The sequence below is a fragment of the Lycium barbarum genome, chromosome 3 (assembly GCF_019175385.1).
Source record: "Lycium barbarum isolate Lr01 chromosome 3, ASM1917538v2, whole genome shotgun sequence".
NCBI classification, from domain to species: domain Eukaryota; kingdom Viridiplantae; phylum Streptophyta; class Magnoliopsida; order Solanales; family Solanaceae; genus Lycium; species Lycium barbarum.
In genome coordinates, this window is record NC_083339.1 from 24,619,712 (window position 1) to 24,691,800 (window position 72,089).

Sequence of the window (72,089 nt, forward strand, 5' to 3'; positions counted from 1 at the left end):
AAGAGGGCACCAGACACCCAAGTTTCACAATTCAATCTGATTTTCCGACTAATTCCCGAGGCCATCTACTCATATACCACACACATAGACAAACATAAAAACACGCTACGAACAAGCTCGTGTCCTCGGAATTCCCAACGGAGGTCTCGTTGACCGAGTCAACCCCCGATACCTTAATTCCAATTCCCAACCCAAGTCCCAAAATGCATGTGAGTGCATTAGGAACCGAACCAGAATACACACAAGGTCTAAATGACCATCCAAACCTCTCGGAATCGACGAATTTCCGAAAAAGATCTATTTACCCAAAAGTCAACTTTGAGTCAACACTTTTTCACTTATATTTCACAAAAAGTCGCCCGAATCAAGTCTAGACACCTTGAGAAGTGTGTCAAAGGTCCCCTCGGGTCAAAAGTGAACTAACCAAGCTTGGGAAAGGGTCAAAAAGGCTAAAAATGCAATAACGACCAAACGGGTCGTTACAACACCTTTTATTAACAGTGTCAAAAACCCCCTCAAACTACCCAAATGCACTTTCATTCAAACAATATCAACAGAGATCAATTCAAACAGGTCATGATAGTTGTTATCTAAGCCAAGCTGTCATAATTAGAAACCATCAACAAGTATGGGATTGATAAGCCTTTAGCATAACTCAAGCCAAAAAAAAATCCTTACTTGAACACCAAAATAAGCATATTACAAATGCTAAGCTACATTTAACTATACATATAACACTCAAACAAATGAAGTTATCATTACATAGGCAGGAACTTAAATAAAAGCAATAAAATAATAAATGGTTACCTTTTTTAAGTGCAACCGGAGCAAGAATGGACTTGGAGCCTCCTCTGTGCTTCCAAAATAAAAATCAGCAACACCAAATACAGGACACGGAAAAGAAAAAAAATTTAGAACTAGAAAAGACTCAACCCTTTTTTTCAAAGTCTAAATTTCACTAGTGAAGCCTAAATTTCGAGTAAAACTCAAAGTTCAAGCCTCATTAAGGTTGTCAAACTTGTTTTAATGGTGAGGGATGGGGTTCTATTTATAGGACCCCCAAACTTGTCTCAAATCTTACAAAAACGATGTGGGACTTGTGGGTATTCCACAAGTCTTCACTTGAAATCAACCGCATACGGTCCAGATCGAAAGGAAGCTAAAATCAACGGCTCATTTTCACTTTAAACTACTGTAAATCGATGAAAAATAAAAGAAATTGCAAGGATTGTACCTTAAGGGACTGTTTGGATGGATTTCGTGGAGAAAATGTGTGGAAAAGGACGAAGCCATAGCCATGGCTTGTTAGAAGCGTCCAAACTATAGTTGTTTCTGTAAGTTTCTATATGACTAAAAGGGTTAAGACCTAAACCATTATTAAATTATTTGAGCCCAACCCGTAAAATTCTGGGCGGATACCTAATATTTGGGCTATATTTGACACTCTTAGATCCAATTAAAACATTTTACACTTACTGACAAAAATGATTCTTAATTGCCTATTTTGTTGAGCGTTTCAAGTAATTATCATAACAATAGTTTTCAAAATATAACAACCGAACAGGCAAATCGAATTTTAATCCCCAAACAATAGGGAAATCAAATTTTAATCACAGAATGAAATTCAAATCAACAATAATACAACCTTGATTCCTTGCGTTTCCCGAATTTTTTTCTTCTTCTTCCTCCCCCTCCTCCTTCTTCTTTTGGAATAAATATTTGTCGTGTGTATATCATGTGTACGTTTACATATATCACATGTATCACGTGACATACCAATAACCTACAATGACATACAAGCTAATATATCATTTGTAGGTCATTTCTGGTGGTGGTCTAATGGTAGTGGAATGATTGTATGTTGTGTGTATTTTCAATATATGTCACATATATCGATATTATATACATGATATACATGTTATATACATAAAACATATAGTGGCATACAAGTGATATGTTGTGTACGTCAAATGTATATAACTGTCTGTCAAGCATGTCACCTACGTATACAATGACAAACATACAATAATATATAGTGCATGTCAAGTGTATGTCCAACTTGTTCTTAATTATCTCGTCCATGTTCATAAAGCTGAAGTTTCTAGAAGGATTAGAGTTAAGTAGAGAAGAGAAGAAGAAGAAGAAGAAGTAGTAGTAGTTGGGGTTCGGGAATGGCGAGAATGAGAATCATCCAAATTAGGCGTTGTTGACTCCGTCACCACTTCTCAAAAGCAAATGGTTACAACTCAAAACCTAATACAATTAAATTGAGAATTGACTCAATGCATAAACATACTATGCAAGGACTAGAGTCTTCAGCGTGGTTCTTCACACTCTCATATGATAAGTTGCATACTTTCTAAGAACAACAAGTTACTTGAGAGCTCTAGGACTTTTTCTCTATCTCTCAATTTGTGTGAATGATGATTTTACGCAAAGAGTATAAATATTTATTATCTCGTTAGTAGGCACATAAGAAAGGAAATCATATATTGCGGAGATCCTATCAAGTAAGGACACCAAAACCAAATCAGAATCCTTAACCGGAAAGAATTCTCAAACTGTGAATTTCCAAAAATATCTCTAATTATACATAATCCTTTTATAACTCAAATATCATGGGAATATCTTTTAAATGTCCGTAAATATATTGTATGAGGATACAAGAGGTATACACATATATTTTCCCTAAGTCTATTGTACTAATAATATAGGAGATATACACATATATTTTCCTAAAATATCACTACATAAGATCTTAACACAGATACACTTTTCAGTTCATAAGACATAAGCAGTATGGACATAATTAGTAGCACAATTCTTTCACCCTACATCGTGTTTGTTAATCATCAAAAGATATCAATCTCAATAATTTCTAGAAGTGTGTGTATTTCTTTTTCTTTTTTCCCCCGCATAGTTTTTTCGAGTAGAGATTATTCAATTGAACATATCAAACTTGTGTAAACACTGTGATTCAAATTGTGTTGTATTAATCATAGGCTATATCTTGGAATTTTTTTATCATTCGCCATCGAGTTTAATCTAGTACACAAGATCAATAGCTGGTCAAAGCTCAAAAGATATTTAGTTGCTTGCTCTAATAAAGGATCTTATGATTTTACACTACACATGCAATGCATATTATGTTAAATCATATGTTAGGATCGGTGGGCCTAATTGATAAGAGGGTCGTCGTACTGTGTTACGAATTGGGCCTTGGCCAATTCTTTTCATTAGCTGTTAGTCCGAGTTTGCTAAGCCATGAGTGTAATGGCCTAAACAAATATCTAGAAGTCCACGTGTCCTGTTATTAGTGGTTCTGTTATTCTCTTCATGTCCTTTAAATATGCAGCTGGTTGTACGAAGGTGTTTTGTTGAATTATAAAATATTATCTTCATTATTAGTTTTCCATTTATTTTTTGTAATTACTGTTTCGTTGAGCTAGGGTTAGCCCTAGGTGTTACAATTGGTATCCAGAGCCTTTAATCTTGGCAAACGATGGTGGATAAACAGAGATCTACTCCGGCAGATGAGACAATTAAAAAAATTGAATCCCAGCTTCAAGCTTTTGTCGAATCAACAACATGGAAATTTGATCAAATGGAGGTCAAGCAGGTTAGTTTTGAAGAAAAAATGATGGAGTTTGCTGAGTCTACAAAGAGAGTGAAGGAGATGATGCTTCACATGATAATGATTGGAACTTTTGGTCTTTCAACACCGATGAACTCACCAGCGCCGATTGGATTAGGTGTTATTAATCCAGATCCGGGTCAATCCTCAGTGGCAGGTAACTATCGCACAAACTCTTTCTCACATCCCTCAACTATTTACTCTGTTTCACGAGGAATGGTGCAACTATCAACTCCTTTTCCCTACCCCATGAACACCACTTTTTCTTTCACCCAGAACCCTGTTCCTTCTCTACCCTTGAACCCGTCAGCTTTAGCCTTCACTCCCCTAATCACCACACCTTACTCTTCACAAGGTTTTAAGAACGTTCCCAGTTCGCAAAACCCAAACTACACCTCCTTGGGCTATAACCCTACAATCTCCTTCACAAATACCGGCCCAATATCCTAGCCCAACTCCTTTTCTCAGCCCTTTAATCACCCTTCTTATACTCCAGTGCTTCCCTTTGGATCTTTTAATCACCAGCCCTATAGTCGACCTCCGCATTCAGGGTTAGATTGGTATGGCTCACATCTCAACCAGTGGAAACTTCCGTTAGCAAAATTAGAGTTCCCAGAATTCAGCGACACAAATCCACATAGTTGGATACGTCGTTGTAACAAGTTCTTTGAGCTATATCAAATTTCGGAAAAGATGAAAATGATTTATGTGGCTATACATTTGAAAGACCATGTTGATAATTGGTTTGATAGTTATGTCCTGGATAGAGGAGGATGTGTGGGCTGGGCCAGTTTTTCCATAGATGTGTGTCAATAATTTGGAAATTGCAGACCCGTTGGTGTTACGTCGGAATTTAACAGGTTAACTCAGATTACTGATGTGGAGAGTTACCAAAGGCGTTTTTGAGGTTGCCAAATCTCCTTAAATAACCCGTCATTAAGGAAAAATTACTTTGTGGAATGTTTTACAGGTGGACTTAAGCCGGATATAATGCCATTAGTGGAGTACACAAACCCAAAATCATTAATGGAAGCTTATAATTGTGCTAAGTTGCATGAACAATCCTTTAAAGCCCTATACCAGCAAATGTACTCTCAATGAGCCCCCAAATCCCCGACCCAATACACATTCCAACCCAACCAAAAGCTCAAATGTGCTTAATATCTGTAGCCCGGCCACTAAAAAATGTCTATTGACGAAATGAGGGCCAAAAACCTCTGTTACAAATGCCTTGATAAGTATCATCCTGGACAACAATGCAAAACCAAGTCATTAAATACCATGGAGGGAGAAATTTTCTGTGACGCTGAAGAGGTTCTTCCCGATGGAAATTCTGAGGGAAAAAAAGAAAAGCAAGAGCATTGTGAGGTTTCCATAAATGTTATTTGGGACACACAAAGGCTTCTTCGACCATAAGGTTATTGGGCTGGATAAAAAAAAATCAATTTATGGTATTGGTGGATAATGGCTCAACACATAGTTTTGTGGACCCACAGTTGGTGAAAGTCATTGCAAGCCCAAGTGAAAATTTGCCAAGGCCCATGAAGGTGAAAGAGGCCAATGGCCAATTTGTGTGGACAGAAAAGGTCAGCAAGCATTTCATGCAGGCCTTGGAATTTGCGTTTTATCTCAAATTATTGAAGGTGGGGGTTGTGACATCGTGTTGGGAATGGACTGGATTGCCACTGTCACCCCAATTGTGCTACACACTAAGCCCTTGAGCGTTACATTTATTAAGGACTCTAATGTGGTGCACTTTTCGGGCCATGAGGAATCAAGCCCAATTACAGACGTGGATGCTAAGAAAATTAATAGGCTAGTTCTTACGGGCCAATGTAACTATGTGGCCCAATTAAGGACGTTGAGTGATGATGACAAGCCAGAAGTAGTTCCTACAGAGGTGATGGGATTATTGGACCAGTTTCATGGGCTATTTCAGGAGCCAAAAAAGTTTCCACCAGCAAGGCCCGACGATCATGCAATTGAGTTGATACTAGGGGCAAAGCCTGTCAATCTGCGTCCCTACAGGTACTCATTTGACCAGGAAAACACCATTGAAGTTATTGTGGTAGATATGCTTAAGACAAAAATGGTGACCACGAGTGTATCTCCTTATGCTTCACCAGTCTTACTAGTGAAAAAAAAGGATTCCTCGTGGCGAATGTACGTGGATTATCGAAAGTTTAATGAAATCACTGTTAAAAATAAATATCGCATTCCCGTGGTTGAAGATTTGTTGGATGAACTATTTGGAGCTCAGTATTTTTGTAAATTGGGCTTACGTTCAGGGTATCACCAGATTCGTATGAAGAAGGGTGATGAGTACAAAATAGCATTTCGTACTCATCATGGGCTTTGGGAATTTCGGTTAATGTCGTTTGGGCTAACTAATGCCCCTGCCACTTTTCAGGCCCTAATGCACTACATATTTGCCAATTTCTGAGAAAGTTTGTGCTAGTCTTTTTTCGATGACATTTTAATTTATAGCACTTCGTTACAAGACCATGTAAGGCATTTACAGGTTGTGTTTAACCTCTTACAAACACACCAGTTATATGCAAAGAAGTCCAAATGCAGTTTTGCTCAACCACAAATTGAATACCTTGGCCATATAATTTCAACCAACGGGGTTAGTATTGATAATGCAAAAGTGGAGGCTATGTTGAGTTGGGCCACTCCAAAAACTATTAGAGAACTATGAGGGTTCTTGGGCCTTACGAGCTATTACCGGAGATTCACTAAAGGTTTTTCTTCTATTAGTAAGCCTTTAACGGATTTGTTGAGGAAAAGGGGATTTTGCTGGAATGAAGAAGCTGCTAAATCATTTGAAGAGCTCAAACAAGTAATGGTTCAAGCTCTGGTGTTGGCTTTACCAAATTTCACATTGCCCTTTGTGGTTGAAGTAGATGCAAGTGGTCGAGGAATTGGGGCAGTGCTGGCCCAAGGGGGCAGGCCCATCGCATTCATTAGCCAGTCTTTGAGCCCAAAACACTTGGGATTTTCAATGTATGAAAAAGAACTAATAGCATTACTATACGCAGTCGAGAAATGGCGCCACTATTTGCAACCTAACCATTTTCTGATCAAGACCAATCATTTTAGCCTCAAATTCTTAAAAGATCAACGTATTACTACTTCATTGCAACATAAAGCTGTAACAAAATTATTGGGCTTTAGTTATGAAATTCAATTTTGAAAAGGGGTTGAGAATGTTGCTGCTGATGCATTATCCAGAAGATTTGATGAAACTGACTGTAATGGAATCACTGATGTGCAACCAAGTTGGGTTTTGGATGTCATTTCAAGTTATGAAATGTGCAACCAACAGGCCCAGGACCTCATAGCCCAGCTCAGTGTTAATCCAAATTCAATCCCTTATGTCCAGTTGCAACAAGGAATACTTAGACATCAAGGTCACATCTGGGTTGGAAATAATGGACAGCTAAGGCAGCAATTAATCTCGGAATTGCATTCCACCCCATGGGGGGAGGGCATTCAGGGGTACTAGCTACTCAACAGAGAATTAGAAACATATTCTATTGGCCTAGTTTATTACAAGATGTGAAGAAACAAATCAAGGAATGCGAAATTTACCAACGAAATAAGGATGAAAATGTTTCTTACCCAGGTGTGCTTCAACCCTTACCAGCTCCAAAAAGGGCTTGGGAGCATGTGGAAATGGATTTTATTATTGGCCTACCCAAATCCAAAGGTAAAGATTCCATCTTGGTAGTCATTAACAAATTTACTAAATTTTCCCACTTGTTTGCCTTAAACCACCCATATATGCTCCACAAATAGCACAAATATTCCTAGATAATGTTTGTACATTACATGGCCTGCCCAACTCTATCATTTCAGATCGTGATCCAATTTCTGCTAGCAATTTCTTGAAGGAATTGTTTAAAGGCCTACAAGTTAACCTAAAACCTAGTTCTTCTTACCACCCGCAGACCGACGGACAATCAAAAAGATTGAATCGTTGTTTGGAAACTTACCTCTGTTGTATTACTGGGCATAAACCTTCTTATTGGAGCAAATGGTTGGAACAAGCGGAGTTTTGGTACAATTCCAACTTCCATAGCTCTATGTATGTCTCCGTTCAAGGCTCTATACAGCTATGATCCACCACAACTCACATTCGAGTTAGTTCTTCAAACAAAACTTGACGTTGTAGATCAAGTGCTCCGTGACCGTCACTTGCTAGATAAAGTGTTAAAAGACAACTTAATCAGGGCTCAGAATCGGATGAAGAATTATGCGGATACCAAGAGAAGCAAGAGAGTATTTGAAGTTGGGGATTGGGTGTTCTTGAAATTGCAATCATACCATCAAAGTTCTGTAGCTATTCGCCAGAATCTGAAACTGTCGGCGAGGTTCTTTGGTCTTTATGAGGTGCTACGCAAGCTGGGCTCTGTTGCTTATAAGTTGAAATTACCTCCCGGATCCAAGATTCACCACGTTTTTCAAGTCTCATAGCTCAAGAAAAAGATTGGGGATCGGATTCTAGTATCTCAAGACCCACCTTACTGTGCAAATGATGGGCGAGTTTTGACGGAACCCACCACAGTGATCGACAAGAGGACAGCCCAAAAAAGGAATCATGATGCAAAACAATGGTTGGTTCAATGGGCTAACCTGTCACCGGAGAAATCCACTTAGGAAGACCCGTCCTTTCTCTGATCCCAATTTCCCAATTTTGAACCTTGAACTCTATCAAGGTTCTTAAGGATGGTAGAGCGTTAGGATCGGGTCCGCTCTTGGGCGTAATTGATAAGAGGGACGCCGTACTGTGTTACGATTGGGCCTTGGCCCAATTCTTTTCATTAGTTGTTAGTCCGAGTCTACTAAGCCGTGAGTGTGATGGCCTAAATAAATATCTAGAATTCCACGTGTCCTATTATTAGTGGTTCTGTTATTCTCTTCATGTCCTTTAAATATGCAGTTGGTTGTACGAAGGTGTTTTGTTGAATTATGAAATATTATCTTCATTATTAGTTTTCCATTTATTTTTTGCAATTACTGTTGTAGCGGGCGTTGGCAATTCTAAGTTTAACCGGCTCGCACATACCTCATAAAAGGAGGGAGGTGTCCCGGGGAAGTACGGTTGTGAATCGTACCGGGAAAGTCAGAAAAACTCGCCAACCACTTAATGGTTCTCTAAAGGATATATTTTAGAGTCGCCACCTAATTTATAGGAAATTAGGAAAACCAGTTCGAAAATAGTTCATTTAAAACAATTATTTTATGATTATTATAAAAGAAACCTAATCTACACAGAGTCTAGGTAAGGGTTCTGGTGATCCCCCGGGGAAGGTGTTAGGCACTCGGTATTAAAGATCCGCTCAATCGCGGTTTACCTACGGGTTCTAATAGTGTGCCTTATGATTATAAATTATTCTTTGAAAAAAATTGCTTAACTATAGATTTCCGCAATAAAAGAGTGTCATTTACATGCGAAAAATACATTTTTTTCAAGAAATCGTCGAAGTATAGTTTTGCTCAAAATTGAGCGCGGGTGTCGGACTTGAACACCTAAGCTAATACCCGAAGGCTCTTAGCCTAGGTAGGTGCTCCACGTAAATCCACCCCAAAAAGGTTTTGAAAAAAGCGTTTTAAGTATTGAAAAATAGTTTTATGTAAAATAGTTTTGGCATACTATAGTATTCATAGATAACCGTGATTTACTTAACTAAATTATCCAATTTTATACAAGTTTAGTCTAATTTTTATAAGTTTTATACAAATTTCACACAAGTTTAAATTTTATTAAATCAATCCAGAAAGTCCCAAAACAGTCCACATCAGTCCAGTCCTAGAAGTTTCAGAAATGTCAATTTAAGTCCATAGGTTTTCCGAAATCAGACAGATTTAGTCCTTTAATAGTCCAAAGCAGTCTAGTTCCAATTTTTACATAGTATTGACGTCGATTAATGTATAAAAAGTATTTTTAGCGACCCAAATACACAGTTCTAAACATAAGGGTCCCAAATCTAAAATTTAAAGCTCATATAATCATGATTTAAAGGCACAAATGTAAAAGTTTGAGGGACTTAGGCCGACCAAGGCCAAGAGGAGAAATAAAATGCGATTTTAAATCCAACGTATGCTCCATATGCGTTGCCCATCCGTATTTGAGGTTGACTAGATCTAGGAAAGTTGGTGGGCCTCATTGGGGCCCACCAACGGATTTGGGATTGACAAATAAAATGGGCATACATTGTATTAGTATTTGACTTAGAGACATAAATTAAGTTACAATGCCAAAAATTAAATTACAACAGAATTTGGCTAGGCCCATAATTTTTAAACAAATAGGGAGGGGCAGTTTATGCAAATGGGGCATTCCTCTCAAATATATCAGCTAAAACAATAAACAGGCCCAACTGGCCCAGCTACGATTTTTATCCCAAAATTCTCTAAGTGTCAAGACTATAATATACCGGGTATACAACTGCTATACCCACCTATTTTTCCCTCAAAATCTGTATTGTTGAGTGTAATATCAGATATACCAATAGTGTACTTCCTAGGCCCCTCTTCCAATTTTCTAACTACTGTACTTGTGATACACACAGTATACTAACTTATATTTCTGAGATTTTTCTAAGTGTTAAGCTGGCAGTAGACATGATATACAACTTATATACTTCTCAATTTTCCCAAAATTTTCAAAGTTTTGAAACTTTTATATACCAAGACACACATGGTGATATACCACATAGTGAAGAGAGCAAAACCACCCTAAAGGGGCATACCCTCCATACGCCTCAAGTGAAGCTCTTAATGCTCAAGTGATCACACAGAACAACACAAGGCAACTCCCAGCAAAATGCACAAATATTATCATAAGCCCAACTAGACACAGAAATTAACAGCAGACAACCCTTAAATGAGCAGGCATGAAGATCAATGATAAGCACAACAGATATCAGCCTTAACTGGTCATTTTAAAAGCTAGGGTTATGTAGAAGGTTCAACTAGGTGCAAGGAGAGGTACTTAAGTATTTAAAGCAAAGCAGGGACAAGATTTCAGCTTTTAGAGTACCAGACCTAGAATGAATGTCACATAGTTGACTCATAGAGCCTGCAGAGGATCAAAATGGTCTAGCTACATGGTTTCAAACTGACTCTCATGTCACAATCCAGATTATAATCCTCATGTAAGGTTCAAACAAAATTCAAGACTCAAATGAAGCCAACAGGCAATATGCAGGCCATGAAGCAATTCAGAAGTTCATTCAAGTAGAAACCAAGTGTTAAACCAAGTGGCAAGTCTTCTTAGGTCCATTTCAATCTTATGAGTAGTCAAACTGGTTTCAAGTAAGTTATTTCCAAGCTATCTCTTTTTAGTAAGTTGCAGAGTCAAAACAGTGTAATTTCAACTGAATGAAGCCATTTTTCACTTAACAAGTTAAGTAAGTTCAATCAAAGTTTTGATGATCATTTTCAGGCAGTTTTAAAGCCATCAGGAACCAAATCAATATAGAACAGGCACAATAAGTTAGGCATAGAGTCAAAAAATCATAATACATTCTCAGAATTGGCACATAGTGACACATAATTTGTTTAGCCATTATAAGGTTCACAAGTAAACATATGAGGGCTGCGTTAAGTTCTAGATATGTGAGTTAACATATCATAACACATGCAGATAAACAGAGGTTCCTACATGACAAGTTCTGAGGAGTTTAAGTTTAAACAAAAATCCAGGTCATTGTCTGAAGTATAGGGATGACCAATGCACATAGTTTGGCTCAAATGGGTGAGACTAGGTCAAGTAGGGACAATTCTAGGCATGGCATACATAAACCAGGATCATATGAACATAATTTTAGTCTTTAGAACTCATTCTAGTTTTCATATGATCACACATGCAAAAAAAAAAGGGTTATACACTGCAATTGTCCATAATACTCGGTAGGTTTAAAGTACAAAGGGAGATTAGCAATCATCTAACAGGGAAACAACATATTAGTTACAGAAACAAGATAAGATTCAAGACCATTATAGCACTAGCTCCTCTCCTATCTCTCCTACTCTTAATTCTAAACAAAAGAGACAGTTTTACTACAAGCTCAGGACAACACTTAGGCTAGAATAACATAGTTTAGACTTCTAATCCAAAGACCACTAATGAATAGATTGCAAATTTCATAAAACCAAACTTTTTAGGCATCTCTAACAATCAACACTTTATTTTAGTTAAAATAAATTCAGATGGGCCATTTTACATTCTTTACAGAATTAAATGAAATCAGTAGGAATTTTCCTTTAGGCTAACAAAATAGCAGTCACAAGGACATAGACATTCTTTTTAAGCTAGTTTCAGGATCACAGAATTGATATCAAGGGCCTGCATCCTATATTCAAGCTTTTAGGCTAGTGGAGGTCTCATTTTTTGAACATTCAAAGGCTAAGCATATTGATTTTTACTCAATCTTGGACTCAGCAAGTACACACCTTTACAATTATCAGAGAATGACTTTCAGAGATGACACAACTAATAGATATTCCTAAAACATCAGAAATAGTCCCAAAAAACCAACTACACATCAGCAGGACACACTAATTTAAGAATTAAAACATCTAGATATGGCAAGTAGACCAAGGTAATGACAAGAACATTCAAACACAGTGAGTATGTCCAATACAGAGAACAAGAAATAGAAGGCTATCCACCCCAAGTGTACAGAAATAAGAGCCAAAGCACGTAAACTCAACAAGTATATTTAATAGGAGAATGAGAGACACTGAATACTAAAGAGTATATTCAAACAGGGAACAAGAAACCAAATAGCCCCACAACATACCATTTTTAGACCTACTCTTGCCTAATTATCAAGCAAACACTCTTAACAAACCCTTATACCTTTAAAACACAGCTAAACTACTTATAATGTCAAAACAAAGCCTAGATCTCAAGCAAACAGTATCTAATTCCCAAGTTTCAAACACATTTCCCTTCGAAAATATCATTTGTTCATCCTACATTCCTTAAAAATATTTAAGCCACTCTTTTGAACCTTATTACTCAGCTTAAAAAAAAACAAATTGCAAAGCAGGTTTTTCACTTTTCAAATCACATAGTCAATCAATTTTTTCAAGAAGATTGCCAATTTTAAGAAAAAAGACTTATGAAAGGTTCATGAATCTATTCTGAGGTCGAAAAGACACATTAAGATAGGCACACACTAGGTCACACAAAGGCCAAGTAAGCAGGTTCACTTATCCTACTATGTATCATGTTTTAACAGTGTTGACAACAAAAAGGAGTGACAGAGCTCAATTATTCAAACAAAACAAACTCAGGACATTCAATCTTCAAGGAACTTCATTCAAAACTTAACAAGTAACTTCAATGATTCATTTCAAGGGAAAATGCTTACTTATTTGAGGTAGTTTAATCAAACAAGTATAGTATTCTAAAATGGACTTAAGCTAATAGAAACCATATTTAGCTAAGCTGAAGCAAGATAAAGTCCAGAATCTAAGGTAAACCACAAATTTAGTTTCAAACCTTGAAAGTAACTTCATCTTTACTAAAGTAGTAACTACATATTACTGTTTCATAAAAATAGATTCTAAACATCACCATTTCATACAACAAAACTGGAAAGAGTATGACTATATAAAAAAACTTAACACAGATTTGGCAACTTAGAATTCCCATCATACCACCTTATTTAATTTATCCTTGAACCAAAGACTATGCATTTCTAACTTAGAAACTCCAAAATCCTATTCTTTAACAGCTCTTCTCATTTTATTAACTAACAGGCTATACTATCTACTTAATGTGACATAGTTTAAACCTTAACTTATGTTTATTACAACCTTGCATAACAGGATCAGAACAGAATAGCAACATATAGGACTAAGCTAATCATTTATAGCATTTTTGAATAACAAACAAGCTTAAATAGTAAATAATCATGACCAAAAATAGAATAAGGTTTGAAATAAGAAGTTACCTCTTATTGGGGCAACCTAAAGACCAAAATGGGGATTGAAATCCAAAGCTTCAACACTAAACAAGACCTCGTCACATTATTTTTTTTTTAAATTAGCTTTGTATTCCTATAGTATTATACTTGTCTTGTATATTGTAGTGTATATAGTGGTATATAAGGTAGTGAACTTAGTCCTCTTCGGGTATCAAAAAAAAATCTCCCTCTAACACGAATAGAAACTTGTTATATATAGGCAATACCACCAGCTTAGGGGTATAAAATAGGAAGGAATATTCCCAAAACAGATCCCCCCCCCCCCCCCCCCCAACCAAAAACAAAATCTCAAACATTTCGAATTTTTTGGCACAATAGAATAAGAATCTTATAAAATTGTACAATTAGTACTATCCCTAATTCAGATTTTGTACACCTCATACAAGCAAACAAAAATCCAACCCATTTGTACCAAATTCTCATTTAAAAATCCCTAAAATTTAGGAACAAATAACTGCATAGTACACCTAGTCACATATAGGACAAACAAACAACAAATATAACGGCATAATTGTACCAAGGGGATAAACCCCCCCCCCCCCCCCCCAAATTCGTACCTAAACCCAGCAGACCCCCATGGAAATTACCCTAGATCCCCATGTAATCGCGTGTGGTGCACAAGTTGGCAAGGGACTCGAGGTCCCACCCATGGCAACCACACACATGGGTGACCCGAGCAACATCCATAAAAGGGTTTAACTTAAAAGAAAATTTAACGCAATTAAACCTGGAAATCACAAGGACTCGTGATAAAGAACAAAACCCCTCAAATATCCGGCGAAAAACAGCCGTGGATTGGCTTGAAATGGCCATCGACGGCGGAACCCTAAAACAAACAAATCGCCTGAGAAATGAGAGAGGAGCAGTCAGGTGAAATGAAAGAGTGGGGGGAGGGGTGGAAGTTTATTTTTAATAGACTTCCACTCCCCTTTTTTTTAAAAGAACCCCCCCCCCCCCCCCCTAAGTTTTTAAAAGGTTAAATTAACCCTTTCTTTTGATGAAAACACCTTTCCTAAACAATGTACTCATTTATAAAAATACATATTCTTTAAAAAACGTAATTTGTCTAAAACTTCCTCGTAAAATAACTTTTGACGAAAACAAGATTTATAACACGTATTTTTAAAATACAATCTTTAAAACAAGCCCAATATTGACATAGTTCTGAGCAATATTTAAAAAATGCGGTCGAGAGTACAGTAATTCATACGTCGTTTTAATTAACAGTTTCTTCGAGCTAGACAGAACGGGATGTGTATCTTTTTTTTTTTTAAATCACGTTTGTGAAAGTAAATAACTCGTAATTGTTAATTTTTATGAAAAAATAATAATTAAACGTCAATTTTTGCAATTTTCTCGGGATTTTTGAATTTTTAAATTTTTTAAGGGCATCCTCACCCTGTCTTGGACTCGAAAAATTAAAAAAAAAATACATTTTATGCGGGGAAAATTAGGTGTCAACAACTGTTTCATTGAGCTAAGGTTAGCCCTAGGTGTTACATCATCCTTATGTCAAACTTCTGGGTGAAATGTGCCAAAGATCTCGCAACACAAACTAATCTAACTCTTTGATTTTTTTTAGGTTTTCCACTTGGTGTCCGGTATTTGCTCTGAGGCCCAACTAATCCGTATTCGTGTCAGGAAGTCCATTTTGCGGTGTAAAACGCTCACTACCAAAGGCGACTTCATACCCAGGGCTCGAACCCAAGACCCCTGATTAAAATGGAGGAGTACTTACCACTCTACCACAACTTTTAGTGCTGACTCTTTAAATTTTTAGTACGTAAGCAAGTTCAATTAGGCGTCATTGTAAGCAACCTTCTAGAAAGCCGATGGGCCATCGGTGAAAATTTCATCTTGAAAGCTAATGCATATTCAACAAGATATAACAGCAACTTTTGAATAGTCTTTATGAATAGTTTCTCTCTTTGTGAGGTACGCTTTCAAATAAGATATGATTGAATTTAAATATCTTGGATTGCTACAAGAGAATTGTTACTGAAGAATTTGAGGTTATAAATATAATGTTTTGGGATAAGAAAAAAAATTCTTCCTCCCAAACATATACACTGAAATTTGAAAGAATAATTTTCTGCCTTAAAAAGGGGGAAGGGGGGGGGGGGGGGGGGGGGAGAGGGGAAAAAGGTTAAGGAGTTCTTACTTAATGGGATCTAACATTGAAGAGAAACGGTGATTCATTCTAAATTTCTAATATTCTAAAGTTGTATTATTTCATTCTTTGATGAGTTATACCCTAAAATGTATTTATATTTTAAAGAAAATTATATAACACTCCATATATAATTATGTCAACCATACCTGATGAGTTATACCCTAAAATGTATTTATATTTTAAAGAAAATTATATAACACTCCATATATAATTATGTCAAGCATACCTCGCTTTTTGTCTCTTGAGTAGGCATTACACATCTTCTTTTTGACCAGAAGAATAAACATATCATTTGGGCCAAGCTAAACCAGAAGTGAAAACATGTGTTTTGCTTGTTCTACTTCAATCTAATCATAAAAAACAAAGATAAAAAAAGAACTTCAACCTAATCAATTACTGTAATTAGCCAGTATTGGAACAAGCATACCTTTAAAACAATGATTTAAAAGCCTCCCAATCAATGTTTCCTTAAGATGAAGCAACATTCAAAAGGAAGAATAAGGAAATTGAATGGGTTAATAAATTTGAATGTCAAATGTGACCCACTTAGAGACCTAACTATTAATTAAACACAAAGGAGAGACACCTTTGATACTTTAGTATCATACGTTTAGAGACAACACATGACATCGTCTTTTCTTAATTTCTACTTAATCCTTATATAATCTGCCTTTTAAGACTTTCAAAGACACAGAAATTTTAATATTTCTCGATTACATAACAATTAAAATGCGACGTTTTGGAATAAAATGTAGGGAAAATTTCAGTAATGTACAATTTAGCATACAAATTACATTTGCGTAGCCATATTTTTAAATTACAAACCTATGACCCAACAAATTATGGCCGCAGCTTGTATATACAACAATGTACAACTCTATACAACAATATACAACTTTATACACCTACTGTAGACAATGTATGAACCTTGTATAAAAATGTATAATAACGTATAAGAGTTGTTTATACACGCTTCTATAGTATTATGCAGTGTTTATACAGTGTTAAAAATGTAACATAATGTATGTGTTTTATACATATTTTACCCTTAAAAAACCACCAACATTAGAAAGAGATTTGGAAGGAAAAATAGCATCTTGGAGTTTGATATGGTGTGTGTGTGTGTGTGGGGGGGGGGGGGGGGGGGGGCTATCTCGGGTAATTATTTTTAAAAAAAAAATGAGATGACGGCTACAAAATGTAAAAAAAAAAAAAAAAAAAAACTATGGCCATTTCGGGTAAATACTTTTATGTCCACTTGCAAATTGAATAGAAAATGTGGCCTTTTCAGATCTTCTATGTAGAAGAGCCTATTTGGATTGAATTATTTTAGGTTTTAAGTCAAAATAGTCTTAAGCATTTTTGTAATGTTAGGGTAAGATAAAAAAAAAAAAAGTACTTTTAAGCGCTTATTGCTAACTCAAAATCTATACTATATTAAAAGCACGAAGGGCCTTAGAAATGTTAATTGAACTTTTTGCCCTTTATTAAAAGACTCTACAATAGACAAAATTGTAATTTACTATTTTCCTCAAATTATTGTTTAATTTTCTTTATAGTCATTCAATTATTTCTCTAATATTTAGAAATTAAAAATTCATTAAATACGGTTATTAAATCTTACCTTATTTGAATTATATACCTAAAATTATGACTGCATTCTAAATTGAGTATAATTGTAGTTGTAATCACTAATAATTATTTTTTGTTAAGAAAAAAAAAAGTCTCGTGTATATACAGTTGACTCTTCTTTCATTTGGTTTAGGATTCTTTATTTATTTTTTGTTTAGGATTTTTTACTGCCGTGTATTGCTTTTCTTTGTTTAGGTTTTGGTTTCAAGTTATTTCCTACATATTCAATAAAATAATATTAACCAGTTAATGTTTAACTTGAATAAAGGATTAAATTTGACACCAACGTTTTCCGTTTCACTATTGATATTTTTCAAAAGTTTCATTTTTCTGAAATCTTTGAAATATGTTTAATTATAATGAGAAAATAAGCTAAATTTTTGGTTGTTTAACTTGGTAAGAAATCCTAATATTTAACACTTCTAACTCAATTATAATTTTACCTTATATAAAAAATAATTTTTACAATTCTATTTAAGTAATATTTTGAATCATATTTTACGGAAACACTTTAAGATTATATATATGAATCAAATAATTAAAGATTATTTTTGATTGATAGTTACTTGGGTGAGAACTTACGAACAATAACACCTTAAGATTTGTGTAGATTGTAATAGCTACACATCAATACTTTGAGAACTTGTGTTGGCATGTTCGCAGAGTCACAGTTTATGACGTTTGGAACTTTATGACGTAAGTGTAAGATAATTTGTCTAATATCAATTGCACTAATCGTGTAAGCATAGCTAATCAAAATTGGCAATTAAAATTGGCAATTGATTCTACTCTTTTGATAATTTCATGTGTTTTTTCTTTTAGTTGAAATTTTTTAATCAAAATATTGGACGAAACAAGTGATGTTGCCGACAAACAAAGTAGGTCAAATGGCAGTCAACTGTTATTTGTATTGAAAACATTAATTACCATAAAACATAGGAGTAGTACTGTTTGAATTGAGATGATTAGTCTATGCTTTATTTTTTGTTTTAATTTTGTATAATTTGTTAGTTTTTGAGGTAATGAGTATTGACTTGATTCTTTGTAAATTTTGTTTCAGGTGAACACTAGAATCATCGCCTTCTACTAATGGAGGTTGACCTCAATCAAATAATTGCGATGTTGATTAATTGATTACATAAAATATCAATTTAGTGGCAAAACTATGATTTCAGGTTTCTTCCATCGAAAATTTCATGTTGTCATCTTCTACCCTATCATACTTCTTTCTATTATTGTTAATTTGTTACAAGTAGCTGTGTTATATTATTATGCTCATATATAATGCAGTTCGTTTTTCCTTTTCGAGATTTTGTTCGCTGCATTTAAATTTACTCCTTAATTATTAGGATATCGAGTTGTCATGTTCCTCTTTAATTATAACCCTAATATTTAGGACTTTGAAATCAGCTAAAGTTTTGATAATTAAATCATTCCTTATTTGAACTAAGTAAGAATGTTTAATATTTACAAATTCAGAAAGATTTTTACTTAAATAAAAATTTCCTTATCTTTTGCTTCACAATTAATTGCTTTGTAATTTGTTTAGGTTGGTTTCTTACGTCTATATTTATTTATGATTTGTTTTCTATTAGTTTAGTTTTGGTTTAGAATGAAGATTTGTGGGAGTCCAATTTAAAACGTCATACACAAATCCAAAGAATGCATCTTATGGAACTTTGAATGAAAAAAATAAGAACGGCATATACTTAGGGATATTAATTCTATAAAATTAATTATGTCTTCTTTATTTTTATTACAAAATCGATTAGAAAAAATTACTTTTGATAAAACTGACTATTTTATGGTAAACTAAAATATGATTGACATTAAGAAATTCTTATACACAGATCACAAACGAATTTTAAAACATAGAGAAGATGAAGGGTGATTTACTGAAGTGAAAGCTTAACAATTATCAAGTCAATAGCACAAAGAGACGAAAAAAGACCAATTTTTTTTTTTTTTTTGGGTTAGACAAAAGGACCCAATATAATGAAATATCTTTTATAAAAAGTTGTGAGGTAAGATGTTAAATAGCATATTAGTATCTCTCTAACGGTTAAGATATCTAGATTACAGGATTAATAGATTAGACAGTGATAAAGTGATAATAAAAATTGCTAATCTCAAATGAAGCAATATACACATATATATTTTACTGTTTGACGTGATGCATACGTGCAACGCACGTACGGTTAAACTAGTAATAAAAATAAGCCAAAAGACATAAGTTAGGATTCCTAATCTTATAGATGTAAAATGAGGACATAAAACTAAAAACAAGTTTGTAATGGACTACAAAACTATTTCTCCCAAGAAAATGAAGATAATAAATTGTGTAATATTTTCAAATAAAAATAAGAAGATCCTTAATTCATACAATCTAGTTAGCATCTGGTACTAATAGATATGGTGGGGAACAATCACAAATAATCAAAAAATGATTCTTTTGGAATTAGGTAATTATTTAAAGTAAGATGAAGATATCAGTGATATTACCAAAGTAGAAGGACTTTGCTATAATTTCTCAAATATTTTTAAAAAACCGAAAAAGGCTTTTCACATTACAAAAGCATCTGAACGCTATCATTGCATTGCCAGTCCCTCTTTTTCTTCTTTATTCCATCTCCGGCAAGCTCAGCTCACTTCACTCCATTTTTCTACCAACTTTACTCCTCATAGTTCTAGGTTTTTGCAATTCCCAATCATAATGTTAAACCATAGCTAGACGAAAAAATTGTATGTATTAGGGTTTTGCAATGAAGCTTGTTTACCCGGAAATCGGTTCAGTTGAATTTGTGTATGTGGTCAAGAACACGTGGACCAAAGTGACCAGAAAAGTAATGTAATTTGTAATTAAAATAGCTATGGACGAAATATAAGCAAAGTAAAAAGTTAATAATAGCTAAGCCTTGAGGTAGCTTTGAACTGACGGCTCAGGACAAGCTACTAATTTGGTCCGTGTTGGATCTGAATTAAAATAGCAAAGAAACTTAAGAACAATGCAAGTGTGAAATCTATGTCATGTATATCTCTTGGATTTCGTGTCTTTTACAATGGAATGATAAGTCCTATTTATACTTGGGACGAGGAGTACACATTCTACGAGTTGTGCCCCTGCTAATAATATGTATTAATGCCACAATAATGATAGACAATAAAGAGGGCAATAAAGCCTATTAATGCCCGTGGAAGGTGGAAGGCCTTCTTGTAACGGTTGACTATTGCCTACCAACAGGTGATATCTCATTTCTTTGAGGAATCGAGCCTTTCAGTGTCCTCGGTGTCATTAAATCTCTACCGGAGGTTTTGAACGATGATTTATACTTGAATCATATCTATCGTCAGTATCCTCCCTAATGTAAAGGAGGACTGCCGGTAGAGGGAGGTTGAAGTCCTCATTCCTGGTCGGAACGAGAGTGTGACCTCTTTTTAGCCAGGATACTCATTCGTTTACACATACCCTTTCTCGATGAAAATCAGAAGGTATGTTGATGAAGTAATCCTCGATATGTGTCGGCGCTACAAAGTGTGCATAGCTCAGATAGGTCATTTGGTATGGAGAGCCGTAGCGAGCAACTGGTACTTTGCTGACCAAGCCAAAGTGGGGTTTACTACTCTAGCCCACTTAATCCGAGTGTACTCCCCGAGGATCTTCTAGGGAGGCGTGATAAAACTTGCACAACGAGGCAGCAAATCGCTACTTACCAGCCTTGATGATGACCATGACAGAGACTGGACGGAACGTTTTGTGTTTATTGCCATAGCCAACACTCTCTCTCCCAGTGGAAGGCCTATACCAGAGAGGTGGAGTCCTACTCGTAAGTTCGTCCTTTACCCGAACTTGAATGCTTTGCTTTTCCTTTTCCTTTCCATTTTGCAGCTACAACCTGTGAACCCCCAGAATCGAGAAACTTGAAGAGTGGATCTAGATTATACTGGACATCTTTACCCCTAAGATCCAGACATGGAAAATTCTGTCCGAAGACCGGAATTGGATTCCGAGTAGTCATGGTAAGGGTGTTTCCTTTGACACCTTCTTATTGCGGCTCTACTTTAAGCATTCTTACAGTTCAACTGCTCTTTTCAGATTTGTCCAAGTTAACCCCTCCTGTCCAATTAACTGATTTTTTGGATGATGCCGCGACAGCCCTTCGAATTGTTGACCAAGCTCGGAAGCGCAAACGTGCTCGGAAAACCTTCTCATCAAGCCCCCGGTTTGGGATTAAGTGAACCAGAAGAAAACAAAATAAAGGCCCAGAGGAAGCCAGCCAAATTTCTCCACGAAGAACTGAGGGATCATCCCTTGCTTCTGTTGCCGCCGATATCTCGTTAGTCATGGATCTGGACGGCGAAGAGGACGAAGAAGAGGGACAACCCTTTTCGAGAAGCCTTCGGAGGACTGATAATCCTGTTGATACCACCAGAAGTGAGCCTCTTCTTTGAGCAGAGATGCATATTGCTGAGCGCGGGGCCTCGACAACCCAAGTTTTTTTTGCCCCCATTGGCTCTGGAGCTGCATCTTTGAACATGCCGTCTTTAACTTCTTCCATCGCACCGGCGTCACGTCCTTCACGAAATCCTGTATTAGCTCCTTCGGCAGTCACTGCACCTGCTCCTTCGATTCCTAGCACTCGCCGAGGGGACCCTTCTTCTAGAGAACGCTATTCTTCCCCCCCGACGGGAGGACTAGTGGATGAATATCCTGCTCCGACAAATGAACCGAATGAATTTAGGCTGGTCACTTTCCAGGTCCCCACCGAGTGCCATCTTTTATCCAGGCCTATGAGGGAGGCCAACTACATGAAACACGTGGCTTCGGAGAGGGACCGGAGAAAGACACGTGAAATTTTCTCTGAATGCATAATCAATGTTGGCAACCATGCTGCAACTCGGGTAACTTTTCTTCAATCATTTTTTGGAGTCCTTCATTGCAAAGAAAGTTGGCCTATACAAAAACACCTGGCCAGAGAGAGGGATTCAGCAGTGGAGCGGATGTTGGCGACCGAAGCTAAGCTGGCTCGAGTTGCGAAGCTGGAAGCCAAACTCATTTAGTCCGAAGCCGACAAAGAAGCCTTCAGCCAACAGACCACCATTCTACAGAATCGTGCCAAGGACTGGAGGAAGAGGTGGGGTCTAGCTAATATACCATGGCGGAGATGATGGTGCGTGTTTTCGGTCTAGAGTTGGATGTGCGTTCCTTAGTAGAACTCCTCCGGGCAAAGAACAATGAGGTTGTGGCGATCCGCAAAGAGAATGAGGAGTTAAGAAACCGGATGGTCGTAACTGCGGCTCAAAATCAACAGCACCGGGATGCCAACCTGGAACTTTCAAACTCCATGACGGCTCTTCGGAGTGAGAACGCCGATCTTATCCTTGCCGGCGATTCTTCAAAAAACGCTGGGAAACGATTCTTCAAAAAATTCTGATCCGGTCCAAAGCCCTTGTCTGTCTTATCGGGGAGTTCTCCAGCGGGAGTCCCTAGCAGGTCGTCCTCCACCAGGATTTTCAATTCATACCTATTGTGAACATCTTCCCAAGTAGTAGCTCGAAACTCCAAGAGATTTTTTTTTAGTTTCCGGGAAGCATCCGAACTTACGGGATTCAGCCTTTTAGTAAAAGCTTCGGCATCCCACTCATCCGGTACTACATGCAGAAGCATGCATTCTTTCTGGAACATGGTGACGAAGTTCTGAAGACGTTCTGACTCTCCCTGTGAGATGCGGAAGATATCCGCCTTTCTGGTCTTCACCTTTCTTACCCCAAAATGCGCCTTTATGAACATGTCAGCCAACATGGAGAATAAGGTGATTGAATGCTCAAGCAGTAGAGAATACCACATTAAAGCCCCCGAGTGAGGGTCTCTCCAAACATCTTAATCAGGACCAACTCAATTCCCTTTTCCTTCAAGTCATTCCCTTTGACCGCCATAGTATAGGCCATGATATACTCTTGCGGGTCCGTCGTCCCGTCATACTTGGGGATGTCTGGCATCTTAAATCTCTTTAGGATCAACTCCGGTGCAGCCTCGGTCTTGTACGCCGACTGGATATACTTCTTGGTGTCCGAGCCCTCCACGACCGGGGGAGCTCCAGGAAATTAACTCAGGCGCCTCTAAAACTCTTTGGCATTCTTCTCGACTTCTTTGGCGATCTGATCCATTTTTCCGGTGATTTCCCTCGTGAACTGTTGGGCTTGTGCTTGGAAAGGATATTCTGGGACGGGCTCACTTCCTGACACATCTCCATTCCTCGCTACTGTGTGTTCACTGCCGGTGGAAATGTTCCTATTGGTAGGGTCAAAGGCGTCGCACCAGGAGCCGCAACTCTAGCAGCAGGATTGGATTCAAGCGAAGCGATAACCTACCTCATTTGCTCTATTTTCGTCCTCATTGCGTGATTTTATTCCCTTAAGATCTGCATCGCCTCCACGAGAGTTTCGTCGGTGAGCGTTTCTTTCTCTGTGGCTAGATGTACCTGCCCATCTCTTGATGTTACCCCGTTTATATTCTGGGACAACGGATCTGTTGCAGGATCACGGAGAGGAGGCCATCCGGGCCGAGCTGATTGTTGCCCGAAACGTTTTCAACATTCGTGTTGTCATTAACTCCTGACATACCTGAAATTGATGCTAAGGCAAAAAAATGGAGTTTACAAAGAGTTAGTAAAAAATAGTGGTCACAGTGATTACCACAACTGTCCTGGCCCGACGGTGGGCGCCAAACTGTTTATCTGGAAATCAGTTCAGTTGAATTTGTGTACGTGGTCAAGGACACGTAGATCAAAGTGACCAAAAAAGTAATGTAATTTGTAATTAAAATCGGTATGGACGAAATATAAGCAAAGTAAAAAGTTAAGAATAGCTTGAGCCTTGATGTAGCTTTGAACTGACGGCTCCGGACAAGCTACCAATTTGGTCGGTGTTGGATATGAATTAAAATAGCAAAGAAACTTAAGAACAATGCAAGTGTGAAATGTATGTCGTGTATATCTCTTGGATTTCGTGTCCTTTACAATGGAATGATAAGTCCTATTTATACTTGGGACGAGGAGTACACATTCCACGAATTGTGCCCCTGCTAATAATGTGTATTAATGCCACAATAATGATAGACAACAAAGAGGGCAATAAATCCTATTAATGCCCCGTGGAAGGTGGAAGGTCTTCTTGTAACGGTTGACCGTTGTCTACCAATCGGTGTTATCTCATTTCTACGAGTAACCAGGCCCTTCAGTGCCCTCTGTGTCATTAAACCTCTACGGAGGCTTTAGACGCTGATTTGTACTTGAATCATATGTACTGACATTTGCCATCATGACATTCGTCCAGCTGTATTCCACGAATTTAGCCCAATACAAAACTGTTGCAGATCTCCGGCATCTGTTGCTAGAGAAGATGTCAAGTCGTCCAACTACTCTAGTAAATAATCAAGAAATGTGTAAAGGAAAGTAACAAAGGCTTAATAAATAGGCAGCCTCTTAAATTAGCTAGTATATTCCATTTAGGCACTCGAATCAAGTTCCAATTGGACACCTCAAGTCCTAATAAAGTGTTTCAATTAGACATTTTCGGTTCAAATATTATTATTTTATGTTTTTTCATTCGTCTATTAGGTGTTTAAGTGAACCACCTAAAATATGTTATCTCTTTTAATTATAAACATTCGTCTTAATAAGCCATAAAACCCAAACTTTTTCTACTTGAGGTTAATGCTTATAATTAAAAAAGATACTATTTTACGTGGTTAACTAACCTACCCAATAGACGAATGAAAACTCACGCATTTCTTTTTTTTAAATTTAAACTGAAAATGTCTAGTTGAAACACTTTATTAATAATGAGGCTTTCAATTAAAATATGACTTAGTTCTAGTGTCTAAATGATTATAGTATTAAAGTAGAAGGACTTTTCTATAATTTCTCAAATAATAATAATTTAAAAAAAAACAAAAAGAGCATTCACATTACAAAAGAACGTTAACGTACACACCACTGATTGCATTCCCAGTCCCCCATTTTTCTTCTTTATGCATATTCCATCTCCGGCAGCTCAGCTCAGCTCAAATCACTCCATTTCTTTCCACTGCAATTTCACTCCTCATACTTCTATTGTTTTATACTTCCAATTAACAATGCTAAACCATAGCTAAAACAAAAATAGTATTAATTAGGGTTTTGAAAGCAATGGGGAACTGTAGCAGATCTCCAGCAGCTGCTAATATGGTGGGTAACAATCACAAATAATCAAGAAATATTTAAAGAAAAATAAATTAAGCAGGGAATTAGGTGTTAGGGGTCGTTTTGGTAGCTTATTTGGAGGTGAGTTATGTAAATATAAAATCCTGCATAAATAATAATATCACTTTTGATACCTGATTATGAAGTAAGTTATTCATGTATAAAATTAATACGGTAATTGATTTGCAATTTAAAAACCCGCATAACTAATACATATATAAGTTATAATGGTAGATGTATATTATTTTACGTAGAATCGAAGGTAGAATAACTAATAATACATGAATAACTAAATCTTGCATGACTAATGCAACGTAAAATGATATTGCCTCCGTCCCAATTTACATGACACCCTTTCCTTTTGTTCAGTTAAAAAAAATGACATCTTTCCATATTTAGCAATAATTTAACTCTAAAATTTTCGTTTTATTCTTAATAAACTGATTTCTAATCTTAAAATTTTCTTTGACTTGTTTTAAACCGTAAATTCAAAAGTCTTTATTTATTTTTAAATCATAAATTTAAAAGTCTTTATTTCTTTATTAAGCGTCGTGACCAATCAACTACGCTCTATAAATTGGGATGTAGGAAATACATAAATTCTCTCTCAAGTAGAGAAGGGCTTTGCTATAATTTCCAAATATTTTTAAAAACCCGAAAAAAGCTTTTCACATTACAAAAGCATCTTAACGTTATCATTGCACTCCCAGTCCCTCATTTTTCTTCTTTATTCCATCTCCGGCAAGCTCAGCTCAGCACAGCTGAGTTCACTCCATTTCTTTCCACTGCAATTTCACTCCTCAAACTTCTATTATTTCACACTTCCGAAATCACAATGCTAAACCATAGCTAAAACAAAAAAAAGTGTGCAAGTATTAGGGTTTTAAGCAATGGGTAACTGTTGCAGATCTCCAGCATCTGTTGCTAGAGAAGATGTAAAGTCTTCCAACAACGATAATCATCATCACATCCGTAAAAAAGACAAGTTTACCCCTAAGCAGCAAAAACAGATTCTCACAGTGTTAACTGATGTTCAAAAGGAGAATATTGAGGAGAGGTATTTGATAGATAGAGAGTTAGGTAGGGGTGAATTCGGGATAACATATCTATGTATAGATCGTAGTAATAGAGAATTATTGGCTTGTAAGTCGATATCGAAAAGGAAGTTAAGAACAGCTGTTGATGTGGAAGATGTAAGGAGAGAAGTTGCTATTATGAAGCATTTGCCACAAAATTCAAGTATTGTCAGTTTTAGGTAATTATGCTCTTGACACATATTATTATTAGAATGATGTAAAGTAGGCGTTTCGCCATAGATTCCAAGTATTTTTTTCACTTTATTTGGAATTTTTGAAGTTGGAGTTGTGTTGGGTTATACTTTTTGCAATTATGAAGCATTTGCCATAACTTTCAAGTATTGTGAGTTTTAGGTAATGATGCTCTTGACATTAGTAGAAGGATGTAATTAAAGTTTAAGGAGTTTAAGTAGGCGTTTGGCCCTAGAGTTTGAAGGTGAAACTTGCAAATTTGAGTTTTTGAAGTTGTGATTTTTGGAACTTGAAGTTGTGTTTGGACATTCATTTTACATGGGAAAAATTTGAAGTTTTGTGAGTGGAAGTGAAATTTCTCCCAAAAATTGGTCTGAGCCAGTTTTTGGAACTTCAAAATATTTTGAAGATAAATTTTCAAAATCTGATTAAATTTCATGGCCAAAAAGATGTTTGAAGATAAAGTTTAAACATATGATCCAAATCTATGGCCAAATGCTAGCTAAGTAGGTGTTTGGCCATAGATTCCAAATATTTTTTTAGTATATTTGGAATTTATGGAGTTGGAGTTGTGTTTGGTTATACTTTTTTGCAAAAAAAAAATCTTTGGAATAATATTCATGCTTGAATGTACTTAAATACAACTTCAAAAGTGAAAAGAGAGTTCGGAAATAGGTTATGAGTAGGTGTTTGGACATAAGAATTGTGAAATTTGAGAAAAAGTGGTATTTGTTTTCAAGTTGAAAATGGTGTTTGGAAATCGGAGTTGTGTTTGGACATGAATACAAATTGGAGGTGTTTTCTCAATTTTGGTGAGTGATTTGGAGTAAAAATTTTGAAAACATCTTTTTCGAGTTTTTTGAATTCTTGAAAATTGTAACAATTCTATGTCCAAACAGTTTTTCGGAATAAAATTCGGAAAAAAGTGAAAACTCTCCTTGGCCAAACGGGCGCTAAGTTATTTTCCAAATTTGAAATACTACTTTAAGTTAGATTTTGGATTTTCATGGCCAGACACTAATTTTTAAGTATTGTGAGTTTTAGGGAAGCGTGTGAGGATGAAAATGCAGTTCATTTGGTGATGGAATTGTGTGAAGGCGGTGAGCTGTTCGATAGGATTGTTGCGAGGGGGCATTATACTGAAAGAGCTGCTGTTGCTGTTACACGGACGATTATGGAGGTTGTGCAGCTTTGTCATAAGCATGGAGTGATTCATAGAGATTTGAAGCCTGAGAACTTTTTGTTCGCTAATAAGAAGGAAAATTCACCTCTCAAAGCAATTGATTTTGGCTTGTCAATCTTCTTCAAGCCAGGTAAAAAGGAAAACTTTAATTGGTTTATGGTAAAGTAAGCAAATGCATATAGTTATTTATCTTACAACTTGCTGATAAGCTTGAAAGAAGTTATATTCAGTTGATGCTGGAGCAAAACTACCATCATCCTCCTTTTTGTACTCTTAACTCTGTTTGTACAACTTACCTGCGGAGTGTAGAACAAACAAAGATTGCTGATAAGCTTGAAAGAAGTTATATTCAGTTGATGCTGGAGCAAAACTAGCATCATCTCCTTCTTTTTGTACTCTAACTCTGTTTGTACAACTTATTTGATAAGCTAGATCTATTAGTAAAACTTACCAGCGGAAAAAAGATGGTAGATTCAGTTTGTCTCGTTGAGCGCACTGGTTATATAGAGGAGCAAGGTAGTTTTGATATAGGATTAAGCAAAAGGATAAAAAATTTACCAAACAAAGAAGGGACTGATCTATGCCTCTCCATTGTTTATTCTTATGAAATAATATTGTTTCTTCCAACAGCCCTCTGAGGCTCTTTAGCCTTGAAATTGATTGTATCATGTTGGAATATTGCACTTCACTGTGTATTATCATTCCTGTCTTTGAGTTTGAGTCTCAGTGAGATGAGATGTTCTCTCATTTAGTTCAGTTGATAATTCTTTTTTTAATTGCAAAAGCTAAAAGGGTCACAATTTATTAATTTCAGTGCTAATATCATGGCCAAGTTGCGAGTTAAACTTGTGACAAGGGCTTGACTTAACACCTACATGAGGGAATTGCATTTGAGCTGAATTTACAAACTGTTGATGAGTTGTTTCATGATCAATTGATTGGTGGAACGGCCTTGTAGAGGACTTTATTCTAGCAAACATTTCTATCAATTTTCCTAAAACAATGCCCGCTCAATTTTTATGTGAATTCCATCTATTCTGGTACTTGCAGTGTAAGAACTAACTTACTGCCTAACTGCATTTGTTCGGATTAGATAAACTTCAAGTTTATCCCCTTAAGTAGAATGAAGCTGAAGTGGTATTAGCTAGGAATTTTGGTGCCAAGATACAGACAATTTGGATATCTAGGCGTAGTGTTGCAGATAGATGAAAAGGTGATGTAACACATGAATTTCAGAATAGGATGACTTAAATGGAGGTAGGATATGGGAAATTGTGCGATAGGAATATATATGTAATGAAAAGTTAAAGGTAAGTTCTATAGTACAATTTTCAGTCCAATAATCTTACACAGGAGTGGAAGTTGAGCCTCTTGGCTTAACATGCTTGCTAGATGAATGTTAAAAACACGGATCAAGAAGGATGTGTGGTCATATAAGATTAGACAAGATTAGAAAATGATTAAATCTGACAAAATGTGTAGGCCTGCACACACGGAGGATAAATGACGTCCCTTTAGGGACATCCAATGAAATTGAAACATATAGGATTAAAAAAGAAAAGATCACCTGAGACCTGTGATCATTCTGTCGTACTTACGGTCTGTCATTTGGAAGTCAATGTAGGATGATGGACACCTAAAGAGGTAGAAAGTGACTACTCCAGTGTTGGTCACTTTTAGTGTTATTCGTGCACTCCAGATTACTACAGTGTAGTTGTGGTAGGAATTAATTCTTCTTTCTTTGATTATGAAAGTCTTACTTGTTTATTTCCATGCATATTTAATAAATATTTCCTTCCTTTTCGTTTAATATTTGGGAAATAATAGATCAGCTTACCAGCTAAATAAAGGATCAAGTTTTCAGCATTTCTCTGCCCTACAAAAGTAGACAGTTCTTCCTTTGTAAAGGACATCCTTATTATTACTTAAATAAATCTTCAGCCTTTGGGTTTCGTTTGAATAGTTTAGTAATGTTTGACTTGACAAACCTCTGTAGGGGTTCTTAGTCGCATAATAATGCTAACTCAGATGCTTACTTAAAAAGGAAAAGAGTGAAACTAATTTTGATAGCTAATGAATATCTAGCAGATGGCTGCTCCTCTGTAAAAGCTAATGGTGCACAAAGCATCCCGCGTTAGTAGTGGGAAGGGCAGCACCGCAAGGGGTGTGATGTAGACAGCCTACCCTAGTGCAAGCATTAGTGGCTGCTTCCATGGCTCTAACTCGTGACCTATATGCTTGTTCCTCTGTACTTCTCTTTATAGGGAGGTAGGAACAAGAAATAGCTTAGATAACTATATAGCAAATGCAGATCCAATCAGCAAGGCCCATGGTCTTGGACCCTTAACCTTGTGGTACAAATAACTCTTCCCATTCCTTATTGTTTGGTACTTTGGGCTGGTCTTTTTGCACTATTACTGGCCTATCCAATCTATATTGTTGCGTATCTTAACTTTATATATCGCTCATTTTTAATCACTCAAATATGTATTTTAGGTGAGAAGTTCTCCGAAATAGTTGGAAGTCCCTATTACATGGCTCCTGAGGTGCTCAAACGAAACTATGGACCAGAAATAGATATATGGAGTGCAGGAGTCATTCTATATATTCTGTTATGTGGGGTTCCTCCCTTTTGGGCCGGTACACTCTCTTCCTGCAGTTTTGATTCTTCCTCTCTTTCCCGTATCCTTCATATTAGTAGCATTCTCAGATGCCACTCTGTAATTTTATTGAAGTGAATCTGTTTGTACAGAATCTGAACAAGGTGTTGCCCAAGCGATTTTACGTGGGGCAATAGATTTCAAGCGGGAACCCTGGCCAAGTATTTCAGAAGGTGCTAAAAATCTTGTCAGGCAAATGTTAGAGCCAGATCCAAAGCTTCGACTAACTGCAAAGCAAGTACTTGGTATGTTATGTTTCACAAATGCTTATTAATTCTTATTGGGAAAAGCCTTGTGTTTATCAAAGATATATAGAGCTACTGGGTAGCCTAGTTAGGCACGAATCAGCACTCCGATATGCCTTGCCCGTGCTGTATTTTATATACTCCAGCCGTTCCAATTTATCAGACATAGTTGAAATTGTTACGGAGTTTAAGAAATAAATGAGGGCTTTTGAAATTTAAGGTCGAAATAGCATTTATGTAGCTATAAAACTTTGCCACCGAAACTTGTGGCCTTAAACATGCCATAACATTTATGTGGTTATAAAAGCTTCTCAGTCTGGGTAAAATGGAAAGGGTAATTTTAATTGTTCCCAAATTCAGAATTGTGTCGTTCTTTTTAGAACAAATTTTAAAAAGAAAGTAAGTATAAACTGGAACAGGAGGAGCGTTAGTTAGACAAGGCTGAATAGATGACTGACTAGAAGGGTCTGACTAGAAGGGATTCGACTATGGAAAATTGGTCGGTTTCAGACTTTCAGTATGTGAGGCATAAGATGACAACTAGTAACAAAAAATCCAGCAACGCCATCAACAGGCTAATGATCAACCAGTTGAGGTAATCGTAACACTTCCATTCAGTGATTATTCTCTAAAATTGTAGCTAAAACTAAATAAAGCATAAGGTCACACCTAATAACAAAATCCAACGACGTCACCAACAGGCTAATGATCAACCGGTTGAGATAATAGCACACTTCGTCTATTCAGTAATTTCACTCTCTAAACTAATGAGCATCATTCAGACGCTAAAGAGGCGTTGTTTACCTTCTCTATGTCTTGGGCATACATAATCATCTGCAACTTGTCTCTTACATAGCGTTATCTTTAGGGGAGAAACCTAGGCATTAGTCTAAACTTTGAAGAGATTTGCAAGCTCCATAAAGTGGTCAAAACTTCTTCATAATGCCTGAGCTTGAAGTAAATTTAGTGCCCTTTAGCCTCTCTACAGTCATACCCCAATTCTAAGCTGATCTAACTGTGAATTAACCTTTGAAGAGACTTGCAAGCTCCATAAAGTGGTCAAAACTTCTTCATAACACCTGAGCTTAAAGTAAATTTAGTGCCATTTAGCCTCTCCTTACAGTCATATCCCAATTCTAAGCTGATCTAACTGTGAATTGCCATTGTTTGTGGGAAGTCATGTGATTGGATCTCTGGTCATGTTGGACAGAGTGGTATGTGGGCTGATAGCCATCAAGGCATTAAACATCTGAATAAGCTCAAACTTCCACTTACCATTATGGGAATTTATTAAATCGCACATCCTAGCATTCCTGAACGTAGAGCTGCAATGCTTAAAGGAGATTTGCTGTGGAAGTCATGGGTCCTCTCAAACAATGGTTGGACAAAATAAAGGAAGTGGTACACTAAACCACATGCAACCTGTGAAATTTGGGATGACGAAGGATTAAGACAAGCAAAAAGCATGGGAATGGCCATGTAGATCCATTAGAACAAGAAAAATATGATCTTTGATGGATTAGTTGACAAAAGAAGATACAATGAAAAAAGGCGGCAATTCATATTTCCTTAGCAAGACCTACTAAGGCCTTCCGTGTATAAATATTTAATTTGGATGCTTGGTGATTTCTTTGGTTTTTATCAATCGCCTGTTATTACAACAGAAAACCTAATCTTATGCCTCCTGTTTTTTATGAATTATACAAGTTTTCTCGTCTTGTAGAGCACCCTTGGATTCAAAATGCTAAGAAGGCTCCAAATGTTCCCCTTGGAGATGTTGTTAAGTCAAGACTTAAGCAGTTTTCGTTGATGAATAGGTTTAAGAGGAAAGCTCTGAGGGTGTGTTCATTTATCTGATGCTCTTTTTATCTTTAGGTAGCTTTTGCACTTCTTGGACCATTAAATCATGCTTGTCCAAATGCAGGTGATTGCTGATTTCTTGTCTAATGAAGAAGTTGGAGACCTAAAAGAAATGTTTAACAAGATAGACACTGACAATGATGGCATTGTTTCAGTCGAAGAACTTAAAGCAGGACTTCAAAAGAACTCCCAGCTGGCAGAATCTGAAGTACAGATGCTTATTGAAGCTGTGAGTCCACCTGCTTATTTCTTGATGTAAAACTTGTCCTGAATTTCCCACTTTTTCCCGAGGTTGACATATAGATGCTGCTCAGTATCTGTTGATATCATGCGAAAGCGTGCTTTTGGTATTGATGGAGATAGCATCTGTATCGTTGTCATCTAACATGAAATGTTTAAACTTCATAAATAAGTTTAGTTTCCATTTGCCGCTAGGATATTTTCTAGGATATCCAAAAAAAAAAAAAACGAAGGAAAGGATGGAACTAGGGAGGGTAGGGACAAGGGAGAGGTAAGTTCTGAGAGATTTATGCTTTAAATTCTTCATTTGTACCTTTTTCTTTTGATGAAGTAAGTGGTATTAATAAATGGCATCAAGAATATGCAAGAATTACAGGATGCGGCATTTGAGCTTACAAAAAATCTCTGGTTGACTATACAAACTGTCTAAGCCAGAACTAGTGAGTTAATAAAGTCCTGAAGATCTTCTGCCCTAACAGCAGGATACAAATTGGACCAACTAAACAGATTGGCATTACACCTTGCCTTCAAAATACCTAAAGAAGCTTGACTCCCCATCAAAACACCTCCTATTCCTCTCCAACCAGATACACCAAACAATACAAGCAGGAGTCATAATCCAGTTCTTCTTGATGATTTTGTCAACTCTCCATAGGCTCCAGCTCTCATAAGCATCCTTAACTGAGAGGGGTATGGTCCAATTGAGACCAAAGAGATAAAAAAACATGTTCCATTAAGGCCACCTCACAATGAAGAAGAAGGTGTCTGGTGGTTTCAACTTCTCTTTTGCACATATAGCATCTGTTTGCTAGCTGGAATTTCCTTTTCTTCAGATTGTCTTGGGTAAGGCATGCCTCATATAGAGCTGTCCAAGTAAGACTAGTCTTCTGTTCTATGTTTGTGAAATAACCTCTTTAAAATAACAACTTTTGCTAGCATAATCGATGAGTTTTCTTGTCTTCTCTTGATCTGGTTATATCTAATTGGAAAATAAAGATCCTCCATGTTTGTATACTTATGCTTTGTTTAATTTGTCGTCTTCCAGCAAGTTCTTTGCATTTTGCACTTCTAATGTGTACACCATTTTTTATTTGTACCTTATCAAAGGAAAAAAGGGAAAATCTATTAGTTTCTTTGCAAAACCATATAAGAGTTCATTTTGTAAAGAATTAATTAGGAATTGCATTCTTAAACGTTATAGGGGAAAGCTGCCAATGGTCTTGCCCCACAAAAGTCTTCATTGTACTCCACTGATAACACAAAGCTCTCTCTGTTTGCTATGCTAGTTTTAATCAAGTTCTCTTCACCAATTCTTCAGTAATTTTTTAAACTCCTGCAGCTCCAGATCTTACTGAAAGCTAAAATCCTTTACTAGCCCTGTGCTGCTGTACTCCTGGACGTAGTTGCATAACTCTAATTAAAGAAGACATATAACAAATTTGAGTTTTAGATGTGCAGAGGTTGAAAATAGCTTCTTTTCTCAAGCTATAAAGCAGAGCTTTGTCTAATTGAAATCAACCCCATCACATGAAGTCATGCTTCTGCATCAATGTAGGAACATGCATGCGTTTATATTGAAGTTACAGATTTTTTATTCTAGTCGATGATGAATTGATACGTTCCCCTTTGCAAGTTAATAGTAAAAAGGAAATATAAATAGGGAAACCACCAGCGATCGGAACTATTTGGAGATGAACGTGACGTCAATTATAACTAATCAAGTGTTTTTTTATGTGATATTATTCTATTATGCATGTTTTGCTGAACTTAAAAAACACAGCACATCATGCTAAGCCTATAAGCCTAATTTACCTTTCAAAAAAGAACACTTTATGATTTTCCAAAGAGATAAATAGACTTAGGTGGCAAATTATTAAGATAAAAGGATAGGGTACACATAAAAAATATTGTGCCTACTTAAGGGTTCAAAATGCAAATAACTCTTTTGCAGTCACTGTATGTGGCTCTCTTTAATATCTGCTAGTTAGTTGATGTCGCTGGTTAGGATAAGCATGCAGTCCTGTTGTTATATTTGTTCTTTTATGTAGTTCATTGCAGGTTTTGTAATTGTAACATCATCAATGGTCAAGTTTCTTATATATATTCCACTGAATGTTAAAGTTAGAAAGCCGTGAACATGGGATTACTTTTTTTCCTACAGATTGATACTAATGGCAAAGGGACCCTGGATTATGGGGAATTTATAGCCGTTTCACTCCATCTTCAAAGGATGGCTCATGATGAACATCTGCACAAAGCTTTCTCCTACTTTGATAAGGATGGAAATGGTTACATTGAGCCGGATGAGCTTCGGGATGCCTTGATGGAGGATGGAGCGGATGACTGCACCAATGTGGCGAATGACATTTTCCAGGAGGTTGATACGGACAAGGTGAACGTGCAGCTGACGAAAAACGCCTCTGCTACTGACGTATATTCAGCTTGGAATGGTATTTCCCTTATCTTCTCTCTTTCTCTGAATGCAGGATGGGCGTATCAGCTTTGAAGAATTTGCAGCCATGATGAAAACTGGAACAGACTGGAGAAAGGCTTCGCGACATTATTCAAGAGGGAGATTCAATAGTCTAAGTGTGAAGCTAATGAAGGATGGTTCACTTAACTTGGGGAATGAGTAAGGTTTACATTATTGTTTCATTTATCAAATTCAAGCTTTGTATCAATGTGTCTTTGATCTCTTGCCATTGTTTTATGGGGTTACCATGAGATTGTTGGCTTGCCAGTATTCGAAAGTGGCGACTTCATCTGGGTAACCTGTATAACCATTTGAAACACAGAATGTATCCTATCCTCTTACTGTTAGTTTTTTCCTGTTCCGGAAAAAAAAAAAGGTACAATGCAGCATAATTTTTGTACAAAAAGTTTTCTCGTTTCATTGTTGTCTGTGCCTATTTTTAGGATTGACATGGAGCTAACATACATGGAAGTATGCTAGTTCAAATGGCCTTTCTTTTACCCTGTTTCTCCAATCCTCATTTTCACAGTGATTTGTATGTACTATTGCCGTTTAAGGCAGGTGAAAAGGAACACTAGTTCTATTGGCTCTAAACCTGCATTCTTCTTAGTAACCGTTCATGTAAAAGAACGCTCGTCTTGATATTTCTCGCAGAAAACTTGTGCCTTTTCTTCTTGTCTTAATTTGCATATGGTCTCTGATACATTGGAACTTGAATGTGGCTAATTGGATGAACATAATAAGATCTGAAAGTGGTTATGTAGTTTGAATTTTGAGTACAATAATTCGGATTCTACGTAATGGTGATTGGTAAGAATCGTCGGTGTGCTGTCATGCAGATATTTGAGTGATGAATAACGAGGTGGTCATTGGATAGACCTACGACTTAATAAATGATCAAAGATTGAAAAGAATGAAGTTAAAAAGTATTATAGTAACCCATGTCTTCCTAGAGATCGAAAATTTTGAACATCTTAAAAAATAATTTTTTTGCAGTTAATTTGTATCGCTAGTTCTTTCGTTTTTTTGTTTTTTTATTGGTTGAAGTCTAAAAGAACATTTAAGTTGTAGAATTACTGTATTTGGAATATAACTAGTTCTTTTTCTATTAATTTCTCCCTTTTTATGATTCAAAGTTCATTATTAGAAAATAGAGAAAGGACTTTGCTAAATCTTTTGTTTGGTTAACCATTGTGGTCGTTCAACTAAGGACCATATTTCCTGATGTTGTCAGCTCTGATCTAATGATTTTATGATCTTCGTAGTACTTCATTAGTTCAAGCCTAATGGCTTTTACTCTTTACAAATTATCAACAAAAAAAAAAAAAAGAAAAAAAAAAGGTGAATATGGTGGTATTTGTATAACCATCTAATATTCGGGACGTGGCCAGATTAATTCAGTTTTGCGTCGCATAAGTCGCATTAGAGGGAGAAATACTTCATTTTTTTGCGCGAATTGTCCTTTTGGGGTGGTCTTTAATTTTTGTCTCTCAATTGGTAGTCTTTAATATTTGCCCTTCGCTTAACACCCAGAGGTCATGGGTTTGAACTCAGGTTTTGTCAAAAAAAAAAAAAAAAATATTCGCAAACCATAAGTTGGAATTCACAGCGCAGAAGTTGGGAATTCGCAAGGCATGAGTTGGACCCAACTTCTGCCTTAAGGCAATTTTTTATTCAAAATTAGCTCTTAAATTAGGCCTTAAGGCAGAGATTTGTAAAATTTCAATTTTTTTTTTTTTTTTTTTTGCCTTAAGGCAGAGTTTGAAATTCAATTTATGCCTTAGGTCAGCAAAAGTTGGACCCTAACTTATGCCATGTGAATTCTGAGTGAGGGTTCGAACTTGAAATTAAGATACTTGTAGTGAAGGACAAAAATTAAAGATCACTGATTTGAGGGACAAAATTAAAGACCACCGAGGGACAAAAATTAAAGACCACCCCCGAAGGACAATCCTGCAAATTGCCCGAAATACTTTCTATCATGAGTTTATTAATTCACAGGACTGGAACATAACATTTAGCGATTAAAATCCAAGATCTTCGTAATATTCATTAGTTCTGACCTAACACTGTCAACAAAAAGAAGTGACTTTGGTGGTACTTTATATTCACAGGATTAACTTCCCAATCTTCGTGGTACTTTTATGTTGCGAAGTAGCATTACCGATGATTATGTACACTTAATCCGCAAAGAGTTTAAGTTACAGTTGGTATATCAGTAAAGGTTAAATACACACTTAATTACCGAAACCTCTTTAAATTTTTGCAGAATATGAAACTCTTCGACGGAAGTGCTGCACGAAAGTTTAAAATAAATTTATCACAGTTTCTTATTTATTTATTTATTTACTTTTTTTGCCGAAAAAAACTAATAATATTTTGATAAAAACAGGCCGTCAAAATTTTGTTGGACAGTGTTATCAATGGGGAATCTCATTTTTAATTTATTTTATTACATGGGGGTAGGGGAAGGGGATTACGAGGTGGGGATCAAATCTTTACCAATAAGATGAAAGTTCATGTGACTAACCAACTGAGCTTTTAAGATCCCTTAAAAATTCAGTTGTTTTTCTTGAAAAAGGGAATCGCCTGAATATTGCACAAGTCAACAGCTTAATTGCACACCAAAGGCATTCAAAATCCATTGCAAATTTCCCAAGAGCACCTTTTTTGACGGGCTGTGTTCCGACATTTCTGTGTCAGTTATTAATTTATTATTACTGACAACGTTTCAAAGGGACTTCCCATTGAATTTACAGAAATTGTAGTAGTAATGACCTAAAATCTGACCAAAATGGAGGATTTAAGAGGACTTACTTAATTCACAAAATCAAAATCAAATCAAACAATTAAAATTCGTTCTTGAAGAAATGAAAACAATAAAATACTTCATGAAAGCATAGCAAACCAAACATCTTTATGAGAAATACAGATGTTTTTCTTGAAAAAGGGAATCGCCTGAATATTGCACAAGTCAACAACTTAATCGTACACCAAAGGCATTCAAAATCCATTGCAAATTTTCAAAGAGGACCTTTTTTGACGGGTTGTGTTCCGACATTTCTATGTCAGTTAGTAATTTATTATTACTGAAAACGTTTCAAAGGGACTTCCCATTGAAATTTACAGAAATTGTAGTAGTACTGATCTAAAATCTGACTAAAATGGAGGAGGAAAGAGGACTTACGTAATTCACAAAATCAAAATCAAATCAAACAATTAAAATTCATTCTTGAAGAAACGAAAATAGTAAAATACTTCATGAAAGCATAGCAAAGCAAACATCTTTATGAGAAATACAAATTTCAACAAGCACCGCCACTTGAATTCATGAAATGGAGAAAGCACCACTTTAATAGAGAACATGTAACTCCCTTTATTAACATCAAAATAATTAATCTTTCAACCATTGATACTATTTATATTGTTCGGACTCTCCAAAAACTGATGCCGCACTCTTGTTGATCGGATTCTCTAAAACTGTACTACTTTTGGAAGACCCGACACGTACCCGTTGACATTTTTGAGAGTTTCGAGCAACATAGTATATTACTGGTTAATATGGTAGGCGCCAACACCTTTGGTCAGATTAACGACTAATTGCAAATCAGAGAACGGTTCTGGAACGTCTTCATTCTGCTTTTTGTATTCGATAGTCCATAAAACCAAGCTGTTTTCTCCTTTGATATGTTGGACGACCTAATATCTATCCTAAGCAGTATCAGATTTTCCCTAAGGGATATAACACGTTGCTCTACCTGTTCCAAGCTAGCATTTGCAGAATAATAAAGAACAGTAAAGTAAGGACACGGTGTTTACGTGGAAACCACCCGGCTCACAAGGGTGAAAAACACGACCTACACATCTGTAGGATTTTTCCCAAACTACACTACAACTGTGAGCCTGTGCAAATTAAAATTACAAACTCTGTAACCTAGGAACTAAACTCTAATTCCTATTTCACTAATCTCCTTAGACTAGTAAGCCCACTCAGAGTTATCCCAACTTGAATTTGACTAACTGTTTATACCTACAATATTTGCTTCTATGAAAGCGGATAAAGGTAAAACTCGATAAACAATCCTAATAAATGAATCTAGACTCAAGAACTATAAAACATAGACTCTATTAAACGAGCTCTTCAATCTTCTTCTTTGTATTAGGCTGCACTTCTGGAATCAGAATACTCAATATGACATTGACTGTATTCGCTTAATATTTTGATTTCTCTCTTTGTGAATGTGCAAAACTTCTTCATGGCATGACTTGAATAATTATAGTACTGGGTTTGCATCAAGTCGGCTGAACTCAATCCCTACAAGTTAAGACCCATTATGAGAGTTAGGGTTTGAGTTGACTTGAGATTCTTGCTTTATGCGTCTTCAGTGTCCTTGTAGGAGTCTGAAGTATCTCGATAATTATGATAAGAAATCCTGCACACTTGTCCGCCAAGTCATTACCATAAACCATAAATCCTACTCGCAGTAGGATACTGAGCTAGAACATGTTCTTGGCCTTGTTCAAGCACTTGGTTCATTCTTGTCTGAATCTCCTCACTGTTTGAGATGGAACATGTCCATAAACATGTTTCATTCACCTTTGTCCAACATCTGTCTTACTTATTCTCTCTTAGCTTGTCCACCTATCTCTGAGATAGAACATGTCTGCATACCTAGTACACTTACCTCGTTCATTTTACTTTGTCAATCATCAAAACTCACGTGCTTTATGCTACCAAATTCCCCATTTTTGATGATGACAAACTCATGCTTTAGAGAAATTGTGTAACCTGTTTGAACCATCTCACACTCTAGAAAATAAACATCATATCACGATCGTACTCAGAGTAAACCAAGTTTGTCACGACCCGGCTAGGGGGCCGCGACGAGCACCCGGTGCTACCCCACCCGGGCACCCTCTTAGATCTCTTATGCTTACATCTAGGTGAGCCACATAATCATACATACATTTCCATTCATTCGTCACGTGCTTTTCTTATCGTTAATCATATTGATCCCATTAGGCGACCATCATCATTTAACATATCATATGCATCTATGCCACATTATAAGTACAAGGCCGACGTGGCCAACAAAAGATATACAAAACATGGGCCGACATGGACAAACATCTCTACCCACATACACATGACTACGAGCCTCTAAGAGTATGACATATCGTATGAGCGGGACAGGACCCCGATATGCCCATAATTATATACACAAAAGAATGAATACCCAAAAGCTGCGGCTCCGAAAGAAATGGAGCTCTGCTATGCAATCTCTGAATAAGCAACTATGGATCAAGCCTGTCTCCCTGTGCACCTGCGGGCATGACGCAGCGTCCACAAACAAAAGGACGTCAGTACGAAGAATGTACTGAGTATGTAAAGCATGATCAACATCAATACAGAAGCATAATAGATATCATATGAAATAGCATAGGAGGGGAGACAGTAATATCATCATCATCATGTCGCTTACTTGCATACATCGTCGTTCGTATCCCATAATAATAGCCATACCACTTTGTGTTCATATTCGTATACGTGCCCTTACTAAGTCTTATCACACTCATATTCATATTATACACATGGTCATATCCTGTACATAGTATTTACATAGCATACCCAACCTCGTAGGATCGGTGTGTCATACATACTTGGCCAACCAAGGCTCAAGATCATACATACCTGGTCCTACCAAGGCGTCAGGGTTATTCGTACCGTCTGCAGAGGTGTGCGCGCGTTTCGTAATCGTATACATACTTTATACATAGTCATATACATATAGTCTTACCCGGCATCATAAGCTCGGGGTCTTATCATAGCCCTTCATAGGCATACCTATACATATATCATAGCTCGTAAGCATCTCTAATCTCATTTTACTCTCATCATCATTACTATCCTCATCATTATCGTTACATCTACATTATAGACTTACTCGTCATACGAGGAACATAGTATAATCATAGTACATATCAAGGGTCGTGAGCTTATGAGCTCAGAATGTCAACCATGTGAAGACAACATACTCATATAGAGGAATTAGGAATTTGGCCAAGAACCATGCCTTAGGAAAGAAGGGTTAGTCTCACATACCTTTCCGTCGAACTATTCTACACTTGCACGTTCCCTTCCAATGCTAGCGTTTATACCTTCATTAATATCATAACAATGGCCATTAGTCATTCACATCATCCACATTATCTAGATTTCTCAATTTGCTTCTAATTCTCCCATATTTATGGTCATGACCTCCAACTTCGTCCATTCGTCTAAAGTGTCGATTTCATGATCTTAGTACCATTTATAATACATTCATATCGTAACACAACAACATTCATAATTCAATTCAAACTATTCTTCAAAATGTCACTATTCACCATTCATGACCTAGTTGACCACATTTTCTACAATCCATGTATTTTAATTCTCCAATACCTTAAACATCATGTAAAAATCATGAATCTTACCTTAGAAGTTGTAGGAACAAGCTTTGGTTGATAATACCCCACTTTGAGCCAAACCCTAGTTTTTCTCTATTTGGATTTCTTGACTTGGATGATCCTTGATGATTCCCTTATCCTTGATTCACTTGTCTTAATGTTATTGATGGCTTATAATCCTTGAAAACTCATATAATAAATGTAGAGAGAAGTTTTAGAGAGAAGTGGTGTAATGTTGTAATGAAATAAAACAAGTGTTGGTCCCTTTATTTAATGACTTGTGAAATCTGTGCTGAGATGAACAGTGGTCGTCCATCGTGGTTTACGGCCCGTATTCCACTATACGGCTCGTCCTCCATAGGCGTATTTAACCATTTCCATAACCAGAAGCTGGACTGCCTTCATGGTGGTTTACGACCATGGTTTACGGGCCGTAAATCACTTTACGGTCCGTCCACCAGGTCGTATTTAACCATTTCCTCGGCTGGCAGAAAGTCGAAGCCTTGCATGGAAGTTTACGACTGCCAGTTTACGGACCGTATTGCACTTTACGGTCCGTATTTTGCAATATACGACCACTGGGCAGTTGCAATTCTGCAACTTCCCATATTTCTTAGACTTCTCATTTTAATCACCCCCGTCCATGCACATGCATTGCTCACCTTGTATCTCATCTTAACTTAGCCAACTTCCTCGTCTCACATCGGATACTTTCGAAATCTCGCCTAAGGTCATCAACGTCGTTTCTTGCTCATGGACATCATGCACTCATATTCATCACTAGTTCATTCTCTTGCGTACCAACGGAAAATTTTCCGAGGTGTAACAAGGTTAGTCATAAGCATTACATAATCTTCCCCCTTTTGGCATCATTAAAAAGTTGTCTCAGTCCAGTTAAGCATTAATCTGAACTAGCGATATAAAACTCATGGCTATTGGGGCTGTCACATATACGCATAATATAAACACTTGCTCAATTTATATCTTTTTGAATATTTTAAGCACAGAAATAACAAATAGATATACTAGAGCAGAACAGTTTCCATCATTAGTAAAAAAAAAAAAAAAGAACACCATCAGAGTTATCAAACAAACATACATACAATCAGAATAAAAACTGAGATAGGCCAAAAACAAGGGATGCTAAGAAAGGCTAAGAAGATGGTTTTGAGGAGAGGTTTTAGTAAGGGTTGCAACCAAATTCTGAATATTCTTTGTATTTTTTGCCTTTTCCTTATCTAGTGCAGTATGCAGAATCACTAGCTGAGTTTTTAGGACTTCTTGCTCACTTTCATAATTGACATGCAGCAATCCCAGGCACAATGTTGCTTCTCTTTCAATGCTGCCATCTCAGCTTCCTTGGCTGCAGGTTGATCCTATAGGATCTGCAGCTCCTCTACAACATGCTTAATTGGAACTGGTTCATCAACATGTTCCACACTGCCAATGACATTCTTCGCCGTTTGAGACTACCATACTTTGATGGGCACTTTGAAGTGATCAAAGACTTCAGTTAGCCAGAACCCGTATGCCAACCCATGGCCTTTATTCTCCTGTAGAGAAGATCATGTACATATGCTAAATCTTGAGACTGGGCAGATTTACTTTGGTGCTAATGTCAAGAAGCTCCATGAGTGCCATATCAAAAAAGCTTGCTCCGCCCTTCCTTCTTTCTTAGGCACAACCATGCGATGAACAACTTCAACATATCATTGGTAAAGCTTGGGCATGTCCTTTTTCGGTACCCTTTTATGCTTTGTTAATGTTGGGTTGTTTGAGAATTTTCTTGTCATGTCCGCATCACTTGCCATTCCTTGAAGTGATAGCAATTCATTCTTTCCATACCTTTCTCATCCCTTAGAGGGCACATGCAGAATCTCATCCAACTTTTGAGCATTCAACACAATTATGACTTCCAGCACCTTGCAGTACGTTACTCTCCATTAAAAGTGGCATTAACATAAAATTCAGTAACCTGTTCCTTGCACATCTTCCTCTTCTCTTTTCTTAGAAGGAAAAAATTACTCCATCCTTGGTGCTTAATATTTTCTAAGAGTGTGGCTATTTCCAGTCCCTCATGACCACCGACAACTTTTCCTCTCAGAACTGATTGCCTTTTGATCATCAAGATTATTCGCATGGCTGGATACTTTAAATCCTTGGAGTCATAGTCGTTCCTAATGTCTTTGAAGTCTTGGTACTCGGACTCAGAAGATTCACCCATTTCACTCTCAGTTGTCTGATCCACCGACTTAAACTGCATTTTTCCCTTTGCTGACGCAGGTTTTCTAACCCCTTTCATTGTTGTGATTTGTCTAGACTTTGGAGTGACCACATCTTTACTTTTTTTTTTCCTTTCCTTCTTAGCAGTCTCTCGCTCCTTCACTGATTCATTCATGGATGCTGAAACAGGCTTATTATTCCTTTTTCTTAGAGCAGTGCTTCTTCTGCTCGCCTGCATTGGCTTTTTCAACTCTTCCTCAGCTTTCCTCTTTTGTCCCCTGGTATGTGGGGTTCTGCGTACTGTTGAGGACCATTCTTCCTCAGCTACTTCACTTTCAGGCTTTAGAATAACCTCACCAGATGCCTTTCTGAGTCTCGACCTGACCTTTTTTTATTATAAACTTCGTAATGAGTACATCATCGCCATTATTGTTATCTTCCTCAGCACCTATATTTTTTGGAACAGGTTGGGATACTTGTTTGATTTGAGAATCTTTTTATACTATTGGATCAGGTTCAACAACTTGATCCATCGGCACATGAGTGTCCATTATTGGTGATTCGTCTTGAGTATCAACTGTGGGTTCAAGACTTTGATCAGATTCATTTTCCCTTACATCACCCTCACCCAAGCTTTCCAGTACCTCAGCCACCACTTCCTCTACAGATTTAGCAGTTTCTACTAATTTATCCACCACCTCTGTCTTGTCACCAACGCCAGCAATACATACTCAATCTTTAGCATCGTTTATCCAGTAGATGAATCTGCTCAAGCTGTGGATTTTTCCCAATTTCCCCCTTACTCTGTGCTTCACCGATTTATTTCTCTACCCTATCTTTTTCAACCACTAACCCCTCAATGGATTTTACCACATAAGCCACTCATGTCTCTCCTACAATTACAACTTTTGGAACAATAATTGCGAATATCTATTTGAGAGGACCTGTATAATATATTCCTTGTAACTCAGACATTTTGCAGGTTAGGTTTTGAGTCTCTTCTCCTTGTACTTCAAAGAGATTATCGAGCATTTCAAGAATGTTAGAATGGTCAGAGAAGGATACTAAAGATGGGTCGAATTGGGAGTCATCAGAGCGAATTGGTTCATCTACGCGGCATGCTCTTGCTTTATTTCTCCTAGGGTTTTAGATTTGTGGGTTAGAGGTTTGAGCCATACTGGTGGGTAGGTTGGAGGGTTCAGGAATCTTTTGGTTTGCCATTGTGTCAATAGTGGAGGTGATAGGGTTGATAGTGGTTGGAGAAGTAGTTTGGGGCTTTTGAGGAGTAGTGGGGTTGATGCGTGTTGTTCCATTTGAGAATTGAAAGAGGGTGAGGATTTTATCATGAATATAATCTTAAGTATGCAGGACTTTTGAAGATGAGAGGTAAAGTAAGAAGCAGTTTTCAGCATAGCTGACTGAATCGGGCGTCCGGAGTATATCTAGGAACTCTGCCCATACTGGCCCTGCCCTCGGGAGAATGAACCACTGAAGCTGCCCCCTTTGCGGCCCCTCTTATAATCACCCTTACAATAGCTATCCTGTCTCACTGACTGATATACACAGCCTATTTAATGACGTAAAGCGGACTTTGTCAAATATAATAACCCAACTAGGTTGAGGTCAAATCCCACAGGGAATAGGGTGTGAAAAGGTTACTAATGTAGTGGAGTACTTACTTGTAGTCTAATATCGTATTCTGGTGAGTTTGTAAAAGAGTGTTTTGTTTACTACACTATTTTTTTTTGATTGTAATTAATTGGAATAAAGAAACCAAGGTTGTGTCCCCTTTTAGATGAAGTGTAATACTATGGGTGTTGATATGATATAATTATAATGGCTTGTTGTACAAATGCACTTAACCTCTAATTGACTTCCTAATATTTTCCAATAGCTAGAAAGTATTTCTCTTTATTATTTTCCCAAATATAAAAGAGTTGATATGAAGAACTGATAATATGTATATGTGCCAAGTAAATTCCTCTTATTCCTAAGCGAATTTATTAAATGAGGGTTAACGCCTCGAGTTCGTGTTACTTATCCCTACCAAACCCTAACTCACTTTCCCAAGCAAAGTAAGGTTTTATGGCTTAAGTTAATGCTTGCAACCATCAACTGATATTGAAAAATAAAGAAGAAAGTAAACCCTAACAACCCATTATGCATATATCAATCACGAACACCCAATCACATAACACCCATCATTGGGTACACAACCTTAGTATTAAATTTAGCTACTCATAATATTTAATGCAAAATAAGATATTGAAGAAGTCATTAATGCTTACTATTGAATAAAGAATATGAAAAGTTGTAATCTTGTCCATAAAAGCTTAAAAAACTATTAAGTATTCAATGCCAAGAAGAAAGAGACTAAAATCTTACTAAGAATGACCCTCAAAAACCCTACATTAAGTATTTATAATGGTCCAAGTCGTGGAAAATATCTGGACAAAACTGCCCCCGTTGGATCAAGATACGGACCATAAAATGACATACGGTCCGTAAAATCTTCTATCTCCACCGTAAAATTCAGCTTTTCTTCTCATTTCTACACTTCCTTTTGACAGACCGTAAACTGATTTATGGTCCATAGATCCGTGCCATAGATTTCCCTCAGGTTGAGATGCTAACTGTTAATGATCTACGCTAGGATTTACGGACCGTAAAATAATCTACGATTTGTAAAGTTTGCCGTGAATTTTCTTCAGTTGAGAAGCTCACCATGACAAATCTATGTTCCATTTGACGGGCCGTAAATAATATACGGACCCGTCTTTTGTTCCGTAAAAAATCACCTATTCAGCTACTTTTACTTTTTTCACTTCTTTTGAGATCTTTTCACAAAATTCCCCGACTTTTTCCATGTGAACAATTAATACCCGAAACAAAACAAAAACATATCAAAACGACACCAACTTGCTTGAAAACAAGTAAAACTCACTGTTAAAAAGCATCAAATGTGCCAAAATTACGCGGGACATCATTGACTCAACTGTAGTGACATGATCCACCACATCCTGAAAAGAGGCCCCTGTGGATACTAACTGAAGAGCTGACAAATTCAAAGCAATGTTCAACCCTTTGACGAATCTCCCCATTTTCTCCGCCTCTGTGGGTAGCAACTGTAGCGCATATCTGGAAAAGAAGGGAAAGCGAGCCTCATACTCAGTAATCGATGACCCTCTTTGGTCAATGTGATTGAACTCATTATGTCTCTCATCTCTCGAAGAACTTGGAATGTATTTCTACAAAAAGTTCAGATAAAACTGGGTCCATGTCAACGGAGGCGACCCAGCTGGTCTACACTCAACATATGATCTCCACCAAAGCTTGGCGTTACCCAATAACTGAAAGGTCACAAAATCAACCCTGTGGCTCTCCACCGCCCCATCTTGTGGAGCATCATGATAGTTGATGATAAACTTAAAGGTATCCTCCTGCTAGGCACCGTAGAAGACGGGAGGCTTCATCTTGGTGAACTTCCAAAAAAAATTATGCTCCTCACCAGGAATCACAGGTCCTGCCGCGAGCCTAGGGAAAAGGTATGGTCCTGGGATCTCATTTATACGTGAAGCCATAGCCACAACAGGTTGTGCCCCTGGAGCACGAAACCTCTCTGGAATTTGCTCAGCCAATCTCACCCCCTGACCATCTGGGGTAGCCGGTAACACACCCGCCTGAGTCAACCCCTCAAGCAGGTTCAACCCACAAACCAAAGCATCGGACAACACTGGGGTGGCAATAATATTAGGTTGAGTTGGTGCTGGTCCTAACTCCTCCTCCTCATCATGACCAGTCGGTGGATCGGGAGAGACAGATCTAGCACGGGCCTGACCAGTCACGGGTGCCCTGCCCCTAGCCAGTGCTGCCACTCTACCTCTTCCAAGTCTAAGGCCTCTAGCCTGGCCCCTACCATGCGCTGCGGCTGGCACTGGTGCCTCATTAACTGCCGCTCTAGCATGAGTCCTCCCTATCTGTGAGAGAATAGAAGGAGAAATCAGATACCAATTAGAATCAAGTAGCATGAAAGGAAATAAAGAATGAAGTTTTCCTAGTGTCCCATAACTTCTAGAAGATAAGTATAGATGTCCGCTGATGTGCCGGGAATTTTGGCACATCTAATGCTTTTTAACTCTAAGTTTTACTTGTTTTCGAGCAAGTTTATGTTAGTTTGATGTGTTTTGTGTGTTGTGCAGGTATTTTGAAGTTAGAATGCTCGGAAAGCGAAAAAAATAAGAAAAAGAAACAATTTGTTCTGATAAGCATAAGGACGGACCGTCAGCATGCTTGACGGCCCATCGAGTTGCCTCGTCGATAAGTTCTTGCGAACTGACAATTCATCATATCATACTCAGATCGTCAACTTGCACCGTCGACATGATCGACGGTGGAGTTCCTGCAGAGTGATAAAAGTATATTCAGATCGTCGAGTTGGTCGTCGAGCATGTCGACGACCGTCGAAGTGCAAAAACGACCCGTCGAAGTGCAAGACGAGATGGAACAGGATTGGGATTGATTATTCCGAGTTTTGACTTGTATAAATACCTGTTTAGGTTTTATTTTTCAGACATCTGGAGTTTTAGACTTGTAGTAATTACTTTTGAGCTATTATTGCTTTTGAAGATTTCCAGACAATTACATTCATTACTTTCAAGTTTATTCGTAAGTTCAAGACAATAATTCAATTATGTAATCTTCAATCTTTTATTGTTTTCTTGTTGCCATGAGTAGCTAAACACCTTTACTAAGGTTGTGAACCCAAGGATGGGTGTGTTGTGATTAGGGATTGTAAAAGATATACGCATAATGGATTGTTAGGGTTTATTTGTTCTTCGTATTCATCATATAGTTAGTGGTTGCAAACATTAGCTAACGCCATAAACTTTAGTTTATTTGGGAAAATAGCTAGGGTTAGGTAAGAACAAATAACAAGAACTCAGGGCTTTAAACCTTGTTTACTAAATTCACTTAGGAATAAGAGGAATTTACTTGACATAATTAACCGTTCTTCATGCATACTTTCTTATCTTTGGAGAAAGCATAGAAAGAATTAATCTTTTCTTATTGGGAAATAGTTTAGATTCACATAGAGGTTAAGTGCATCCATACAAACAGTGCATTAGAAGTATATCAAGATCGATACCCATGATCATACACTTTATCTGACGGGGACACAACCTTGGTTCCTTTTACCTATATATTTACAACATTAAATTTCCAGTCATTTTAAATTAGTCCACAAACCAAATCAACTATAAAACCCTTTTCTGGAATACACCAGGACCGCAAGATTAGTATAATACTTGTTTAGTAAACTTTTCACGCCATATTCTCTGTGGGATTCGACCCCAACCTCGTTGTGTTACTATATTTGACAACGTCCGTATTATACCATTAATAGGTGTAATTTGAGCGTATCAAATTTTGGTGCCGTTGCAGGGAATACGGTTTTGAAATTACTAAATAGTGTTTACTCTTCTTAAAGTCTTTGTCATATTCCAACACACCTCGTTTGCTACATTGTAAACCAGGTGATCATGGCCAACAACGAACTTCCAGTCGAGAATGTTTTTGCTGATGAACCAGAAGCAGATGAAGACTTTGCATCTGCAATCATTCATCCGAGAGTGACTGCTACTACTATCAAGTTTGATAATTCCCTCTATCGTATGCTCAAACAAGAGGGATACTTTCGGAATGCAGTCGATGATGACCCTCACCAACATATAACAAACTTTCTGGATGTGTGCTCTCAGCATATCCAACAGGGTGTGACTCAAGAAGCAGTCCGACTGAAATTCTTCAAATATTCGTTAGTCGGAGAAGCAAGAAAACGGTTCACAAAGCTGCCCAGAACTCTATTGCTACATGGGAAGAGATGGTCAGAGTTTTTCTCAGGAAGTGGTACCCCCCGAGTAAGAGGGCTGAAATTCGTGATCAGATTTACGAATTCAAACAACGTAATGGGGAACAACTTTTTGAACCTTGGGAGAGGTACAAGGAATATTTGGATAGGATTCCAAACCATAGTTTTCCAGAATAGATTTTGAAAGAGAAGTTTTACAGAGGTTTGGATCCTATGACCCAAGCAATAACCAATAATGCTGCCAGCGGGTGTTTTATGAATAAGTCCTATGCTACTATTACTGATATACTTAACCGATTGACTACCCACAGCCAAGCATGGCATTCAAGTAATTCTGATGGACTATCACTTGGAACACCGTTGATTCAAAACACTGTGAAAGATAGCCAGGAAACGCAGCAGACATTCGCACAATTGGCCACTAGTATCTCTTTACTGACAAAGAGGCTTGATGAGAGAGAAGCGAAGAAGGTGAACGTATGTGAAGATATCTCAGGCATGCCGCCTGGAATGTACCAAGTCCTAGAGGGTCCGTATCAAGAGGGCTCCCCTCCACAAGTTGAGAATATTCAGTATGCAGATTACATAGCAAAGGGGGATATTCCTGGGCCGATTCAGAGATACTGGCAACCCCAACAAGGGCAGGGTCATATAATCAAGGAAACTACAACAACAACCAAGAAAACTACAATGACAACTATGGTGGACCGAACCAAGGGAGATACAACAACAATGGTAATTTTGGGAACAGAAGTTCCAACCCTTACATTCCACCAAAAGGGCAATCTAATGATCAAGGTAGTTCGAGGTTGGAGTCAATGCTTGAGAAAGTGTTAGCAAGCCAGACGAACACTGAAAAGGCACTATCTGGCCTTTCAGAGACGGTGGTCTCTCATTCAGCAGCTATTCAGAATCTTGAACAACAGTTGCTTGATCTTTCTAGAGAACAACATCCTGCAAGAAAATGAGGGCTTCCTAGTGATACCATTCCGAACCCGAAGAATGGTGGGGGAGTGGAATGTAATTTTGCTATTAGCACGAGGAGTGGTAAAATGCCTCTAGGTGCTGACAAGAAGGTGGTTGATCTAGAGCCGATTATTGAGGAAGAAGAGGTGCATTCTGATGTGCCTATTATTGATGCGGAAGTCCGTGGTGAAGAAAAAGTTGCTGATATTTCAGAAGTTGCTGCTGATACAGGGAAACACACGATAAAAGGGGCTCTTCGCCCTTTGACTCAGATGTACAAAGCAAAGCCTCCTTTTCCTCAAAGGTTGGCAAAGAAGAATGATGATGCTAAGTGTCAAAAGTTCTATGATCAGTTGAAGCAGCTGACAGTGAATTTTCCATTCTTGGATGCTGTCAAAGAAATGCTCGGATTTGCTAAGTTTGTGAAAGACCTGCTTACGAAGAAAAAGTCTATTTAACATGAGACAGTGAATTTGACTCACCGCGTGAGTTCAATTATTGCTTCCACCACAGTTCAGAAGAAGGGAGATCCAGGGGCGTTTACATTCCGTGCAATATTGGGCTTCACGCATTCGCCTGTGCTCTGTGTGATAATGGGGGGGGGGGGGGGTATCAACTTGATGCCCCTTGCTATTTTCAAACAATCTGGATTGGGGACTCCTAGACGGACTTCTATGCGATTACAGATGGCTGACAGATCTATCAATAAGCCAGTTGGGGTTATAGATGATGTGTTGGTGCAAGTAGGTAAGTTCATGTTGCCTGTTGATTTCGTAATTTTGGATTATGCGGTGGATAGAGATATTCCCATCATCCTGGGAAGATCGTTCCTTGCTACGGGAAGAGCGCTTATGGACTCTGAGAAAAATGAAATTAAGTTTCGAGTGAATGATGAAGAAGTGACTTTCCAAGCAAGCAAGGGGATGAAGTTGCCAAGCGCTTATGAGAGTATCTCGGTTATTGATTCCTTTGATGGGATTGATAATGCGGTTGAACATAAAATGGAAGAAAAAAGTCTGGGAGAAGCTCTCGCTGCAGTTCTGATAAATTTTGATGCTGTGGTATGGAGGGCTACGTGGAAACTATAAACGCGCTTGAGGGTCGAGGTTCCTACACTTATCACCCAAGAAGGCTTGATCTTGATCTTGCAAATAGAAATACTCCACCAGCTAAGCCTTCTATTGCCGAGCCTCTGAAGGTTGAACTCAAACAGCTCCCAGCACACTTGAGCTATGAGTTCCTTGGTCCGAACAAGACATTGCCAGTAATCGTTTGAGCATTATTGACTGAGAAACAGATTGAGCGTTTAGTGGAGATTTTGCGCGAGTACAGACGTGCTATTGGTTGGACCATAGCAGACATTCGGGGTATTCCTTCTGGTATTTGTGAGCATAAAATTCAGCTAGAGGAGGACAGCAAACCGAGTGTTGAGCTCAGAGGAGATTAAACCAGAACATGCAAGAGGTCGTGAAAAAGGAGATCATAAAGTGGTTAGACGCTGGGGTAGTTTATCCAGTTGCAGGCAGCAAGTAGGTAAGTCATGTTCAATGTGTACCAAAGAAAGGAGGTATCACTGTGGTGCCTAATGCAAAGAATGAGCTGATTCCTATTCGGACAGTTACTGGGTGGCGTGTTTGTATGGATTATAGGAAGCTGAATACTGCCATATGTAAAGACCATTTTTCCATGCCTTTCATCGATCAGATGCTGGAAAGGCTGGCTGGGAGGTTGTACTATTGCTTTCTAGATGGATACTCGGGCTATAATCAAATCAACATTGCCTTAGAAGATCAAGAGAAGATGACTTTTACTTTTCCTTATGGGACATTTGCATTCAGTCGAGTGCCTTTTAGGTTGTGCAATGCACCAGCTACTTTTCAGAGGTGCATGATGTCGATCTTTTCTAACATGGTAGAGGACTTCTTGGAGGTATTTATGGATGATTTCTCTGTTGTTGGTGATTCGTTTGATGATTGTCTTGACCATCTGGGTCAAGTGCTGAAAAGATGTGAGGAGACAAATCTGGTACTAAATTGGGAGAAGTGTCACTTTATGGTAAAAGAAGGGATTGTCCTCGGTCACAAAATCTTTGAAAAGGGAATTGAGGTCGATCAAGCGAAGATAGATGTGATTGCCAAACTTCCTCCACCCATCTCAGTCAAAGGTGTCCGAAGTTTCTTAGGACATGTTGGGTTCTACAAACGCTTCATCAAGGACTTCTCCAAGATTGCTAACCCGATGTGCAAGCTTCTTGAAAAAGAGGCTAAATTTGTGTTTGATGACAAGTGCCAAAAGGCGTTTGATGAATTAAAAGACCGCCTCACTATTGCTCCTGTTATCGTTACTCCTGATTGGTCCCTACCTTTTGAGCTGATGTGTGATGCGAGTGGCTTTGCGATAGGTGCTGTTCTTGGTCAGAGGCACAATAAAATTATGCACCCGATCTACTATGCTAGTAGGACACTTAATGCGGCGCAAATGAACTACACAGTTACCGAGCAAGAACTGCTTGCAATAGTATATGTTTTTGAGAAGTTTCGATCCTATTTGCTGGGGTCCAAGGTTATGGTGTACACCGACCATACTGCGTTGAGATATTTGATGGCGCAGAAGAAAGCTAAGCCACGACTGATTCGTTGGGTCCTTTTGTTATAAGAGTTTGATTTCGAAGCAAAAGATCGAAAGGGGTCCGAAAATCAGGTCGCAGATCATCTCTCTAGACTTGAAGAAACTAGGGTGCCAGCAGAAGAACTTGACATTGAAGATGCGTTTCCAGATGAGCAAGTTTTGGTGGTGTCCATGCAGGTGGCACCTTGGTTTGCTGATTTTGCTAACTATTTGGTGAGTGGTGTCATTCCCGACGAGATAAAATCATATTAGAAAAAGAAGTTTTTGCGAGATGTTCGTCAGTAGTATTGGGATGAACCATACTTATTCAGAACTTGCGCTGATAACATTATTCGACGTTGTGTCCCAGAGAGTGAGGTATTGGAGATTTTGAAGGCTTGCCACGACTCTCCAGTTGGGGGACATCATAGTGGTATGAAGACTGCTGCCAAGATTCTCGAATGTGGTTATTATTGGCCCACTTTTTTTCATGATGCCAACCTGATGGTGCGTTCTTGTGATCAGTGCCAAAGGCAAGGGAATATTGGTAGGAGGCAAGAGATGCCTATGAACTTTGTAATGGAGGTTGAAGTGTTCGATGTTTGGGGAATTGATTTTATGGGTCCCTTTGTAAGCTCTGTCACACCCTAATCTCACTAGGGTGTGATGGGCACCCGACCCTTATTTAGGGCCGAGCGAACCCGCAAACTCTTATTACATACATAACCTCTTTGGACTTCTAAATCAAATAAACATGAAATACATAGTAAGGCTTTCAAAATCTTCCTTTCCATCGTACTCAAATCAGATAGAATCTGTAATCACATGGACTTTATAACATAACACAAAATGACACATCGGCTGATGGAGCCGCTTACAAGACTGACTTCCGATACCCACAACTCTGTCTGCAAAGTCTCTAACTTCGACCAAGACATTATAACTTAATACTCTGACCCGACAACACTCCAGAGGCAAATGGAGTTGCCATCTTCGCTGGAACATCTTCTATAGTGACTCCTACTCATCTGGGTGTACCTGCGTGGCATGAAACGCAGCGTCCACAAGAAGAGACGTCAGTACGAGCAATGTACTGAGTATGTAAGGCATGAATAGTAACATAGTAAGGGATGTAATTATGAATAATAACAGGATGGAAATATAGAGCATATCATGAGGTAAAAGTGTAACCTGTACATCTGAGTGCCTTTTAGGTGGGTATCATGCATGCTTAGTGTTGCGGAACGTGCAGCCCGATATATATATATATATATATATATATATCATATTTTACCTTCTTTGAAAACATTTCTTTTTCATATATATGGAAAATAGAACGTATCATATTGCCGAGGCGTCGGCTCCGATCCATTTAGCCACATATATCCCGCGTCCGGGACGATATTGACCGATGTGGGATTTGCCTGAACCAATGTGGAATTTGCCTAAACCAATGTGGGATTCACCTAAGGAAAGCCGTACACTCACCCCCCTTTGGGACTCAGCGTTCTTGCTGAGGTTTGCCCCACCACCGGCTCTGATACCAACTGATCAGGTGGCTATGCGTCTATAGCGCCTCACTTTTTCCCTTACCCCATATATGTACATATACATATACATATATCATGTTCATGTATCAAATACATATATCATATACATATATCATGCAAGCAGCATGCAGGAGAGCCCAAAGAATGTTATGTCTTTATCGGAGTGACGTAAGGTCGGTAACCTCCGAATATATTATGGAATAATCATCATGGCTTCGTCTCACCTCGAAGGAATAATTTTTTATAAGATGAGACTAGCAACGAATGACAGCGTTAAGAGAACATGGAATAAGATCATAAATCTCATAAGCCGTCACTTCATATACATATACACATAGAACAAATTTTTAAGACTCGATAGGTACATACATAAATCGACACGTGAAGGCTCAGAAACAAGTTTCGGGTCAATCCGATTTAGTATAAGAAAATTATGAGCGTTTGAAGTACAGAACCTTCTACGAACGTTTCAGAAGCCATTTTTGGAAAATCAGAGTAATAATCATATCAAGTACCTTTCGGAGATCGCTATGGATCAAATCAACATAAGGCTTTTGAAACCACACACTTGCATCAAGACATAGCAAATAGTTCTTCGGAAGTCAAGAACATTAGTCATCCTAGTGGCTCTAAGAATAGGAATTTCTTTAAAATCATACATATACGTCATCAGCTCGTTTCATAAGGATCATGCCAAAGAAAGAAATGGTAAGCCTTACATACCTGTTCCACGTCCTATTAGCTACGCTTATTTATCCAAGCTTGCTAGTCTACATTCAAAAGAATTCACACAATCATTAGATTCGTCGTCATACACTTGCCTTAATCCTTCAAATGAATTCATTTATAATCTGCCGAAATTTCGGCAACATCTCCCCTGTAAATACACCATCCCCGAGAATCTAACTCGGCCAATTCATCAACAACAATCCGAGAATTCAACTCGGCCAAATTATCACAACAATACCAACAATCACATCTCCAACTTCAACAATCAATCCAAATTATATTCTAACATGGTTCAAGAACTTTCAAACAATTCACGTAATGTTCAAACAACCCAACCAACATACCACTTCACCCGAAACCTTCCAAATTCAACAAACAACACATTTCTTCTCTTCCAAGTTCATGAACTACACCAACAATCTACACACTAACAACTTCATCAATTAATCCAAAATACATTCTAACGTTAGTAACTTCTTTTACATAATCCAACAACATTTTTCTTATATTCAATACAATCACAACACCCAACTTACAATCTTCCAAACACATCTCTTGCTTCCAAATTCATGAGTTATATCCACAACCCACACATTAACAAATTCATTCATACAAATATAAGGAATCATACTAATATCACATTAACTTCTTCAATAATCTACCAACAATTTCCACTTCATTTCAAACCATTAAATCTTCATTTTTATTATGGAATTCACAGCATCAACAATCAAACTACTAAATGAAATCAATTCATCATATCCACACAACATGGCCCTATTCGGCCACCACCTCCACACATATATATCATGAATTTCATCCATTTTCACATACTACGACACTTCACAAATCATCTATAACACATGAAAAAGAAGATTGAGCACATACCTTCTTCATCTAACTTCTTGGCTTAGCTAGGGTTTATAACTTGCAAGAATGGATGTTCCGCTTGCTCCAATAACTACTCCACGTTAAAGAGAACGTTCCAATTAGTTGGAATACTAGGGAAAAATAATTTTTCCTTGATCACTTTCCATGGTTCATGTTCGGCCAACCATGGCCGAACACCCCCTTCTCTCTCTCTTTTTCTTTTCTCTCCAAGCTTCTTTATTTAGAGGATAGAATATGCCTTATTTAGTCATCCATTATATATATATATATATATATATATATATATATATATATATAAGGTGGACACATGTCCCCTTCTCCCTTTTTCTTGAACTTTCTTAAATTAAACAAATATGACCACTTGTCTTATTATATAAGCTTTGGTCCATATATGTATTTATAATTAGCCCCATTTAATAAAAATATGGGCATATGCCACACGGCCAACATGGCCCCCTTCAAGGACCTTCTTGAATATTTTGTGAAATTTCCATTTTGCCCCTAGCCTTCCACAATATTACCATGAACCACTTTGTGAATTTTCCTTTTTACCCTTAGCTTTTCTCAACATTTCCATACTAATAAACAACTTGTTCATTAAAATAATTTTGAAAAATAGTCTTGCCCTTATCTTACCACGACTTCCTTGAAATGTCCGAATGTACGAAATACGAGATATAACACTCTTGTGGCATGAAATACATCTTGGTGGCTGTTGATTATGTCTCCAAATAGGTAGAAGCGGTGTCTTTGCCTAATAATGAAGCCAAGAGTGTTATGAGATTCTTGAAAAAGAACATATTTACTCGTTTTGGTACCCCAAGGGCAATAATCAGTGATGGTGGTTCTCACTTTTGGAATAAAGCCTTTGCGGGATTGATGGAGAAGTATGGAGTCAAGCATAGGGTGGCAACCCCGTATCATCCTCAGATAAACGGGCAAGTTGAAGTTTCTAATCGGTAGATAAAGAGTATTTTATCAAAGACGGTGAATGCAAACAGAACTGATTGGGCCCGAAAGCTCGATGATGCTCTATGGGCTTACCGGACTGCCTTCAAGACTCCAATTGGGACTTCACCCTTCAAGCTAGTTTTCAGGAAGGCATGCCACCTACCAGTTGAACTTGAGCATAAAGCCATGTGGGCCTTGAAGAAATTGAACATGAATTGGGAAGAAGCGACCAAACTCAGGTTGTTTCAGCTTAACGAGATGGATGAATTCCGCTATCAGGCTTATGAAAGTGCAGCGCTATACAAAGAGAGAATGAAGCAGTATCATGACAAGAAAATCCTAAAGCGGGAATTCTACAAGGGTGACCCCGTATTGTTGTTTAATTCTAGATTGAAGCTGCTTCTGGGCAAATTAAAATCAAGGTGGTTAGGTCCCTTTGAAGTGGTAAGTGTCTCACCTCATGGAGCTATTGAATTGAAGTTTGAAGACGAAACTCGGACATTTAAAGTGAATGGGCAGAGGGTGAATCACTATCATGGTACGATTGACGGAGATAGAGTTGTGGACCGATATCGGTTGAAGCACCTTGGGACGAATGCTGACGCGGCAAGTCCCGACCAAGAGTAATCCGATAACACCGTCGTACTGCGACGTTAAATCAAGCGCTTCTTGGGAGGCAGCCCAAGTTTAAAATTCTATAATTTTATTTTTGTAGGTTTTAGTTTTTTTTATTGTGTTTTTTTTAGGTATCGAGTGCGCAGGAACTGAAACTCGGAAAACCAGCAAAGTTACACCAGAGCAAAAAGACAGGCTGTCGACATGTCGACGGACCGTCAATGTACAATGACAGTGTGCAGAGCTGAACTTCTGAGGATTAGCAACTGCTCATCTGTAGGTAAGTAAATCGACGAGCATGTCGACGAACTGTCGACAAGTTCGATGACACCGTCGAACTACTCGTCAACAGGTAACTCTTTTCTTTAATTTTCTTATCGTCTTTATGCCTTGACGAGTCATCGACATGTCGACGACTCGTCCAAAAAACTTCAGAAAAAAAATATGAAGGGCCAACAGTCATGTTTTTAAAACAAAATAACGGTCAGAGCATTCAACAATCCCCATTAACTTCTCCACTTTCCCTCATTAACTTCAAATTCCTAAACTCCCTCTCTTTTCCCTCCATAACTCCCACAAAATCCTCCATAAACTCCCCATTAACTTCTCCACTTTCCTCCACAATCAAAAGAAACAACCCTAACCTCCATAAACGGAAACCCTTTGCCTAGTATCTACAAAAAATTGCTCTGTTTTTTTTTTCTCAAATTGATCAAGTGTTCTTCTACTTCTTCACATAAACAGGTATGATGAGTTAATTTCGACCCTTTCTTGGTTTTAGTGTTGGTATCTGTTCGAAAATTGCTAAAGAAATTGCCTAGGGTTCCTAAACTAATTGAAACATTTGATACCTAGGCTATCTTTGTTGATAATTAAATAAGTTGGGTTTGTTTTAACTGGGAGAATGGGGTGATATCTGTGACGATTGAATGCCAAGGGTAGAAATTATGACTTAGGGTTTGTACTTGTTGATTGAAATCCATGCTTAAAATTGAAAAATTGAGAAATTGTGGTTGGGGGAAGGGAATTTGGTATGATTGTTGTTAGGAAGACTCGTGGGGACGAGAAGATCATGCTTCCATTGAGTCGGCGGGCATTTTGATCAACTTGTTGGTTCATTATGCCCGCCAATGGCCCGAAAAAGAGAATTCTGTTATAACATGATGTTTAAGGAGTGAAGTCTAAGTAGCTCCAACGGGTTGGAGGGTATTTCGATTAAAAATTTCGGTTTGAAATCATTATACCCACCAAACGAAACTCGGATAATTGCCGAAAGGGTTGAAACTTGAGTAAAAAATTAGGGTGAAGTCTGAGTAACCCGAAACCCCAAAACCGCAAATGTGCCTAATAATGAAAAGATGGTTCTCTGATTGTTTGAAGTGGAAAACACAAAGCCGAAGCAATGTTTGATGTCTGGTAACTGTTGGATACTTATGCAGGGCCGTAAACATATCGACGGCACCGTCAACAGGTCGACGAACCGTCTTTGTACAAAGACGATCCCGTCGAGCTGTTTGACGGTCCGTCGACAGGTTCGACGGCCCGTCAAAGCACATCAACGGTCTGCAGACTGAGAACATCATAGAATTGAAAACATTTCTTTAGAAACTAACTGTTTTGATTTCACTTGTACGGATTGACTAGATTGTGGTTTTTGCTGATTACAGGTATGGCGCCACCCAAGTTGACAACCACCCGAGGGGTGGCTCGAGGCAAACGCAAAGAGCAATGGGGCGAAGGAGGCCCGATGGCCAACCCACACTTAGAGACGAGGGGTTGGATGATGAGCTTGAGGTTCTGCCCGTGAAGAAGACCAGGGCTGCTCCTCCCCCGTGGAACAGACAGGTCACAGTACCGGCTCCTACACCTCCCAGTCTGACGGGAAGGAATCATCTACATCTGGGTCCAGTGATGGATCCGAGAAGGAGGGATCAGAGGCTGCATCTGGAGATGCCTCAACTGCTGCGCGAACGCAGTCTATTGAAGAGGTTGCTCAGTCCTCTTAGGCACATTCTAGATCCCAGACCCGTCAGAGCTCACAACCTGGTGATGATGAGGCTGATACTGATACTGATGCTGTGGCAGCTAGGGCTCGGGAACTTAGAAGGAAGAGGGTTGATGATCGTTGGGATCGCTTTACTGTTGAGGGTGCCAGAGAGCTGTATGAGTACGGCATTGAGTTAAAAGGTGACGACACCCAACATGAGAAACGAACCATAAATGAAGAGCGACATATCAGTTTTGAGGGGCTCGAGATCTTACCCAGAGCCAGAGAGATTATTCGTCACTATCAATTAGAGTTCATACAGGAGCCGCCTGGGGACTATTGCCCTGTTTTGGTTCGTGAGATATATGCCGCATATGGGGCATTGATCAAGAAAGTCGGAAAGAGGCGCCAGAAGTTGAAGAAGCTACCATCGCGGAGTGAGGTTGAGATCAGAGGGGTGAGTGTTGATATATATCTGCCCAGGCTATCAACAGAGTATATTTCGGTAATAACTACACCGCCACGAGGCAGACAATTGAGCTTGAAGATAAGTTGCGGAGGTGCAAGGAACAGTCCGTCAGGGACTGGGTATTTACAGTGGTGGGTCGCCCGACCAAGAGAGCCGAGTGTACTAATTTGAAAAATCGGATAAAGAAGAAGTGGTTGACTCTAGAGGGAAAGTTTTGGTGGAGCGTGGTGCAGTTGCGGCTTCTCCCCACTCAGGCTGATAACGCTCTTACAGTTGATAGGCAGGTGGTTATAGCTGCATTGATGTCCAGATGCCCGATTAATTTCGAGGCATTAGCTAGTATGGAGATACAGTTGAGGGCTTCCCAGCCCAACACTTCCCTGATACTTCCATGCCTGATTACAGAGCTTGTTCGGAGGTCACAGTTACGGTTTATAGATGATATCGACCACCGAATTACGTCATCGGTCTATTCGATAGAAAAGAGCAAGAGTGAGGCCGTTGATGAGAGCCAAGGGGAAGCGGATGGGTTCCCAGTGGCACTTGGAGGGGTACCCCTACCACAGGAGCCTGTTCATCCCGGGGCCGCAGGTGACTCTACACTGGAGTTACCCGCCACTGCTGCCCCTATTATTGAGACTGTCCAGGCTACAGATTTTGAGACTCTAGCTGCCGATGTTGGTGATGATTCCGTTGAGACTCAAACTGCTATTCCTGACCCACAGACTTCGGCTCCACCGCCTCCGAGTTCAGTCCCACAGCCAGCGGGTCCAGTTGCACAGCCCCAAGGTACTGCTAGAGTTGATCCATATGCCTTCTCAATGGACAACTTTAGGAAATTTGCAAAACAGGCGGCTACAGCGGACCAGAAGTCAAAGATCATAGTAAACTAGCTGGATGATTATGTGAGGACGAGAGTAGAGGAGGCATTAGATCCTGTGACGATGACACTGTCTGCTCGGCTGGATGGGTTTGAGATGAGATTGACTGCATTGGAGATGGCTCGCCCGATCTCTCCTACAGATGCTTTGAGGGCAGAGTTGGAGCAGCTCAAAGCTGATGTGTTATTATTGAAGGCTCGTGATCCGAGCCTAGTAGCAACACCACCATCTGTTGCAGAGGTGATTGAGGAGGAGCTCCCCGTAGTGCAGTTAGTTACGCCTACCGCAGCAGGTGGTCGGGGAAAAAGAAAGAGAGCGGCCCGTGATGAGGAGGAGGTGCGAGAGAGCACTCGTCCTAGGGGTCCGAGTATAGAGGAGCAGCAGGTGGCAGAGGCCATTCAGAGATCGCTCATGGAGAATGTCCAGTTTGGGACTAGAGGAGCCACCTCGAGCAGTACCCCCAGTGGTGAGGCATTGCCACCACCCCTTCCTACTCCAGTGCCAGTGCCTACGGGCACCACCACTGATGTTGCTACTGATGCTGCTACAGAGATTGTTGTTGGTGCGGTTGTACCACCTGATGCCTCGCAGATCGATGAGTCGCGAGATGAGCAGTGCGCCACAGGTATTCCTACTCCCTGGTATTATTTTTTTCTGCATTGGGGACATTGCAGATTTTTCAGTTGGGGGTGGGAGTATTTTATGTATCATATATGTGTTTAGGACCCCCTCGACTTTTCTTTGCCATGGTTCTTTTCCTGAGGGGTGTATTTCTTATTGAACCTGGAATGTTTAGGTCGTGTTTAGATAAAGTAGAGTATTGTTGACTTATGTGGTAGTGGTTTGATTAACTTAGGGTTGTTTTATTTTGATTTTGAGAAAAAACACTCCCAATCGAAGCTTTTGAAAAAATGGACTTCGTTGTTTAATTGACATGCATGTTTCCTTGTGTGACATTTAGATTATTGGGTTACCTTGTGTGCGGAATTTTAGCAGGGAGACTAGTGTGTTGACAATTCTGATGTCATGTGTTGTGAGGTTTTGTAGATATATTCTCTAGTTTTGTATGTGATCTAGAACTTGCCTGGTTATTCATGCCTAAAATTTGAAGATAAGTGAAGCTGTAAAATGATCTTAGGCTTTGTTTGTGTTAGAAAACCCCTGTTTAGCCTGAATATAAGCCTACCCATAGATTAATATCCCTTGTTAGCCAGTTTGAGCCTGAAAACCTGTCTTTGATTAGCCGTAACAAGCCGATACCCGTTCTTAATATCCATCTCTTTTTGCATCTGGTCCCTCCTTGGCACTAAAATAATAAGATTGAGGCTAAAAGCCTAAGTTGGGGGTGATAGGTGGACTAAGGGGAATATGAGGCATAAGCCTAAAGGGGGGTGAAGTAAACTGCCTAGTTAAAAGACAGCGGTGTGGTAAGTGTGAAAGAAAAAGAAAAAAAAGAAAAAAAAAACAGCAACCAAAGAAAAAAAAGAAAAGAAAAATGTGTAGAGAAGTAGAATCACAATAAAACCACACCGAGGCAACAAAAAGAAAGAAGGGAAGAAAACAAAAGGCAAAAAAAAGGGTAAAAGAAAAAATAATATGTAGCGTTCAAGGAGGGTGAGTCACTGTTATTCAAATATCTATCCTACCAGTCCCCAAACCTACATTACAACCTTGAAAAAGTCCTAAAGTGATCACAGCCGAACTGTCCAAAGTCGAGGGCGTTGAAAATAAGGGCAAGCCTATGGTATTTGCATGTATAGATAGAGAATTTCTTTATGAGTGTGAGTGTTTCTCTTCTCCTTTGTCTTCTGTCCCATTCTGTGTGTACATATATGTTGGCACATTCTTTGGTCTTTGTGAGGGCATTAGAATTTGTTAAGTGACTGGTTTCCCTGAGTCTTGATTCGTGTGCGCTATGGTTTCAAAACGCACCAGCAAACATGCCTTGAGGGACAGTATACATTTCCCCCAGAAATGAAGCCTCAAGCTATAGCAGCCAAATCTTGTAGCCATCAATGATATGTTGTTGTAAGCAGCAACCATGCAACAACATGTTCACAAGCAAGGTAGCAAGGCATGGAACTTTCAAATAGATATGTGAGAATGCACCAACCAAGCAGAACCAGTAGCAACAGCAACAGAACCAGAAAACCAAAAATGCAGTAGTTGCTTCATCTCAAACAACAATTTATCCCCCAAAATGAGGTAGTAAAAATGTAACAGCCATCCTCAAAATGCAACAGCTGGCTGAAGAATGCAGCATAGCAATAGCAACAAGTAACAGTAAAGTGCAGCAAGTTTCGCCAAGTTCAGCAGCAACTCATAGACATTTACGATTGAGAAAAGTCCCCAAGCCATGCAAAGAAACAGAGGGGTAAAGACTGGGCATCCAATAGTGAATTATTTGAACAAAGTAGTAGCAAGGGACACAGTATTGACAAACATCATGAATATGCACTCAGATCAGATCAATACACAAAATAGTGCACCAAGCTTAAAAGATCTAGGCAGGAGAGGGGGTCACCACTATCCATATTCCGATGCCGCAAAAGATCAAAATGTTTCTAGAACCTTAGGCATGGCAGACTATTGGAAGGCTAAACCAATCCCTACATTTTCCTTGAGTTTCAGCAATCAAGATAACAAGAAGGAAATGAAGATTATGGTAATGAAATTACTTAAAGAAAAAGCTTTAAACGTGCTAAAACTATACTCTAACTCAGAATATTTTATAGACAAACATCAGGAAAAAGCAGTTCTAAAGATTTTACAAATAGGGTGACACTTATCCTTCCATATCTTAAACTGAGTTTAAGGAAGATTTCAATAGTTCATAGGAACACAAATGTTCAACTAACCCTTGGCTGACCAAAACTAATTCAAACAAGAGAAACTAAATAGAAAAAGGCTAATAGATAGTGAACTAATTCTTCCCAGGTCTTCACTTATCAAAGGGGTTCAAAATACATCCTCAATAACTTCAGGGAACACACAGGAAGTAGGAAAAAACAGCAACTCATTTTAGAGCCTTATCCATTACTTGAAAACCAGTTCAATACTCAGACTCATGGAGGACAGTAAAGGAACAAGAAAGTTATGAAGCATGTAGGCTAACAATCTTCACAGTGTTACAAGAGGCTTTGTTTTAAAAAATATAAAAAGGTTCATAAAAGTTCAGTAGGACTAATACCATTTCATCCTTTATAATGAGAAACAGTTTTGTATTAAGTGGCAGAAGTTAATTGTATTCAGTTGGTCAAAACTCAATGATATAACTGGAGATCACAGGATACAGGGTACTGCACATACATATGAGATAAGGGATTCAAAAACCAGAACACAATACCAACAAACAAGAAGAGGACTGAACCAAATATCAAGTGTGACAGTGTCACATCTACTGTTGGAGCAAATACTTAACCAAAGCAATCCAAACAAAACTGACACTGCTACATTTGGTCATTTTAGGCATATCAATCCTAAGCTACTTGGACAACAACCCAATTACTCCCTAGATCTAATCAAAGTCAACAAAGATTGAATTCAAAAGGGCATATAGGGCTAAGGCCACAGTTACACCACATGCACATAGGATTACCCTCAAACCAATTTACAAGTATAGCAACAGTTAAGAATCATATTATTTCAGAGAAGATACTTATTTGCACTTAACAAAGAATTATTGAACATAGCTCAGGGTTTAAACCAAGTTAAAAAAAAAAACAAATGCATTTTGGTTCAAAATATACTATTAGCACCTAAGTTGGCACAAACATTGTCCAAAATGATTCACTCCCCTTAAGAAAAATTCAGACCAAGAACACAACATAACAGATCAGGCCAGCCTAGGCCTTATCTGAGTAAATCTTAGTTTAAGTGATTCATCTTAGCCCACAGTTTCAACACATATACTCTCCTCAGTAAAACAGGGTCAAACACAGAGGTGTACTTCACAAGTTTGAGTCACATATGCACATATTAGGACTGCCAGATATCCATATACATTCTGCAGGACATTTTAGACTGCTGTATCCTAAAACAACACTTAATCACCTTGACTCAACTAGATCAAATTCTGGTTTTGAAAGCTAATGTAATGTTGAAAATACATAGGTTGAACTTTTAATTATAAACATAAGCCTACATCAACAATGATCTAGTTCCTTTACTTAAGCTATTATGTGATCCTGCCCCCTCCTTCCCTTTAACAACACATAAGAGGTAAATTAGAACAACAACAACAACAGCCCAATGAAATCCCACATCTTGGGGTCTGGGGAGGGTATAATGTACGCAGACCTTACTCCTACCAAGGTAGGATGGCTGTTTCCGAGAGACCCTCGGCTCAATAGAAGCATAAAAAGGGGGTCAGATAAGGTTAAAAGATTTAAAACGATATTGCAATGAAATAATGCAAGCGACACAGTAAAACAGGATAATCAAGGAATTCAAAGCGATATGGAAATGCAAATCACGAAAGCGGCACAGATAAAATAGAGTAATCAAAGTACAGAAAGTAGCAAATAATAACATAAATTAAAGCACAAGAAATTATAATGCGCTAATGCGCCTACTAATAAGGAAAGATAACGAGACTTATATACTAGCCTTCTACCCTAATGTGGGTCCTCCACACCTTCCTATCTAAGGTCATGTCCTCGGTAAGCTGTAACTGCGTCATGTCCTGTCTAATCACCTCTCCCCAATATTTCTTTGGCCTACCCCTACCTCTTCTGAAACCATCCATGGCTAACCTCTCACACCTCCGCACTGGGGCATCTATGTCTCTCATCTTCACATGCCCAAACCATCTCAGTCGCATTTCCCGCATCTTGTCTTCCACCGAGGCCACTCCCACCTTATCCCGAATAGCCTCATTTCTAATCCTGTCGCTCCTAGTGTGCCCACACATCCATAAGAGGTAAATTAGAAGAAGAAAATAAATAGAACCCATCAGAATAGTTTTGCAAGATGACCAAGGGTGTTCAAAATGCAGAAACACAACATGTATTCTAGAAACCGGGAAACGCGGCGGCATAGGAACCACGGGACCACCTAGTAGTAAAGGGAAAATGGAAGTGCGCTCCTGCGCACCAGCGGAAAAGACCCTTTCCTTTTTTAAAAACCAAGCTCTGTCAGTCAGACCTCCTCAGAAGTACGTGATTTCGCCTTTCCAACCAATTGATGTAAGAAGAACCCTGGACCTATTCATTCCTTCTTAGACAATTAAGTCTTAACCAGACCTGAAGATAATTGGTTTGTTTGGAACATTCAATCAAGACAGTAGATTATAATCTTAAAAAAAAAAAAGATTTGAGAGGAGTAGGGGAAAACAGTGAAAACAACTACTGATTAACCAAAAATAATTCATATCAGGATCCCCACTAAACTATCTAGGTAAACAGCCAACTGATCAATTTAATTAACTGACTATTACAGTTTTTAAACCAAGATCTAATAAAGAAAAAGGAGAGCCTCAACTTACTGTTGCAACTGAAACAACTGCTTAACTAAATACTCAGACTTAAGAGAAAACAAACTAAGTTAAACTTTTTTTTAAGCATGCTGGAATGTAGAAACTGGACATCTCTTTTGAAACAAACTTAAGCTATGCTTCAAACAATCAGAGACAATTTAAAATATCTGAACATACCAAACATTTCAGTTCATTAACTTATCAGAATGGGCATGCTACATCCTTTAAAAGAGTCCAACACTCAACAGGATTCATAGGAAAACTTCACTACTCAAAATGAGACTCAAACCAATCACATCTGAAAAGATACACACTGTCATCTCATGATGGAAGACTTAGCTTGACAGCCAGGAAGTCAAGACATGATGTCCTATACTTAATGTCTAACATAATATAGTCATTAAAGGGTTGTATTCCAACAGTTCAGTGTGAACTTCAAACAAAAGGGGAGGCCCATTCAGATTTCACTAACTTGAAGGAGAACAACATTTAGCTAAAACATTTTTCTGTCTACTCACATTTGATTCAAAGGAAAGCAAGTAGTGAAAAGGCAAAAGGGCAGGCACTTTCCTAGATGGAAAAGAAAACTGGTTTACTAAACCACTAGGTTGAAATAGTTATTTGAAAATACTAAGCTTGATTCATTGGTAAAAATTACAAAAAGGGATTGAGATAGGGACTGATGACTTCCAGATATCCTTTCCAGAAATTAAATGATTTTCTTCCTCTTTTTCAAAATAGTGAACTAAGTTTTATGTTAATCTAATATTACAAAATATAATCTTGTTACATCATTTCAAAAACTGAAATCCTATAGTGCCGTTAACTAAGGGAGAAAACATAAAATGGTTCCACATCCAAGTTTGGATCAAACTGAACAGGAAAGAGACACTTTGAGGGTTCACCCTTTTACTTCAAACATGGATAGCCATAGAAAGAGACAATATAACAGTCGAAACAAAGCCATAGTTTCAGCCTGAATTACATTCAACTCTTTTAATAAAAAAAGACATAGATTCACACTTACAAACAATGGGCTTCTGGAAATCTCCAAAAATAATACTAGAACCTCAATATCTTTAGGAAACAATATTGGTTGTCTGAATCACTTTAGACAAAATGAGATGAGGTAAAACTCGGAACAAATCTGGAAGAGTTTAGCATTTAAGAGGCATACTTAGATGCAACACTTCTTGTAAACTATTTGGCTTCTACATCAATATTTGGAAATGACAGATTGGTTATTACTTAAGGAATGCGAAAATTGAGTTCAAACACTTTGATGTTTATACCAAAAGAAATAGAGAAAGGGCAACAAAAGAGGCTATTCAACTGCTCACATTCTTGCACATCATAAGACTACATTTGTCATGTTAGTTAGCATGACATTCACACAAAACTTGCTTTACCAGAAAAGGAACACTGAGGTTCTTCATATTACAACAACAACAACAACCCAGTGAAATCCCACATCGTGGGGTCTGGGGAGGGTAGAGTGTACGCAGACCTTACTCCTACCAAGGTAGGACGGCTGTTTCCGAAAGACCCTCGGCTCAATAAAAGCATAAAAAGAAGTCAGATAAGGTTAAAAGATTCGGATAAGAGATTCAAAGCGATATGGAAATGAAATAATGCAAGCGACACAAATAACACAGGATAATCAAAGCACAGGAAATAACAGATAATAGCAGAAATCGGAGCAGATAACACAGGATAATCAAAGCACAGGAAATAACAGAAAATAACAGAAATCGGAGCACAAGAAATTATATTGCAATAATGCGACTACTAATAAGAACGGATAACGAGACTATCTACTAGCCTTCTACCCTAATTTGGGTCCTCCAAACCCTCCTATCTAAGGTCATGTCCTCGGTAAGCTGTAGTTGCGCCATGTCGTGTCTAATTACCTCTCCCCAATACTTCTTCGGCCTACCCCTACCTCGTCTGAAACCATCCATGGCCAACCTCTCACACCTCCGCACTGGGGCATCTGTGTCTCTCCTCTTCACATGCCCAAGCCATCTCAATCTCGCTTCTCGCATCTTGTCTTCCACCGAGGCCACCCCTACCTTATCCCGAATATCCTCATTCCTAATCCTGTCACTCCTGGTGTGGCCACACATCCATCTCAACATTGTCATCTCGGCAACTTTCATCTTTTGAACGTGATAGATCTAAACTGGCCAACACTCCGCCCCATACAGCATAGTCGGTCTAACCACCACTTTGTAGAACTTGCCCTTAAGTTTTGGTGGCACCTTCTTGTCACATAGCACTCCGGAAGCAAGCCTCCATTTCATCCACCCTGCCCCAATACGATGTGTGACATCATCGTCAATCTCCCCGCTGCCTTGCACAATAGACCCAAGGTACTTGAAACTACTTTTCTTCTGGATGGCCTGGGTACCAAGCCTTACTTCCAAGTCAGCCTCCTGAGGTGCTTCACTGAACTTACACTCCAAGTACTCTGTCTTGGTCCTACTCTGTCTTGGTCCTACTCAGCTTAAACCCTTTAGACTCCAGAGTATGTCTCCAACACTCCAGCTTAGCGTTAACTCCGCTACGAGTCTCGTCAATCAGGACTATGTCGTCTGCGAAAAGCATACACCATGGCACCTAACCTTGAATTTGCCGTGTCAATCCATCCATCACCAAGGCAAATAAAAACGGACTAAGAGTTGATCCTTGATGCAACCCCATCACAACTGGAAAGTGCTCTGAGTCTCCTCATACTGTCCTCACCCTGTTTTTGGCTCCCTCATACATGTCCTTGATCACCCTAATGTACGCCACAAGTACACTTTTAGCCTCCAAGCATTTCCATAGGATCTGTCTTGGAACTTTGTCATAAGCCTTTTCTAGGTCGACGAATACCATGTGTAAGTCCCTCTTCCTCTCCCTATACTGCTCCACCAACCTTCTCATAAGATGGATGGCTTCTGTAGTTGAACGTCCCGGCATGAATCCGAACTGGTTTTCTGAAATAGACACACCTCTCCTCACCCTCATCTCCACCACCCTTTCCCACACTTTCATAGTATGGCTTAGCAGCTTGATACCTCTATAGTTGTTGCAACTCTGGATATCTCCCTTATTCTTGTATAGAGGGATCATTACACTCACCCTTCATTCTTCGGGCATCAATGCCGTCTTAAAGATGACATTAAACAACCTAGTCAGTCACTCCAAACCTGCCGGGCCCGCGCTCTTCCAGAATTCCCCCGGAATCTCGTCAGGTCCGGTCGCTCTTCCCCTGCGCATCCTACGAACAACACCCTTAACCTCGTCAACCTTAATACTCCTGCAATATCCAAAATCGCGATGCCTTCCTGTATGTTCTAAATCACCCAACACAATGTGACCCAAAAATCAACAACAAGCAGTAGTGTCACGACCCTAATTACCGATCGTGCAGGCACCTACCTTATTATCACTAGTAGGCGAACCCTTACCCGTTAACCTATTAATCTTTAGCCAATTTCAACTTCTTTAATCATTTATTAACAGTTAATAGATAAGTGAATGAATGAATAAATAAACAAGTCATAATTAATAGATAATATAAGTGCGGAAGTCTTAAGTATTACACCCCCAAAATCTGAAAGTCATCATACAAGGACTCTAACCAATAATGTCTAAAGAATGAAGTATATCTCAAATATAACAAATAATGTTTGGAATGAAAGTAGACATCTGGAAAGAGAGATCTTCAGGTGGCATGGCATGGATAGAAGCTCACCCTCGGATCTGATCGAGCAAACTAGCTTCAAGCTAGAGATGTAATCTGGAAGAAATCTCTAGAACACAATCTGCACTCAAAAAGGGTGCAGCAAGGTAGTATCAGTACAAACACCATGTACCGGTAAGCATCATAGGCCGACTAAAATTAGTTCACGCATATAAGTATGAACTCAACAAGATAAACAGACAAGCACTTAACACTCAATCCAAGTCACAGAATATCCCATAACGGAGTCATAGCCTAAGATGAAGCTTCTAACCCACAAGTCTGTCAAGTTTCAATAATCTCACCTGATAATCACAAGTCCAAGTTCCTTCCCTAGGTAGAGTCACTAATCCACAATTTAACTCAGTCAATGGTCATAATTATATCACAATAGGCATTCAACATCCATACCAAAATCAGAAACAAACGAGCATATAATAATGCAGAATAAAATGTAATGATTTGCAATGCAAAATATGATGATGTGCAATGCAATGAAATGCCATGTACTGGCCAATCACTCGAACTGTACACACATGCTAACTGATGTCATTGCTCATTAGTCATGATCTGCAGGGGACCCATGGTGTCCATGTACCACTCGTTCCGGATTCAGTCCTCAGACCCGAGCATAACTCTCCACTCCAGAACGAACCTCGGACGCGCGTATCCATATCTTGAACCACTCATTTTCGGAACGAACCTCGGAACACGAGCTCACAATTAGGCCACATCCTCACCCCTGATCAAATGTGCCTTTTCATATGTATAGTTACACTATCACATCACTCTCAATGATCGATTCATCAAGTACCATGTATCAAATAGTATCACAAGTTCAACAAGAAGATTATATTAACTTCTTCACTAATTTCACATCAGAATGCATGTCTCAATGTATTCCAGTTCACTAGTATGTATAGACTATGAACAATTAGCAATGTCAATGTCAATGTCAAACACAAGGCATCATGCCACGAGTCTTCCAAACCATTTCCATCATGTATGAGTGTATGAATGCATAAATGAGTGTAAACGTGGTAAATCAATGCAAACCAATAAAGAAACAGTGAAGGTACA

At 38.3% G+C, this 72,089-nt stretch overlaps 2 protein-coding genes and 1 long non-coding RNA gene across 3 annotated transcripts in view; 2 read left to right on the forward strand and 1 right to left on the reverse strand.

Moving 5' to 3' along the window:
• The first annotated feature begins 6,479 nt into the window (after positions 1-6,479).
• Positions 6,480-8,113, forward strand: LOC132630539 (uncharacterized). Its single transcript, XM_060346112.1, has 3 exons — positions 6,480-6,759; positions 6,835-7,058; positions 7,742-8,113. Exons 1-3 carry the CDS (start codon positions 6,480-6,482, stop codon positions 8,111-8,113), a joined length of 876 nt encoding a protein of 291 aa, XP_060202095.1.
• Positions 8,114-26,296: 18,183 nt separating this feature from the next.
• Positions 26,297-36,025, forward strand: LOC132630800 (calcium-dependent protein kinase 13-like). Its single transcript, XM_060346401.1, has 8 exons — positions 26,297-26,941; positions 27,999-28,267; positions 30,634-30,777; positions 30,890-31,042; positions 32,766-32,881; positions 32,967-33,131; positions 35,304-35,534; positions 35,629-36,025. Exons 1-8 carry the CDS (start codon positions 26,577-26,579, stop codon positions 35,776-35,778), a joined length of 1,593 nt encoding a protein of 530 aa, XP_060202384.1. The 5' UTR covers positions 26,297-26,576; the 3' UTR covers positions 35,779-36,025.
• Positions 36,026-70,123: 34,098 nt separating this feature from the next.
• Positions 70,124-72,089, reverse strand: part of LOC132630801 (uncharacterized) — a 5,989-nt gene continuing 4,023 nt past the window's right edge. The window contains exon 2 of the long non-coding RNA XR_009578688.1: positions 70,124-71,091. This is a non-coding gene — a long non-coding RNA (uncharacterized LOC132630801). The remainder of the gene's footprint in view (positions 71,092-72,089) is intronic.

Excerpts from the sequence above, each read along its gene's own strand:
- LOC132630539 (XM_060346112.1), top strand. The coding sequence starts at position 6,480 with ATGGTTCAAGCTCTGGTGTTGGCTTTACCAAATTTCACATTGCCCTTT. Across the intron at positions 6,760-6,834 it reads CAAATTCTTAAAAGATCAAC|GGGTTGAGAATGTTGCTGCT; the intron begins GTATTACTACTT and ends AATTTTGAAAAG. Across the intron at positions 7,059-7,741 it reads GACATCAAGGTCACATCTGG|GCTCTATACAGCTATGATCC; the intron begins GTTGGAAATAAT and ends TCTCCGTTCAAG.
- LOC132630800 (XM_060346401.1), top strand. The coding sequence starts at position 26,577 with ATGGGTAACTGTTGCAGATCTCCAGCATCTGTTGCTAGAGAAGATGTA. Across the intron at positions 32,882-32,966 it reads TTAAGAGGAAAGCTCTGAGG|GTGATTGCTGATTTCTTGTC; the intron begins GTGTGTTCATTT and ends GTCCAAATGCAG. Across the intron at positions 35,535-35,628 it reads AGGAGGTTGATACGGACAAG|GATGGGCGTATCAGCTTTGA; the intron begins GTGAACGTGCAG and ends CTCTGAATGCAG.